The sequence below is a fragment of the Oenanthe melanoleuca genome, chromosome 9 (assembly GCF_029582105.1).
Source record: "Oenanthe melanoleuca isolate GR-GAL-2019-014 chromosome 9, OMel1.0, whole genome shotgun sequence".
In the NCBI taxonomy this organism is placed as follows: Eukaryota; Metazoa; Chordata; class Aves; order Passeriformes; family Muscicapidae; genus Oenanthe; species Oenanthe melanoleuca.
Genome location: NC_079343.1, coordinates 21,072,098 through 21,133,045, shown reverse-complemented (window position 1 = coordinate 21,133,045; position 60,948 = coordinate 21,072,098). Strand labels below are relative to the sequence as shown.

Sequence of the window (60,948 nt, the reverse complement as noted above, 5' to 3'; positions counted from 1 at the left end):
TAGGAAACACTTAGCCCGAGACTTGCCTGTTTAGGGTGGGCATCACCCCACAAGTCCCACCCCCAAGGAGCACCATCCCCAGCACCCAAGGCGGGAGTACGAGAGTGCTCCACCCCGCAGCTGGGTACACCCACCCAGTACCCACAACCCTCACCCATGGACTTACCTTTCCCAAACCCCTCAGTCCCACCCCACCCCCCAAAAACTCCTCGGTTTCCCCCAGCTCCAAACTGGTACCCCATTACTGCCGTGCCCCCAGACCAGAGCAAGGCACTCCCCCAGCAGCCCCCAGCCGCCGCGTCTCCCCTCCGCTATTGTCAGAGGGTTGCCTCTGCCTCTGTCTGCGAAATTAATTCGGAGGTGGAGAGGGAGAATTATGTAAAGTGTGGTTATTCTGGAGCGGCGGGGGAAGCGCGGCTGATGGCAAAGTGCCTTTTTGTGTGTTTAATATGCATTTTTTTCCAGCGGTGCATTTTCAGGCGGGTAATTTGCTGTCTTTTCAGACCCCGATCAGTATCATTTCTCCGGCAATGACAGCTTTTATTTGCACTGAAATGAATGCTGCAAAATTTCCAAGAAATAGCCGAGGCCCTGTTGGCTGCCCACCCCCGCAGGGCCGGGGCATGGGCACCCACCCCCGCAGCCCCCTGCCCACAGCCCCGCTTGGCAGTGGAGTCCTGGGGTTCTGGTGTGCCAGCTTGCAACCCCCAGTTCCCCCTGCCTGGAGCCCGGTGTGCACATCAGCCTGTCACACCTAGGGGTGGGTATACACACCCACACCAAGGTGTGTGCACATTCAGACACCCCTTGTGCATGTGCACAGCCCCCCCTCCATGCACACACACTCTCTCCTAGTTTATGCATACCCCTGCCTGAGCATGTACATACACACACACACACACACACACACCCCTTTTTGTGTGCTGGTGGGTCCCCTCCCCACTTTGTATCCCCCCCCAGACCTTGGCATAGCACCCCCCTGATCCAGAGCTCAGCCAGCATGAGGGTTTGGGGGTCCCCCACTCTACCACAGCACACCCCAATGCTCAGGGAAATCAAGGCACAGAGGGGTGCTCTACACAGCCCCTTCCCTCTGGGCACAGACAGCGATGGGTGGGAGTCTGGAGGAGATGCAGGGGGGTGAGTGTGACGGTTTATCTGCACCTCTGGCTGCTGGGAAAGAGAAAAATGCTGTTTGTGTAGGTGTGTGCCGCGTGTGTGTAGGTGTTTGTGGGCGTTGTGTGCCAGAGCTGGTTTGCCAGAGCCGCTGTGTGAGCATGCGGTGCTGCCTTTGCAGCGCCCGTGATGCTGCGTGTGCACACCTGGCTGTGCCTGCACACACCTGGCTGGGCAGGCACACACCTGGCTGTGCCTGCACACACCTGGCTATCTGGCTGTTCCTGCACACACCTGGCTATGTGTGTACACACCTGGCTGTGCCTGCACACACCTGGCTGGGCATGTGTGTGCCCATGTCAGCCCCTGCCCATGCCATGATGCGTGTGATGAAGTGTCTGCAGCTGTGCCATGGGCACATGTCTACATCTGTGTGTGGGCATCTCTGACTGAGACAGCAGCCCTGGCTGTGCCCAGGCCCATGTGGCCCAGGTGTGACATGAATGGTGTTGCAGGGTGCCCATGCATGTGCAATGCTGCATCCCCTTACAACACTGTGGGGGGCTGTAGGGTCTTGAACCTGGGGTCCCATACACCCCCTGCCCCGGGTCCCCAGCTGCAGAGGTGCTGGTGCCTGGCATGGCCAAGGTTAACTCTGCTGGAGCCCATGGGCACAGTGAGGGAAGCTTTAATTTAATGAAGTGTGAGGCTTTTTATGGGCTTTTAATTACGTGGTGATAATTAACATTATAGGCCTCCGGGTCCTGCTGGTGCCAGGCTGCCCTGTGCCAGCTTCCAACTGTTTGTAAATAAATCCCACGGGGTGCATGGTGCACATCCCAGCTCCTGCTGCAGGGAGCAAAGCCAGCCCCAGCCCCCTCCTCCCCAACCAGGGCACACTGCAAAATGTGAGTCTCCACCATTTTTCCCCCCAGATGCACCCAACCACCTGGACTTTTCCAGCCCTTTGCCTGACCAGAGCTGCCAGCCAGCAGTGCCAAGTTTGGTGAGAGAAGGCACAGGCAGCAGTGCCACACTTGTCACCTCTGCTGCAGCCCAGCCTGGTCAGGAGCAGCCCCCTGTGCTGGGGCTAATAGGAAGCAATCCATCAGGCAGCACTGGGCACACTGCCCACCCGCCAGGCACCCAATGGATTTATCGTCCAGCACCCAGGCAATTTCCTGCCCTCCTCTAATCAATAAAAGAGGGCAGGGGCAAGGCCAGCTTCCCCCCTGCAGGTTATGATGTGTGTGGAGAAATAACAATGCCCCAAGGAATAGGTCAGGAGACCCAGGTGTGTAGGTATGGATCCCACAAATCATTTCCCCATTTCCTGCCAGGACCAGGGGATCAGCACCCATCAGAGTGGGGGACAGATTAAAGCATCTGGATGGCCCCATCCAACAGCACTGGGGGGACTGAGCAAGATCCAGGGTGCCATACACTGCAGCTGTTAGGGCCAGCACCTGGCTGCTTCCCCCACCCACCCAGCCTCACACAGGGAGCCCAGGCCTCCAGGCTCCCCTCCCCCAGCCTTTCCCATTTAATTTTTCCTAATGAAAGGCAGGAGGATGGCGGGGAGCTGGGGCACCAAGGTCGAGGCTGCCTTTAATCAATCCCCGCTGCTGGCTGGGTGCCCGGAGGAGCTGGCGGAGGAGAGGATGGGGGCTGTGGCAGAGGAGGAAGGACAGAGGGGGTTGCAGGGTGCAACTAAGGGGCTTCCAGCACCAACTGGGCCCTGCTTGCCCCCCCAGGACCCTGCTATGCCCTACCCCAAAGAAAAGGCACCGTGAATGCACCATGCTGGCCGTCTGGCCCCAGAGCTGTGCTGGGATCCTGCCAAGGCAGCTTTAACCCTCTGCAGGAGACATCCCCAAAAATCAAACCCCCTACCTACACCCACCTCTCATTGTGGACTACCCTCTTTGCCCACCAGGATGGAGACACTGGACCATCCACAGGCTCAGGCTGCTGAAGGCACTGGGCAAGAGTGTGCAGGGAGCCAGGGGGGACCTGGGGGGTCACCTAGAGCTGGGTGCTGGTGACAGCACTCACCCCGTGCACCAGCACGGTGGGGCCCAGCCCGCGGGTGAGCAGCTCCAGCTGGTGCAGGTAGAGCGGGTAGAGGCTGGTGTCGGCTGGCGGCCGCGGCAAGTACAGGAAGCGCACGGCCGGCGCGGGGCTCTGCTCCAGGACCAGTTTGTTGGCAGCACACACGTACTCATCTGACACTTGGGTGGTGTTGGTCGGGAAGTTCACAACCCCTTCCTCCTCTTCCTCCTCCTCTGCCGGCCCTCCCGGAGGTCTCTGGCAGGTTTGCCAGTGCAGGTGGGTGATGGCATCCCAGGGCACCAGCTGGATCTGGGCCTGGATGCGCAGGTCCTTGAGGAGCTGGCGCAGCTTCTCCTCCTGGGCGTGGGGCATGGTGCCCGCCTCCACGCAGAGGAAGAGGCGCAGGCGGGCCCGGCGCCAGGCCCGCGCCATGTTGAGGACGCAGGCCATCTGCAGCAGGAACAGGCTGCAGGTGTCGGCGTAGCGGGCGCTGTCGGGCCGCAGCAGGTTGACGGGCCAGACGTGGATGGTGGGCGGGGGGCTGGCGGCCCGCCGCAGCTCCCAGGCCTTGTCCAGGCTCTCCAGCTGCCGGGCCAGCAGGACATTGCGCAGCATCTTCAGGGCGTCGGCCACAATGCCCACGTACTCCCGGGCCGACAGCAGTTTGGGGCTGGTGGGTGCCCGCAGCGGGGGGAAGCCCAGGGGCACCTCCTCACGGGCGCTGGTGAAGGCAGGGTGCCGAGCTAGACCGTCCTGCGGCGCCTCGTCGTCGTAGAAGCCCAACACCAGGGTGTTGGGGCGCATCCCGCCTGCCAGAGAGATGGTGCCAGCCCAGCTGAGCAGAGGCAGAGGGCTCCACCAGCCCTCCTGGCACTGCAGGCGTCAACAAGCCACAGCTTGACTTTGGCATTGCCCACCCTGCCGATTTCAGACCCCTCAGGATCACACCTAGACATCTCCAAAACCTGACTTGATTTTTGCACTGCCCACCAAATACCTCTCCCACTTGGCTTTGGGACTGCCCATACTGGGTGCTGCCAAACCCCCTGGCAATATTTCATCCTTCAAGCACCTCAACACTGCCAACAGTGACGCTTCCAAACCCCAACCTGCCTATAGCACTGCTCACCCCAGATGCCTTCAAGAGCAAATTTGGCTCTGGCCTCAACCACCCAGGTGCCTCCAAACCCCTTGGCACTTCTCAGCCCACAGGGACAGCAGGATGGACCCTCGCCCGTGTCCAGACCAGGCACCACTTACCAAGGCCAGAGGTGAAGAGGAGCTGCCGGACGCCATGCCGCACTGAGGGTGCAAGGGTGAGGCTGACAAAGGCCTTGACATTCAGTTTGTCCACCAAGCTCAGCCACGAGTCCTGCTGGGGCTGCAGTGGGTCTGAGGGCAGCATGTCTGAGTGGGGGGGGGGCAAAACCAGCATCAGTGGGACAGATATTCCATAGTGGGGCTAACCCTGGTGTCCATCCCCACTGAAAAACCCTGTGCCTACCCCAGCACCCATGAGATGGAGAGGGGAATGCAGGTGCTTACAGAGAGAAATATAAAGTTATACATAAATGTATAAAAAAAAAAACCCAGGCGGCCCCATCCCCACTCCTGTTTCAGGCCATTAGTCACCACAGCAACAACAGGGAAGGGGGAACAGAGCCTGTGCATCAGCCATGATGCATGCCAGGGAGAGCATCACATGTGCAAACCAACACACCTGAAGGTGCAAACACCCCCAAGGCACCTGGACACACATCAGCAGGCATGAGGTGAGGATGGACACAGGCACACGTGTGAAAGGCTGTGCCAAGTGTGTGCCCATGTATGCTGGGTGTGTGCAGGTGCTAACCTGGCCAGCACATGCCTCATGTGTATGCCAACACTGACACACTCAGGAGCCCCATGTGCACGTGTAGGGATGGACACCTGTGCACACACTGGATAAGTGTGTGTGCACAGGAGGCATGGGACAGACACAACTCACTGATGTCCCCTACAGCAGCCAAGCCCAATGTGCCACACACGTGCTCAGAATGCTGACATTCCCCAGCCATCAACTGGGCAGCAGTGTCAACACAAGAAGCCTGGGAGCACCCTGGCACCACAGCAAAGTGCAGAGACCATTAGCACAGGAGATAGTGCAGATCCTCACCCAAGTCCTGCAGCTCCACATGGCCCAGGACGTAGAGGCCGCTCTTCTTGAGGTCATTGACAAAGTCGATGAGGCGGGCGCTGCCTCGCGGGTTCTGCACCATCAGCAGCATCTGCGGGCGCCAGAACTTGACGTGGTCCTTCCGCACATCCAGCATCAGCAGGTACTTCCGCACCTGGAGCACGGAGGCAGGGAAACAGGTGAGGAACCCTCTTTGTTTCACCAAACCAGCCCCTGGGGATGCCAGGCCTGAGGACATGCTGCCCAGGACACAGCTGAGCTGCCACGGGGACACCAGGTTTCCACCTTGTAAGGGGACAACAGGAGAGTAGGGCTTACCTGATGAAAGATGAGGGCCTGGCTGATGTAGCCCCAGGTACTGCTGGGTGAGAGGTAGTGAAGGGCAAGGAGGAGGAGGAGGAGGAAGCCCAGGCTCGCCGAGGCCGACACGGGGCTGATGAGGAACATCATGACGCAGCAGCCTGCGATGCCCAGCAGGCACGTGTGCCACGTGAAGTACCGGAAAGTGGGCCTGCAGCAGGGAGAAGACACCTGCTGTCACTGGTGCCCATGCTGCCTGTGGGGCACAGCAAGGGGTGCTGTGCCAAAGGGCCACACCACCCAACCCCAGTGATTCTGCTGTGCCAGCCCAGGGCATGTCAGGCACTCCATGCACCAGAGGAGAAGTTATGGAGAGGAGATTGTATCTCCCAGGGCACCGGGCAGCCTGTTGCTGCCAGCCCTGGGCAGACAGGGCAATGATGGCCATGGGGCTGGCACTGCCCTGGCACACCCAGATAGCATTGGGCAGCGCATGGCAGCACTGGCAGCCATGGTGCCCACTCATTCTCGCACAGGGAGGCGGAGGCAGGGAGGCGAGAAGCTGTTATTTTCTCTAATTGCTGTTTTTCCTGAAAGGTAATTAAAATCCTTTTCTGCTGTGCTTGATGGAGACCTCAGTGAGGGGAGGGAGGAGGCAGCAGATGTGGGGTGGGCGACGGGCGTGTTGCTACCCACCCCAGCAGACTCCTCCCAGGCACTGATCCTGCCCCACTCTGTGCCAAGTCAAGGAAGCAGCTGGGCAGGGCAGATGGAGGCAGGGCAGCTACAGCCTGGCACAGCCAAGCACAGCCCCCCCCCTTGCGAATGGGGATTCCCAGGCAGTGCTACCCAGTCCTACTTGTGCAACACCTCTGCCCACCTGGAGGACTCTGCCTGCTGTGGACTCAGCATCCTGCACTGAGGGCAGTGGGCATCACCCAGGAGGGGGATCAGGCTCTCCTCAGCTGTTCCCTGCATCCCAGATTGGGGCAGCCATACCAGCCCAGCCTCACACTAGAGACCCTGCACCCCAGACTCAGACTGCCTGCCACACATACTCCTTCTTCCTGGAAGATATTTTCTCCTCCTCCCACCCAGAATTCCCCTGCCTCCCTCCCCCTTCTCCGTTAGTTTAATTAGTGCTAATGGAAAGTGGGCTCCATCACTGCTTGGCAAACTGCCCGGGGGATGCCGGCCGGGCACAGGCTATAAATTACCTCTGGAAAGCCTAAGCAGAGGGGGCGGGTGGTACCCAGTGGTGCTGGATTTATCTGTACCCACTCAGTAAAGCAGTGCCAGTGCACGAGAACTGAGCCAAGCCAGTGCCATTCCAGGACCTGTTCCCTTCTCCCTCCCCAGGGATAGGGGAGTCTCTGCCCCTCTAATGCCCAGGAGAGGGGTGTTCAGCATCTCTGCCCACCATCTCATCATAAGTCTCAGGCACAGGGATGGCAGGGGAATCACAGACAGAAGGAAGGGATGGGTGTTTGCAAGCATCTCAGCACAGCCTCTCTTCTCCCCTGTGCCAGTGGGTACCTGAAGTTGGGGGCTGAGGCCCATTCCAGTGCCAGGCAGGCCAAATTGACAGTGGCATAAACCAGGAGGAAGAAGATTGTCACGACACTTGCAATGGTGTTGAGCTTCCCAGAAAAGAGCACAACCTGCAGAGAGCACAAGGTGAATGCATACCCTGGGGTGGCACGTCAGGCATGTGCCCAAGACATCCTCATCCACTTGGGGTGTGTCCCAGGCATATGATGGGTAAGCATACAGAAAGGAATCCTTTTCCCTTTTTGTGATTTAATTCATGGGATACCTCCCACCTTAGGGAGGGAAGGGCAGCAGGACACCCAGGGCAGGGGTGCTGGGGGAGGAATCCCAAGGGATAGGGGATGTGCCAGGCTTCACAACACCCAGCCGAGGTGACAACCTTTATCCAGTGAGGCCAGGAAAGAAGCATCACTGACAAACTCACCTGCACCATCAGCCATGAGAGGATCACTGCCATCACTGGGTTCCCACTGGCAGATGTCTTCTTGGCCAGCGCCAGTGCCCGGCCTGCAAGGCAGAGCAGGGAGGTTGGGCTGGGACACCCCAGCAGGCAGCCACAGCTTCAACCATCAGCCAGGAGTCCCATCCCCACCCTGAGTGCTGGGGCGGGGGCAAATTCCAGGGCATGCAGGTGACCCAAACGGGCACACACCAACCCACAAACTACCACCTCCACAACAAGAAGGGAGTTTTCTGGTGTCAGGGCTGGTCCTCAGCAGGGACAACCTGCTGAGTGGGCTCCAACGAGTGCCAGTGCACTCGGAGCACTCACCAAAGAGATCATCCCGGGCCAGAGCATACAGGATGCGGGATGCCCCAATGAGGTTGCTCATGGCTGCAGAGAGAGTGGCAGCATAGATGCCCACAGTGACCAGAGGTGGGAAGATACTGATGTCACGCAAGAAGCCATAGTCTTTCTGCAGGAGGATCCTGGAGAGGGACACAGACACATATTGGCATCTGTCTCAGCTCAGGCCAGCATGCCCTGGCACCAGGCACACCCTGGCATGCAGACAGGTGGTCATACCTGTTGCACGTGGCACACATGAGGAAAGCCAGCAGGTTGTAGACGAGGTAGGTGAAGAGCACAGCAGAGATGGTGCCTCGTGGGATGGAGTAGCTCGGGCGCTTCAGGTCCCCTGTGGGCAGGTGCAGGCAGCGTTAGTGCCCACAGGCACAGCACACCCCTGCTCTCTCCCAGCCTCAGCTCCTGTTCCCAGTGCCACCCTGCCAGGCATCTCCTGTCTATACCTGACATGTTGGAGCCTGCCATGATGCCAGTGCAGCCATTGAACATCACTGCAAACACGGAGCTGAAGCTCATCATCTGCCCGGTGGTGTAGTCCACACGATACCGACCTGCAGGACACACAGGCAGGGGCTGATGGGCTGTCCAGGGTGGAATAGGCCCTTTCATCCATATCTCCACACACAAACCACAGGAGAAACCACCCCACAGCACCTGCTCTGTGCCCACAAGCTGTCCCCATCCTCCAGCAAGCCCCATGTGATGTGGCAGTGCCAGTGGGCACGGTGAGCACAGGGTGGGGGAAGCCTGTCCTCACCGCCCAGGTTGTCTCGCAGGGTTTCGAGGGAGAAGCCGGTGAAGATGCCGTTATCGGTCTCATTGCCACTGACGTTGGGCAGGTGGATGGGCACCTTCAGGGGCCGTGTGGCGAAGAAGCTGACAAGGATGGTGCCCAGGACAGCCGCGACGATGAGGAAGATGAGGAAGGTGGCCTTGGCGTAGATGGAGGCGCCCACAAGGCACACGAGGAGGCAGAGTGCCAGCAGCAGGGTGCCGTAGAGCAGCTCGTACCAGTAGCTCTGGGGCAGAACATGGACTCCTGAGCCCGTTTCTTGCCCTGGGCAGAGATAAGTCAGGATCAGCAAGGCTTGGAGGGGACATCACTGGGAGCTGAGAGCTACCAGCATCGTGTCAGGCATGATGGGCACCAACTCGCTGGCCAGAGGGCTGGGTGAGCCATGCTATGCTGGGCATGGTGCTTGGCAAGCCTGGCACAACTCTAGGGCTGCTCAGTTAAGGGACACCTGCTATCCCATGCCACCAGGCAGGGAAGTACTCACCAGGAGGGATCCCAAAGCTGTCCACCACTGCCTCCACCAGCCCCAGCACATAGAGGGCACTGCCACACACATTGGCCAGAAAAAACATGATTCCGATGCTGCCCCCAAACTCTGGGCCCAAGGCACGGCTGATCATATCTTGCTCGAGTCAAGGGAAGATGTCAGCAGCACAAACCACCATCAGATGCTCCCACCCATCTCTCCAAGAGGGCCCCAGCCTCAGCATGCCATCCCAAGGCCACTGGGTAGCCACAGTTTTGTCCCACATGCCCTGTCCCAGCAGCACGCACAGCAAAGGATACAGTAGGCTCCTCCAGCATCCAGTGCCCCGTTGGTGGCAATGGCACACACAGACAGCACCGTCATCCCGATGATGAAATATGCCACTGCAAACATGGCCAGGGCCTGGTACAACCCAGCATGACCCACCACGAACCCTGCCGAGGATGGGAGAGGCCAGTATGTCCATTAGCTGAGCATGAACAACCTGCAGGACAGAGCTCCTGGGCACTGCCACCACACAGACCTCACCCCAGGGAGGCAAGCAGCCACTCCCATGCCTGTGCCCATAGCTTCCCCCAGGACCTGCCAGCCCCTCTGTTCCAGGGTGAGGATGCTCCCACCTCTCATCCACAGCAGCACACATCAGTGGCCCCCTCCCAAAAGCCAAACAGGGAAGGGGCTCTGCTGCTGGGACCCCCATGCCCTGCTGCCACTCTTGTTCCCCAGAGTGCAAGTCAGGAGCTCCCCACAGGGATCCCGTGCCTGCCCGACAACACAGCAGGAAGCAGAAGCAGTCCGGGTGTCCCTCCCAGCCACGGAACCGCTCCCGGGGAGGGTGGATGGGTGTTCCCGAAGAGAGGGAGCCCAGAGCCCCCCCGCCCTGCCCGGGGTGACGGGAGCGGTCCCGGCTGGTGACACTGCGGGCAGGAAGGGGATGCCCGCGGCTGTGGGCGATGCCCTATCTCAGCCACAAGCCAGGCCGCGGATGTGCCCGCGGGAGAGGCAAGAGGGGGGTGACCGGGGCACCGGCACCGCAAGGAGCCCTTGAGGCGACAGACTTGGGTTTGGGGGCACACGCTGTGGTCCCCAGAGAGCCGCAGGGTGGGTGGGGGTGTTGGTGGAAATAAAGGGATGCCCAAAAAGCATAAGTAGGAGGGGCTGCTAACCCAGGAGATCTGGGGGACGTGTGAGGTGTGAGGCAAGGGGGGAGCGGACAGAGAGAGCTTTGGCTCCTCAGAGTGGGCAAGTTCCTCTTCCTGGCAGCGTTCCTTTCCCTCCACTCGACTCCTCCCCTACAGCCCCGTGGTCCCGGGGTAACAGCCCCGGGCAGGGGGCCAGGTCAGGAGGGAGACGCCGGTGCCGGCTGTGGGGCTGGAGGAGTCCGCGCCTGTATGAAGACCCCAAGCAGGGCAGTGGGAAAGGAGTGAATGATGACAGAGGAATGGTCCCAAGGCCACCTCCATGGGCCAGCGAGGCCCCCTGGGCACGCAGCCAACTCCCGCCCTGGGCTTTCCGTGGGCGGAAAGCGAAAGAGGAAAAGCTTTTCCCGTTCCCGGACCGGGGCAAACATTGCCCGCCCTCGCCTGCCCCGGGCCATGCTGGGGCACCCACTCCCTTCAGGGCCCCCCCAAAGGCTGCCAGCTGCCCCCGTCCATGCCCATCCTGTACCCTACGTCTCCCAAGGGTCACAGTAACAGACTCCTAACCCAAAGTCGGGGCAGACTGGGAAACAATGCGTGCCCTTTGCACACACATAGAGGGGCAGCTGAGTTCTGTCTGCTGGGGGACACCAGGGTTCTGCCCTTGGGACGCTGCTGCGGTGCTGGAGAGAACTGAGGTGCTGGAGCCTGGCACTGGAGGATGCCTGGGAAGCAGCGGGGTTCCAGCACTAGGGAACAGGTGGACATGAGGGCACTGGAATCCCGTTTAGGGAAGACACAGAGGTCCTACTCCAGGAACACCAGAGTTTCGAACTAGGGTCCCTTACGGGAGTCCCAAAGGTCGTAACTGGGTTTCTGTCCTACAGGTTCCTGTCTCTGGGTCCTGAGACCCGAGCTCCCAGCCTAGTGGGATCAGGTGGGGGCACACAGCACTGGGGCCCCGCCCGGGGTGGAACTGAGCAGGAAGGGGAAGGGCACGGCGGCCCCAGACAGTGAGCACTGGGGTACGCACTGGAGTGGAACACTGGCACTGCAGCAGAGACGGAGGCGCAGGAGAGGGCACTGGGAGGGCACCGGTGACCCAGACGGGGTGGCTCGGGGCTCCAGAGGCAGAGGCCCCGGGATTAGACGGGGGCCGGGCTGGGGGTAGCAGGCAGAGCTGGTGACTCTCGGGGGGCCCCGGGCCGCGGCCGGGAGCGGGGGGCGCCCCGGGGGCGGCGGCACTCACCGAGGCGCAGGAAGAGGACGACGCTGAACATGGAGAGCAGCGTGGGCACCACAACGCCCAGGAATGTGGGCAGCTTGCGGGGGGCGGCGGCGGCGGCGGCCCGGCCGCGCTCCCGGCCCCGCTCCTCCTCAGCCGAGCCGCCGCACAGGCGGTACGTGAGCAGCGCGCTCCGCTCCGAGCTCGCCATGGCCCGGCTCGGCTCGGGCCCCGCCGGCCCCGAAAAGCACCCGCGCCCGCTCCCGGCCCCGGCGGCCCCGCCCGCCGACCCGGTCCCGACCCGCCGGGCCCCGCCCCGCACACGGCCCCGCCCCGCGCACGGCCCCGCCCAAGACCCTCCACTCGGGCCACGCCCCGTGACCGCGCCCCTCCGATAAGCCGCGCCCCATTGATAGGCCCCGCCCCGTGCGTGCCCACCATCGAGGCCCCGCCCACAGCCCCCACCCTTGTCACGGCCCCTGTCCCAAAATGCTCTCCCATACTGGTGCCCTGCACCGCCCCCCCCAAGCCTCGCCCCAGCACCCCACAATGCCTTCCCCGCCCGAGTCACTCCACACCCCCAACCCTCCGCCCTTCCGGGGTCTCCCCACTCTGGTACTCGGCACTGTCCCCCCACTCGCGGTCTCCGAATTCTCTCCACTCCTCCCCGCACCCCAAAACACGCCCCTGCATCGCCACGTTCCCCTGTCCCCTACCCCCCAGTGGCCAACACCCGGGCACCCCCGGGAACTCCGGTACAGCCCCCGCCCGTGCCCGCACCCCCGCCCAGCGGCGCTGCCGGCCGGGCTCGGCTGCCCGCGCCAATTACCGGACAATCGGGGCCCCGGGGGCACCTTCCCCCCCTGCCCGCCAGGGCTGAGATCTGCCCAGGCCCCGGGGTCCCACTGCCGCCGCCGCCCGGGGCTGCCGAGCGCCTCGCCAATTAGGTTAATGGGGTTGGCACCGGCACCGGGAGCGGGGGGCACGGTGAAGGCCGGGGGCGAACACCACTCCGGCCTCAAGTACCCGCGTGGGCGCCAGTTGCGGTCAGCAGAGCGACTGGACCCCCACGTGTCGCTGGTGGGGGATCCGTGCGGGGACACCGGGACCGGGCGGGGGAGAGCTCCCCTGTGTGCCGTGGTGCTGTGTGCCCCCCACTCGGTCCCGCCGTCTCCCCTGGGGCGGAGGCACAGCGTGCCCCCGCGGCCGAGGTGGGAGCCCGCGGGGCCGGGGCTTTCATCTGCGGCGGGCCTGTCGCCGTGCCAGCCGCGGGCAGCCCGCGCCTTTGATGTGCCACTGAAGCGGCATTGTCCGCGCCCCGCTGGCACCATAGCGGCCGGGAGGACCGGGGGGAGCGCGGGCACGGAGCCGCTCCTGCCCATAATGGGGACGAGCACCCCCCAGACTCGAAATGGGGATGGCGACACGGGCACCTGCTGCACTTAATGAGGACGGAGAGCGGGGAGCGGGTACCCCCTACGGAGTTCAGAGATTTGAGCACGGGCACCCCCTGTTCCCCAGTGGACATGAGGACACGGACACTCCCTACCCCTAGCAAGGACAGAGGTCTGGACACGGGCACCCATCTCTTCATCCCCCTAGCAAAGATGGGCACCCCACGAATGGACATGGGACCCAGAAACCCCAGTCCCTTTTACAGAGGTGGGGGCACGGGCGTTGCTGCACTCGGAAGAGGTGATGGAGATGCAGCTGCACTCTTTCACCAAAGGAGCTAAGGCTGAGCTCGTGGGCGTAGCAGGGTGGCAATGGGGACAGGACGGTGGCATCCCAAAATGCGGCGCCAATGAGCAGTCGAGCGGCAGGCACGGAGCGGACTGTATAGCTGGGCTGGTGAGTGTAGTGCCCCATCCCTCGGGCCAAAACTGCTCCCAACCCGGGCCCGCTGCTGAAGAAAAGAACAAACAAGAAGGACAGCCGGTGACACCTGCCCTCGCCGGGGCACGTCCTCCTTCCTGCACCCCAGGCAGGACAGCGGTACTGCCGCGGGGGGCAGCGGAGGGGTATCCCCGGGGGAGCCGCTGCTCAGAGCGTGAATGCAGTGCCCTTGCGCGGGGCTACCCGTTCGGCCAGGGCTGGGCTGGCACAGAGAGCGGGGACCCCTCGGCCCGGACACCCCCGCCTCCCCTTCCCCCGCCTGGTCCGCTCGGCCGCTCCCGGCGCGCTGCCCGCCTTTGAAAGCGCCGGCCGGGCTCCCACGCCCAGCCCGGGCCCCCCGCGCCCGCAGCCGCCGGTGCGTTCCCACCCGCCCGGGGCCCGCAGGAGGGAGGGTGGCGCGGCCGGGGCTTGGCGTGAAAATGATCAAGGGCCGCGGGCAGCGCCGGAGCGCAGCGCCCGTCTGATGCTGCCCGCCCGGAGGCCTCTTCGAACAAAAGCGGCATTGAGGCCCCGGCTGCGCCCCCCCCGCGCCCCCCGCCCCGAGCTGGCATCTTGGCGCGACATTAATGAACTTGCCTGTTTGTGCTCCCCTGGCCCCTCTCTCCTCCCACCGCCCGGGGGGCACCGTATATATCCATCCCTCCTTGCCTGCCTCGGGCATTTCGGGGGTTCCCCCCGCCGGCCCCCCTTTGCTCGCCCGGGGATGGAGCAAAGAGGGAAGAGGACACGGGACGCTCTTCTCGGGGTCCGGCTGGTCCCCCCCGTGCTTTTGCTGCCGCTGCTGCAGCTGGTGGGGGGGGCTCCCCTGGGCCAGAGGCTGTACCCCATGCCGGCCAGCATCCTGCAAGGTCAGTGGGGCACAGGGACGGGGGCGTCTTTGCGGGAGAGTTTGGCTGCAGATGGGGTGGCTGTAGGAGACGGGACCCTTGTGTTCACTTTCAGGTAGGGTGGCAGCACAAGCAGGATGGCCAGGTCCCTGTCAAAACCCTCAAGAACCCGGGGCATGCCTGTGCTGCCTGGAGCGGGTGTCAAGTGCTGCCAGTGGCACTTGTGGACACAGAGGATGAAGGGAGTGCTGTGGTTTATGCCCTGTGGCACCAGTACTCTCTCTGATCCTAGAACTTGTGCCAGTCCCAGGGGACACTCTGCCAGGGCATGGCCAGCAGGAAGGTGGCTCTGCATGGGTACAACTGGTCACAGGTAGGGGGATGGGGGAATGCATACAGAGGGCAGGCACAGGACTGCACACACATGGGCACATGCAGGGACATGCAGACACAGGCTTGTGAACCCTGGTACACACAAGTGTGCATTCAGAAGTGTGCACAGAGTGTGCACACGTGGACACACCTGCCTGGGCTCACACTCTGTCTCCATGTACAACAGGCACAGAGAGACCTGGGCAAACACCCAGGTGTGCATGTGCCAGCCCCAGCAGGGAGGCTGTCACTCTAGGCAATGTCAAGGGGTGACAGGCCATGCCCAGCCTGACACCCACCATGGCAATACCAGGGCATAGGCACCAGGTGGGCTGGGGGCACCCCATGGCTGTGGTGGGGGGCAGCGGTGGGGGCTCTGGGGGTCTGAGCACCCTGTGTGTCCCCATCAGCACTGTCAAGCCGGGGGACGCTGGTGCTGGAGGCGGCACTGAGGAGCGCGTTGCTGGCGCTGGAGCGGGCGCTGTCAGAGCAGCAGCGGCAGCGGGGTGCCTGCGGGCTCTGTGCCCCCTGCCTCTTCCCACCCTGCGCCAACATCACTGGCCACTGCCCACGTGAGTCATGATCCCATTACCCCCACTGCCCTCTCCCCAGGAGACCCTACCCAAACAGAACACAGGATCCCAGCCGAATGCAGCCAAGGGGTCCTATCCAAACACCATCCCATGCGCAGAAGATCCTGCCAAAACCTGCACCCACGCCTGGAGACTCTACCCAAATATTTATTTGGATGCCTACATCATCCCCTAGAAATCCTGTCAAATGATAGGATACCCCAAGATCTTACTCAAACTATACTCAGCCTCTACAGGCTTTTACCAAAACAGTGCCCAGACTCCTGAAACATGTCCTTGACTGCTGAAGACCCTGCCCAAACAGTTCTGATCATATCTAGATCTTACTCAATCACCTGGAGCCCTATCCAAATCATTGCCTGATCCCTTGTGAACTTTTCAGATATTCACCTCAAAAACATATCCCAGTACCCAGAGGACCCTGCCAAAACATGCTGACTCCACATTCTATCATGCTCCCTTCCCACCCATCCCAAAGCAGAGGCCAGGGTGGCTGAGGAGCACAGGAAGGACACAGTGATGCCCACACCCCTGCTGTCCTTGCAGCGCCAGCTGTGCCCCCTGCCATGCCCCCCAGCTGCCAGGCCCTGCTGGATGCCCAGGCGCTGCCCGAGCTGCCCCAGCGCAACCGGGCGCTGAGCCAGGCCTGTGCCCCCTACCAGCGCCTGTGCCCCCCCGAGGGGGCCCTGCACACCTGCGCCCCGCTCAGCGCCCAGCTCTGCCGCCACCGCCTCCAGGAGTGCCGTGAGTGGGCACCCCCCGGCTCCCCCCACAGATGGGAGACCCTACAATAACAAATGGGGTATCCCCAGGGGATGCTTGGAAGGGATGTGGGGTGTTGAGGTGACAGAGGGTGTTGGGATGGAGTGGGGAGATGGTGGAGGTGGGGGGTATGATAGAGAGATGGGGAATCTCTGGTGGGATGGAGGGCTGGGAGATGGATCTAGGAAGGGAATTGGAGATTTGAGGGATGGAGGCATTTGGAGCAATGAGCACATAGGGCTGGACTGGGATACTGAGGAGCAATGAACAGTTTGTGGTGGGAGAAGTGGGTGAAGGGAGACTGAAGACACTGAGTCACTGGGGTGGTGAACAATCCTTGGGGTGGCACAGGGGTGTTTGTTCGGGCCGATGGGGGTCTGGGGACATTGAAAGGAACTGGGGCGATTTGAGGACAGCAGGGCTGTGGTGGTAACATCGCGGGGGGAGTGTCCCCACATGCCATGACAGCCTGTCCCTGCAGAGACGGTGGCCGCAGCCCCGAGTACTGACCCAGCAGCGGAGGCGGCAATGCCAGGTGAGCCGGGGCGGCCCCGCCGTGCCCACGCCAACCCCCAGCACGCCGGCGGGCGCCCCCGGCCCCCGGCTGCCTGCTGGGCCGGGGGGCAGAGGTTAGCGTCGGCAGCTGCCGGGCTGCGGGGCGCCCCCGGCCCTCCGCCCGCTCGCCTCTGTGAGCACGATGAGGCTTGACAGCGCGCCCGACGCGCCTCATCTCCCGCCACCCCCTCCACCTGCCACGGCCACCCCCGGCCACCCGAGCCCACCTGCGAGACGGGGTGTCCGGCAGCCGGCCTGCGGGACAATTCCCTCATTCCGATTTTGTCCCGCAGGGAGCTGCGGGCGCCGCGGGGTCCCACAAGCCAACGCCACAGCCCCCCGAGGACGGATCATGGGCGGCAGCGTGGCCCCGCGGGGCGCCTGGCCCTGGCTGGTGTCGGTGCGGCTGCACGGGGAGCTGATGTGCGGAGGGGTGCTGGTGGGGCTCTCCTGGGTCCTCACGGCGGCACACTGCTTTAGCGGGTACCGTGGGGGCACGCCAGTGCGGGCATCAGGTCCCTGCAGAGGCGGGCACGGGGAAGCACCATCACCCCTGTAACTGGCTGCCCCCACCCCGCCAGGAACCGGAACGAGCTGGCGTGGACAGTGGTGGTGGGCGACCACGAACTGAGCAAGCCGGGAGCGGGCAAGCGGGCAGTGCCCGTCCGACGCATCCTGCCTCACCCTAAGGTCGGTGGAGGCGGGCACCACCCCCATCTCCCTGTGCATGCCCCAGGGGTCCCCACTGACATCCCCACATCCGCTTCCAGTTCAACCCCAAGACGTTCCACGGGGACCTGGCGCTGCTGGAGCTGGCAGTGCCGCTGGCCCCATCACCCACCGTCAGCCCCGTGTGCCTGCCCAGCGGCCCCGCGGAGCCCAGCCCCGGCACCTCCTGCTACATCGCGGGCTGGGGCTCCCTCTACGAAGGTAAGAGATACCGTGGCGTGTTCCCCTCTGTGCCCACTCTGGTGCCCAGCCTCAGCTCACCGAGGCAGGGCAAGAGGGTGTGAAAGACAGGGAGATGTCAGGGCACAGGGGACCCTGTAACTGGTGCCTTGCCTGGCAGAGGGACCAGCAGCCGACGTGGTGATGGAGGCGCAGGTGCCCCTGCTCAGCCAGGAGACGTGCCGGGGTGCCCTGGGCAAGGAGCTTCTCACCAGTGCCATGTTCTGTGCTGGGTATTTGTCTGGAGGCATCGACTCCTGCCAGGTAACACCGTGCCTGAGACTGTCATCACCCCACTTCAAAAATCCCTCACACGGTGCCGGGCACGTACCACAGCCCATCGGTGTGACTGGGGTCCCAGCCCAGCCCAATGCACGGGCATTTCCCTGCAGGGCGACTCGGGGGGCCCGCTGGCGTGCGAGGACCCCACCTCACACCACTTTGTCCTCTACGGTATCACCTCGTGGGGTGACGGCTGCGGTGAGCGGGGCAAACCAGGAGTCTACACCCGTGTCACTGCCTTCAGGGACTGGCTGAGTCTCCAGATGGACTGTGAGTGCTGCACCGCGCGGGGCGTGGAGATGCCCAGGGGCTTTTCGGCACTCATGGCAGCGCCGGTTCCCCCACAGCTGCCCCTGGCAGCCGAGAACCGAGCTGCTTCGACCTGCTGGCCCTGGCACAGCTGCCTCCTGAGCAGCAGCCCCCGGAGCGCGCCCGTCTCTGCGCCTTCTACGCCGGCTCCTGTCGGGCACCTCAGGGCCGGGCCACCTGTGCCCACCTGGCCGAGGAGACCTGCCGCGCCAGGACGAGACGGTGTGGTGAGCTGGGGGTCATGCCAGAGCTAGGGTCTAGGGAGGGACCTCATTTCTGGAGCGAGGCCAGGGCCATGTCTCGCCTTCTATGCCCACAGAGCTGCACTCCTACGCCCAGACCTTGGTGGATCTCCTGCGCCAGGCTGGGGACTTCATCCGAAACCAGTTTGATTTCTCCTTCCTCACCCGCACTCTGCCTCAGCTCCTGGGCAAGATCTACGGGCACTTCTTCCCTCCCCGTGTCCGCAGGGATGCCCCAGGTACTCTCCCAGGCTGGACCACCCCATGCCCATTTGGGGTCCCCTCAGTCTCTCCTATGCTGGTGGTTGGAGCACCAGCAGCCTGCCCTGGCTTCCCAATAGGGCTCCTCTATCCCTTGTCCTGTCATTTTCCCTGCAGGCCTGGCTGTGGCAGGGGGCCAATCCAGCCTCACAGGAGTGGGACCCCAGAGACCACCCAACAGGTGAGGCATGCTGGGCCGTGGGATGAGGAGCTAAAGAGGTTGGGAAGGTGGTTGAGATACTGGTGGGCAGTGACATGCCACTTTGTGGACAACCTGAAGCACTGAGATCCTGTTCCTCTTGCAACCAGGGCACTCTCCCAGGGTGCCCAGGTGGGGTGCAGAGGGTGGCACTGCCCACCCAGTCTGAGCTCACCCCATTGTGCTTCCAGGTGGGGGGACAGGCAGCTGCTGCCCTTTGCAGAGCTTTTTGGAGTAGTGGGACCCCAGTTGCAGGACTGGGTGGAGGCTCTGAGGACTGTGGCAGAGGGCAGCCACCTGGTGACAGCATGGGACAGGGAGCAGCTCTCCGGGGAGACACAGCTCTTCCTGCAGGTATGTGGGGAAGGACAGGCTGAGGGACCCCCTGTACTCTTATGACTGGGCCACCAGAGACCAAACACCTTCAGATCCCCTGCATTCCCTCCTGACATCCCTCGGGTCCATTGTCCTCTGTGCAGCCACACTTGGCATCTCTCACTTTGCCAGCACAGAAGGGTCATCTCACCCTCCCCAGCTGGAACCATTGCTCCCGAGTCCAGCCAGTGCAGAGCCAGCCATGAGTCTCACCCTGCAGCTTAGGATCTGACCCAACACTGCCACAAAGCAGTTGCATGTCACCAATGCCCTGTCTGACACCAGCACACCCATGCCCTGCACTCTGCCACCATCCATGTGGCTGTGCCCACGGGTGCTCTGTGGGTTCCCCATCACCCATCTTGTCCCTCTCTTCCCTTTGTCAGGGTGAGGATGTGGTGGAGGAGATGGTGGCACAGGGACGAGCCTTCCTCACCCAGCTGAGAGCAGAATTGGACCTTGGCGCCACCCTGGAAGCCATGGAGCCACAAGGGGCATCTGGAGAGCTGGCAGGGACCCCTGTGCCAAGCCATGAACCCCGTGAGCACTGGTGGCAGTGGGGCAGCAGGGTGTCCATGCACCAGCCAGCCCTGTGTGCCCACCGGGTTTTACACCTCTCTTGGTGACAGGGTCTGCACTGAGGGAGAAACGTGAACTGGTGTCCACAGAGCTGCCCAGGGTGGAGGAGGAGGAGGAGGCAGGCATGGGCAGAGGTAAGCTCCCACAAACCCTATGGGGTGCTAGGTATCACCATGGGGACAGTGACAAGCCCAGCCTTGCACCCCTGTCTCAGGACTGCCCACTTCATGGGAGTCTTTTGCTATATCCCCCCCTCTGCCCATGCTCTCCTGGTGACCCCAGACCAAGGGTGCTCCTCCCTGTGGTGGGCAGAGCATGGTGCCCCCAGGATTGATCCCTGATGTCCCGTCCATGTCTCTCCTGCCCGTCCCAGGGGCTGCAGCCTGCCCTGGCCTCAACGAGTCGGCAGTGCGGGTGGGCGCGGTGCGGGACCTGTACGCCTGGGTGCTGCAGGTGCCCGAGGCAGACCTGGCCATGACCTTCCAAGAGGTGAGTGCCCCATCCAGCCACTCCGAGCCATACACCGGGCAGCCAGGCAGTGCCATCCCCCAGCCCACCACTGTCCCACTCTTCCATGGCTCCCCTGGACTCATGGTGCTGTTGTCTCCCCACAGATCCTGGTGGACTTGAGCTCCAAAAACACCAAGGGACTGTACCGGGCACAAGTTCGGGCCACTGTAGGGGGCCGCCCCACGGCCTTCACTGGCCTCGTGGGGCTAGAGAGTGACTCACTGGCCCGTAGCATGCCTGGCCTCGTTGCTCTGGCACTCGAAGCGCTGAAAACCTAATGGTACCCTGGGGCAGTGTGCCAGCATGGGGAGAGGGCACTGGGGCAGGAGTCCCTTATGTCCTTCAAACACTCTCCACTCCCAGTCTTAGGCTCTTTCCCCCCTTTGTCCCCAGTTGTACCTCAATCTCTCTTCCCACCAGTACTTCCTTAATTCCCTAGGGCAATGGGATCCTGGTGAGTACCTGAAGCATCTCAGCCAGGAATCACAGTCCTCTCCCCTGGAAGCCCCATCTTGGCAAGCCCACCCTCACCCCACCTTCCCCAGAAGCACCTGAGCTGCTATTTATTTGTACAGAGAAGGTTTATTTTTCAATAAAGAAGGGCTCTATTTTCCAGTAGCTGGTGAAGCGAGTGCTGTGCCACACAGTGCTGGTAAAGTGGGTGACAGTGGAGGGTGCTATGATATCCCACTGTGTCCCCCTTCCCATCCCCCTTGCACTCTGAAGTGATGCCTCCATCCTTGGTTCTTGCTGTGCCCACCCTGGCACAGACTCCCCAGCCCCCTCCCCAGGGATCAGACACCCCTCCTGCCCATGCAGCACCCACAGCACAGCACTGGTGCTCACCCTGGTGACACCCCTCAGGGACTCACATGAAACCTCCTAATGCAGGGGCAGGGCATGCCCTGGGTCAGTGATGGGTGCCAGCCCTGTGCTTGGGCATCAGTGAGTACCCTGGGGACTGTGCCACTCCGAGCAGCAGCACCGGGACTGCTGAGCAGCAGGGAAGGGATGGCTGCTCCCCGTGCCTGTGCTGGGGTGCCCAGGCTCAGGGTGATGGGCTGACACCCGTGGGGCCAGCAAGGCCAGCTGTGCCTGCCCATCTCCCCTTCCCTGCACGTGGGGGTGCCGGAAGAGAGGGGCTGGAGCAGCTCTGTGGTGCCGGCACCCTCCCCCCTCAGCACCTGGCACCGTCCATCTCCCGCTCCCTCCGGCAGCCGGACATCCGCCCAGCCAGGCCGGCGGGGAGCAGCCAGGGCCTGGCACGGCGCGAGGCGCGGCGGCACCGCATGGGGAACCTGCTGCAGCAGCTGGCCCTGCTCGGGGCGCTGGTGCTGTGGGGTGAGCAGGGGCTGGGTCACGGGGTGCCCTGCTGCTCTGCTGCATGGGGTGCCCGCGGGGTTACGGGGGGGGTTGGTGGGGTATGATGGTGGCAGGGTCCAAACCGGGCACCAGGGTCCCCAGGGCTGTGTTTTGGGTATTACCTGGCAGAGTCAGCTACTGCATGTCCTTTGTGCTTCTTTGGTGGCTGTGCCACCCAGAGCTGTCCCTGCCCGGGCTATATGCTGTCAGTGCACCGTGTCATTGTATCCATGAGTCCCTGTAAGTGCCTGTCTGTGTGAAATCTATGACCACGTGTCCCTGCACACACTGGGTCCATGTCCATGAGTCCATGTGTGTTCTGTGTGTGCAGCCACCTATGTACACAGTTCCACCATGTCTGATCCAAATGTCTCGTGTCTGTGTCCCTCTCTGTGCTGGGTTTGTACCTGTTTGTCCCTCCGTGCCTGTGCCCATGTCCTTGTCCTGTGACCATGTGTGACTGTGTGCTCCCACGTGTCTGTCATTCCTGCATGTCCGTGTCTGCTCTCCTGTGCAGCACAGACATGCAATGTCCTGGCCTGCTCCTCTCCCCTCTTTTCTTAAACCACCCTGCCCTTGCCAAGCATCCCTACGGGGTGGCACTGGGCCCAGTAACCCCTGAGCCCCCCGGTTTGCCTGATCCCATACCCCTAGGTGGGCTCTGTGTGAACCAGGAGGAGAGGCTCATCCACCACCTGTTCGAGGAGAAGGGCTACGACAAAGAGCTGCGCCCTGTGGTCTCCACTGACGAGGTTGTGGATGTCTACCTGGCCCTCACCCTCTCCAACCTAATCTCACTGGTGAGCCCCACTGGGCAGGGTCCACTGTGAGGTGCTCCAGCCATGCCTCACCCCTAGGGCTGGTTGCCTGGGGAGGAACCCTGAGGCTGCTGTCCCAACTCTGGCATGTGTGCCAGGGGGGAACCCCTGGCATCTCACTGCCCCATGTTGCTGTTTGCAGAAAGAGGTGGACGAGACGCTCACCACCAACGTATGGCTGGAGCACGTGAGTAGGGACAGGTGTCACAGCATCAGTTGTGCCACCATGGGGTGGCCCAGCATGGTGAGGGGGTGACCTGGGGATCCTCCCCTCCAGGGCTGGACCGATTACCGCCTGCAGTGGAACAAGTCTGAGTTTGGGGGCATCGAGGTGCTCCGCCTGCCGCCAGACATGCTGTGGCTGCCAGAGATAGTCCTGGAGAACAAGTGAGCTGTGACTTAATTTTCCCTCCCAATTGTTCTGAACTGTTCCCTGTGCATGTCCAGACCCCCCTGGCCCCTTCCCAGCCGTGCCATAACCTTGCCTCCCTCCTGGCACAGCAATGATGGGCTCTTTGAGGTTGCCTACTACTGCAATGTCCTTATCTACGACACGGGCTACGTCTACTGGCTGCCACCTGCCATCTTCCGCAGCACCTGCCTCATCAATGTCGACTTCTTCCCCTTTGACTGGCAGAACTGCTCCCTCAGATTCAGGTGCTGGGTGGCTGGGTCAGGGCAGCAGGGTGGCCGTGGGTGCCTGCTGCTGCCAGTGCCTCCCCTTGCTGCTGAGGTGCAGCAAGGTGGGGGTCTGTAGGTGACTTGGTGGCCTAAGTCCATCATGCTGGAGGTCAGGGTGGGTTGGGTGGTGGGTACCCAGCAGCCCCTCACTGTCTGTCCCCCTGGCTGTGGTCCAGGTCGCTGGCATACAGTGCTCTGGAGATCAACATGCACTTGAAGACAGATGAAGACCCAGACACGGGGAAGTCTTACCCAGTGGAGTGGATCATCATTGATCCTGAAGGCTTCACGGGTAATGCTAGTGCTCTCTGCCATGTCCTGCGGCAGTGGGCAAGGGGTGGGGGGGCAGTGGAGCTGGGGCACACTGTCATGGAGAAACTTCACTACCTGGGGCTTTGGCATCCTGGCAGTCATTCCACGTTGGAATGATATCCACAGCCTGGGGGGGGAGACTGCTGCTAGTGGGCCTGGTGAGGATGGTCATGGCAGGTGTCCCCCATGCTGTATGCTGTCCCCTGTGCCCTGGCAGAGAATGGGGAATGGGAAATCATCCACCGCCCAGCCCGCAAGAACACCTACCCTGACATTCCCCTGGACACCAGTGAGCACCAGGACATCACCTTCTACCTCATCATCAAGCGCAAGCCGCTCTTCTATGTCATCAACATTGTCATACCCTGCATCCTCATCGCCTTCATGGTCATCCTCGTCTTCTACCTGCCTGCCGACAGTGAGTGAGCCCTGTGGCATGTGTGCCAGTAATGGGGCCACATCCATGGGGCACCTCTGTGTCCCACACCTGCACCAGGTCCTGGGGCCCAGCTACACCCCAATGCCCAGCATGAGGACATCCTGGAACTTGAATGTCTCCATACAGAACACCATCACCCCAGCCAGGCACCCTGGCAGAGGTGTACTTGTGCACAGGATATCCCATACAGGACCCCAGGGTACTCCCATAACAGAAAACCCCATATGGGCTACTGTATGTATCATGGAACACTGGAAGGCCAACCCTGGCACTGGGGACTCTGTTAGAGGTACCTGGGGCAAGGCTTGCCCTGAGCTCACCTGTTCTCCAGGTGGTGAGAAGATGACCCTGGTAATCTCAGTGCTCCTGGCCCAGTCTGTGTTCCTCCTGCTGATCTCCCAGCGCCTGCCTGCCACTTCCCACGCCATCCCCCTCATCGGCAAGTGAGTCCTGGGCACCACTGAGTGCAGTGGGGACACTGTGGAGTCCCTTAGTGCCAGGGGACAGCTCTGCTTGTGCCCAATCCCTGTGGCAACGCTGGCTCCAAGACCACGCTCCCTTCCAGGTATCTGCTTTTTATCATGCTTCTGGTGACAGCTGTGGTGATCATCTCTGTCGTGGTCCTCAACTTCCACTTCCGCACCCCCAGCACCCACATCATGTCTGACTGGGTCAGAGAGGTGAGTGGGGTGTGGGCTGGGGTGCACAGGTGGGTACAAGGCTCACACTGTACCCCACGGGGACAGCACAGTCCTGGCATTGCATCTGAGACAGATGGAGCTGTGGGCAGAAAACAGGGACAAGGTAGCAACAAACTAGGGAGGTGGCCAAGGGACATGACACTGCCTCTCGTGTCCCAGGTCTTCCTGGAGAGCCTGCCCCGGCTGCTGGGCATGACACAGCCGTCCGAGAGCCCGGCGAGCGCCCCGTGCATCCGGCGCTGCAGCTCGGCCGGCTACATCGCCAAGGCGGAGGAATACTTCAGCGTCAAGTCCCGCAGCGAGCTCATGTTCGAGAAGCAGTCGGAGCGGCACGGGCTGACCAGCCGCGTCACCCCCGCCCGTGAGACAGAGGGAAGGGTGGCGGGGCTGGGGTCTCCGGGCTTGGCAGCCCTCCGGAGCCCATCTCACCGCCCCCTCTCACCCCCAGGTCTGGCGCCTCTGGGCATGGACTCAGGCGAGGAGCAGTCCTACGAGCACATCAAACCCATCATTGACAACGCCAACTACATTGTCAAGCACATGAGGGATGAGAACAGCTACAATGAGGTGGGGCCATGGGCGCTGGGAGGGCAGAGGGGCTCTCTGTGCCCACTGTGCCCCCACACTGCCTGGCTCTCGGCTCTCTCCACAGGAGATCGACAACTGGAACCGGGTGGCACGGACCCTGGACCGTCTGTGCTTCTTCCTCATCACCCCCACGCTGGTGGTGGGCACCCTCTGGATCTTCCTCATGGGCATCTACAACCACCCCCCGCCCCTGCCCTTTGCCGGAGACCCCTACGACTACCGGGAGGAGAACAAGCGCTTCATCTAGGGGAGGTCTGGGGATCCCAAGTGCCAGCCTCTCCCCCACCTGTCTGTTTGGGAAAATAAAGCTGGATACTTCTTGCGGTGGGGCACTGAACTGGTGGCTGCCCTCACTGTGCCGCACTGTGCACGATGCCCAGCCTGAGCACTGTGTGTGTCCTGGGAAGGAATGAATGGGTGTTGCTGGATGTCCTGAGTGTGGTGGACCCCAGCTGTGGCTGGAAGGGGTGATTCTCAGAGGGGATGGTGGTACTGACCGTGCTACCCCTGTGGGCTGGGTACTTGGGGCACGATGGGCTGGGGAAAGGATTTGCCCCCCCCCCCCCCCCCCGGTATGGCACCATCCCCTGCAGACCCACTGCAGCCGGCAGAGATGCCATCAGTGCCCACATTTCCCCCTGCCCCCATGATCCCCCCAGCACAGCCCATCCCACAGCGCAAGGCTGGGGGCCCAGAGAGGTGTCTCCTTCCCCGGCTCAGCAGTGGGATGCCAGGGCTCTGGTTTCAGGGGACACAGCTGACGTCCCCCACCGGCAGTGGCCCAGGACAGCTGTCACATCCTCTCCACTGAGCCAGGAATTTCACCATACCCCCACACCCCCATCCCTCCCTCCCCACAGGGGCTGGAAGGATTTGAACCCTCGGGGGGCATCCCTCCCCAGGCTGATGTGATGGGACTCGCCTGCCCATTCCCCACCCTATATTCCGGGGACAGCCGCTGCCATGGCAGGGACAGGATGTGCTGGCAGGGGGGCACCTCTTTCCCATAACCTGCAAGGAGATCCATCCCTCTGTGGGAGACACGGGGAACTCAAGGCACGGAGCTCATTTTGCCCCTTACCCCAATTCCAAGCTCTCCGATACAAAATGCCAGAGGAGCTTCCCAGCGGACTGGCATCGCCCCACAGCGGGGGAAGTGGGTGGTCACTCCCGGGCCCCCGTGGCTGTTGGGAACAGCTGACGGTGGCAGGGGACAGCTGTCCTGTCCCAGCGCAGAACACGTCAGCACAGGAGCCGAGCGGAGCCCCAGCCCTGCGCCCCACGGCACCGCCATGCGCGGCCACGGCCTCCTCCTCGTCCTCTGCACCTTGGCAGGTAAGGTGTGCCCGTCCAGGGAGAAGCCCTGCTAGCAGGGAGAGCACCTGGCTGCCCCCCCTTTGCGCTCGGGGGTTTGTCACCCCTGGCAGGACAGCACCTGGCACCGCTCCTGTTCCGGCCTGTCCCTGTGCTGGCAGCCCCTGCCCCCGTGTCCTGCCCTGGAGAGGTCCCAGGGTGCGCTGGGTGAGGGCGTGGTGGGGACACTGCCCACACCCCCTGCTTGTGTGCGGGGCGCTGACGGGACTGTCCAGATCGTGGAGCAGAGCGCACAGACCCGCCTGGGCATCTCTTTCCCTTGCATCCTTTTCCCTGTGCCTCCCCCGTCAACGTACCCCTCAGGTCTCGGGGGCATCAGTGACCCCACTGTCCTCCCCCCGGGCTGTCACATGGCGTGTGCCCTCCCAGGTGTGGGCTGCAGGAACCAGGAGGAGAAGCTGTTCCAGGACCTCATGTCCAACTACAACCGACACCTGCGCCCGGCCCGGGGGGATGAGATCATCGATGTCTCCCTCAAGCTCACCCTCACCAACCTCATCTCTCTGGTGAGACACCCCCAGTGGGACAGAATTTTGCCCCAGATATGGGGCAGAAGACAGGGCGCTAAAGCCATCTCCCTCCTTCCTTCCCTGCTAGAATGAACGGGAGGAGACCCTCACCACCAACGTCTGGATCGAGATGGTGAGACCCCTCCCCTCTCAGCAGGATCACACCCAGCTATATTTGCCGATCAAGGTGGCACCACTTGAGGGGTTGGTGCTGTAACCTGCACCCTCTTTTGTGGGCACCCCCAAATGAGCCCATTTTGTGGGCAGCATAGCACAGGCAGCTCACAATCATCTTGGGGGGCTCCATGACCCCTCCTCCTCATCTCTCCTTCTCCCAGCAATGGATTGATTATCGCCTGAGCTGGGACCCTGAGGAGTACGACAACATCCAGCTGCTACGGGTGCCCTCCACCATGGTCTGGCTGCCAGATGTGGTCCTGGAGAACAAGTAGGTGACAGGGAAATGGGGGCATGCCCCCGGATACCGCTGCCCCCCAGGCATAACTTGAGGCTGAGCCCATCCTTTTTCCCCCAGCATCGATGGGACGTTTGAAATCACCCTCTACACCAACGTGCTGGTGTCCCCTGATGGCAGCATCTACTGGCTGCCCCCTGCCATCTACCGCAGCGTCTGCGTCATCCACGTCACCTACTTCCCCTTCGACTGGCAGAACTGCACCATGGTCTTCCAGTGAGCATGGGCACCATGGCAGCTCCTCCTGGGACACAGGGATTAGCGTGGGATGCCCGCCTTTGCCCCTGGGCAGATAAGTGCTACCTGCCTATCCCCTGCCACTTGGCAGGAGGCACCATGACAAGCCAGGCACCCCAAAGCAGAGCTGGAGGTGGCATCCTTTGCCCATCCAGCTTGCTGGATGCCAGCCTGTGCCACCACCTCGTCCCTCCCTAGGTCCCAGACGTACAGCGCCAATGAAATCAACCTGCTGCTGACAGTGGAGGATGGCCAGACCGTGGAGTGGATCTTCATCGACCCCGAGGCTTTCACAGGTAACACTGCAGCCACAGCCACGGCACAGGAGTGTCCCGCCACAGGGGACATCCAGCAGATCTGCTGCTACATTGGTGGCTGCCAGAAGCAGGGCTGCAGGGACTATTAGCAGCTCCCACCATTACATGGGCACTTAAGTTATTAGTGGAAGCGGGAGTGTGGGAGAGATTTGTTTTTCTAACCCCCCCAGCTCGGGGCTCACGCAGCTTGGCAGCTGCTGCTGGAGAGCACCGCTCCTGTGAGCTTGATTGATGCTGGGAACGTAGCTGTCATGGCCAAACAATGACGTTTTCCATCACATTTTAATTGCATATTGAAGGAACAAAATGCTTTTCGGGCAGCGAGATTTATTTTTTCATTACCGGCCTGAGTTGTGATCTTGACTGGGAAAAAATCTATCGCTCCCATGGAGAGCAGGGGAGAGCAGTGCACTGTCACCCAGTGTCATGCTTGGCTTCCCTCTGTGGCACTGTGGAAATGGGGAGATGGGGGGACCCCAGCCCCGCAGCTGTAGCTCTGGGAGCCCCCAAGGGGTTAAAGGTGCCCCATATGTGCCCAGGTGGCCCATCCAACCGCTTTTTGGGGTATTTTGCCCAGGCATCATGGCATTTTTGGCAGTGCTCATTTCCCTCAGGAGTGGCTCTAGCACTGTGCACAGCCTGGGTGCCCTGTGGGGCTCGTGCCAATCACCAGCCCTCCCCTTCCTCCCTGGACTGGGGGGCTGGAGGCCCAGTGGCCCCATGGGGACAGTGGGACTCACCTGGCACCGTCACAATGCAGAGAATGGCGAGTGGGCCATCAAGCACCGCCCCGCTCGGAAGATCATCAACTCAGACCACTTCACCCCAGATGACATCCAGTACCAGCAGGTCATCTTCTACCTCATCATCCAGCGCAAGCCACTCTTCTACATCATCAACATCATCGTGCCCTGTGTCCTCATCTCTGCCATGGCTGTGCTCGTCTACTTCCTGCCTGCCAAAGGTACACTGGGACCGTGCCCACTGCGGGCATGGGGACGTGCAAGGGGACAGCAACACTCCAGGAAGGGCTCCTCATCCCCTCTGTGCTTGGGGACCATCAGTATCATCTCTCACCCACTCCTGTAGTGTTTGGACTGGGGAGAGTATAAATTTCTAGGTATCCCATAGTTACTGCCTCAAGGCAGGACTTGTCTAATTCAGCTTTTGGGTGGGGGTTTTCTGCCTTAGGAGGGCATTGCCCACAGCACTGCCCTGTGCCAAACTCTGCCTTTGCCTCTCCTTGGCAGCGGGTGGGCAGAAATGCACCGTCTCCATCAATGTTCTCCTGGCCCAGACTGTCTTCCTCTTCCTCATTGCCCAGAAGGTGCCCGAGACCTCCCAGGCTGTGCCTCTTATTGGGAAGTAAGTGACACATTGGGATAGGGGTGCCAACCCTCTTGTCACACTGTGCCAGCAGGGTCTCAGGTGCTGTGGAGCAGCCAGAGCCCAGGGACAGGACACTGGTACAGAAATAACCCTCAGCCCAGATGGGGCTGACACAGGCCCATGTTTCACACTCAGTCATCCCAGCCCAGGAGGCACAGAGAAGAACATTGTGCCTCAGCAGCCCCACTAAGGCTTTGTGCCTCCTCCCCACAGATACCTGACCTTCCTCATGGTGGTGACAGTGGTGATTGTGGTGAATGCTGTCATTGTCCTCAATGTCTCCCTGAGAACGCCCAACACTCACTCCATGTCCCAGAGAGTGCGCCAGGTACCTGCCAAACTCCCCCTACCCTTTATACAGGGGGAATGGGATGGGTATTTGGGGATCAAGGCCATGTCCCTTGCAGAGTGAGGTGGCAGGCATGCCTTCATCTGAGTGCGAGTCCTAGCACAAAGAGAAGGCCCCAGATGTCCCCAATGGACCACACTGTGCCACCAAGCCACTCCCAACACTGGGGAGCAGCAGGTGCCAACATCCCAATAGCACTGTGCTTCAAGCAATGCCAGGGAAACCAGCCACATCCATTGGGTGCTCTGTGTGGTGTGAGGGGGACAGATCCCCACAGGTGACACTGTGCCCAGGTGTTCCTGCAAATCCTGCCCCCCTACCTGGGCATGGCCATGCCAGAGGAGACCCCAGGGCCTCCACAAGCCATCCGCAGACGCAGCTCCCTGGGGCTTATGGTGAAAGCTGATGAGTACATGCTCTGGAAAGCCAGGACTGAGCTGCTCTTTGAGAAGCAGAAGGAAAGAGATGGGCTGATGAAAACCGTGCTGGAGAAGATTGGTGAGTGACCATGGGGGTTGGCACCTCCCTGTGAAGTTGGGCTTTGTGCCAGGTGGCTGAGCGCTTGCTGGTGCCCGCTGTGCTGGCTCTGCTGCTTGTAGGACGTGGTCTGGAGAGTGGCAGTACCCAGGACTTCTGCCAGAGCCTGGAGGAGGCAGGTCCTGACATCCGTGCCTGTGTGGAAGCCTGCAACTACATCGCCAATGCCACACGGGAGCAGAACGACTTCGGCAGCGTGAGTCAGGGCTGGGGGAGAGGGACTGGAGGGGGGGCAATGGGCACAGCCCTCACCCTTCTTGTGCCACTGGCAGGAGAGCGAAGAGTGGATGATGGTGGGACAGGTGATCGACCGTGTCTGCTTCTTCATCATGGCCTCTCTCTTTGTCTGTGGCACCATTGGAATCTTCCTTGTGGCTCACTTCAACCAGGCACCTGCCCTGCCCTTCCCAGGGGACCCCAAGCAGTACCTGCCAGAGTGATGCTCACAGGTGCCTACCAGCCAAGGGGTGGAGATGGGGGAAGGAGGAACATGGGGTGCTCATGCTGTGCTGAATGTGCAAATAAAGCCTCTAAGTCTTGCAAGCCTCCATGGCATCTCTGCTCCATGCCCACCCACCTCAGAGGCTGGATGTACACCTCATGCAGGCTGGACACACACCTCTAAGGTGCATCTGTGAGATGAGACACAGGGAAACTGGAGCAGAGTCAGACATCTAACAGGCCATGCAGCAGTGCTGGCAGCAAGAGCCGTACCACCCCACTGCAAATTTACAAATTCAAACCCAGGACAAATGGGAATACTGTCATCCCTGTCATGGCAGTGGGGCAGGAATCACAGCTACAGCCGCCCATTCTGGGGCAGCAATGGAGCCACGGATGGGATCGGTGGCAGCTAAAGCTTCCCTCCATTTATGCCCTGTGGATCTTGGGGGCAGCTAAAGTGCTGCCCTTGATCCCTAGCAAGCAGCTTGAGGTGGAAAGACTCTGGGCCACCAGGCACCCAAAAAGCCTCAGGGATGTGTGCCCCGTGGCATCCATCCTGCTGGGAGCATCAGCACGACTCCCTCCCCCACCAGCCTTCCTTGTCCTATGGGATCATCTCTGCAAAGCACAGCCCCTTCCCCCATCCCAGCAATGCTGCATCCCCCTGTGCCCCTCAGTGACCTCTGGGGCCCCCTGGCTTTGTCCCTGCTGGCAGGGGAGATGAGAGGTCAGCCTGGGAATGGTGGCAAGCAGCATCTGCTCCTCTGTGATCCAGCTCATGCCACCTGCGCCTGGCTGTAGGACGTGCATCAGCCTCACAGTCCCAGCACTGGCTGCCTCTGCTGCTGCTGGGAGAAAACCAGTTGGTAACTGCCCACAACTGCCCCGGCACTGCCTGGCAGGGGTGAGGGCACTGTGGGCACGGATGGAGGAGGGAGGAAAACACAGCAGCTGAGACCTGACTTCTTGGACGTCTGCAGCCTGGTGATGGCCCAGAACCACTCAGGGCTGTGCCAGCCTGTCCCTGCTTTCTGCAAGGTGGCTTTTCCTGCCCTATCCCTATATAGGACCCACAGCACCAATGCCAGGTAAATACAGAGCTCCCAGCTGGCACCTTGAAGGAGGTGGGGATGGTGCTCACCAGTGCAGGCAGGGGTGCTCAGAGGACCTGAGCTGGGTCCTGTCCCCTGCCTAGGTCACCTCCCATGGCCATGATCCAGGTGAAGTGACCAGGTCCTGGGGCACTGTAGTCCTGGCCACAATCTTGCTACTAAGTGGCAGCACTGCACAGTACTCCTGTCCTGCCACATTCTCTCAGTGGCTGAAGGGACAGACCCTCCTGGCCCAGTGTCCCCAGCTGCCATAAGCGGCCCAAACCAGAGCACAAGGCATGTTCACAGCCTCAGGCTCTTTGTTCCCAAGAAGATGCATAATTAATGAGCTCTGGGTTGTCTTTACCTGGCCATTTCCCATTGATTACTGGGTCCCTATTGCCCTGCTGCCAGTCTCCAGGGCCGGGTACTGTCACCTACTTCTTAACACTCCAGGGATGCTGTTTCTTCCAGTAAGCTCAGGCTCCACCATGTCCATACAGCACAAATGGAAACAGATGAGCTCTTCCAGCCTGCCAGGAGAACATGACTCTCCAGCATCTCCAAGCAGTGGTTTTATGAACCCTCAGGAGATCTCTATGGTTTATCATTCCAGAGAAAAGAACAAAAGCAGGAGCTGTATGTCACAGATCTTGGGCAGCAGATGTGCCTTGCAGGATCTGGCGGGGGAACACCTTGCAGGTCACCCTCTGAGGTTATGGGGGGAGTATAGTGAAAGAAAAAGCTTCTTCAGCCCAGTATCAGCCTCATGTGCCCACACTCTATCAAGAAGCACTAAGGCAACATCATCCTCCAACTGCTCCCCTCCACAGAGAGATCTTTCTCTCTCTGGTCTGGGAAGAGCCATCAGCCCAGCTGTAGCCAGAGACAGCCAGAGCTCATGAGCCCACCAACCTCAGCATCACCTTGGGAAAGAAGAACCTAAGAGAAGGCTCTTCTTTGGGCTCCAGGGCTCAAAGCTCTTCAGTTTCCCCGAAGGCCACTTTGCAGGGATTTAAATTACAAGGGTGTTCAAAGCCTTTGGGATAAGGAAAGCAGGAAAGGTTTTGACTCACTGAGGCTAGAGGCTTCCTTCCTGAATAAAGAGGATCTGAAACATTTTTCTACAGCACAACAGAAGCTCCTTCCATTCCCAAACCTCATGCCTGTGTTTTCACCATTCTCATTAGCAGCACACAGTGGACCACAAACAAAAAAATACAGCTCAAAAACCAGTCAGGCTCCATCCCTCTCCAGGCTATAGAAGGCACCTGGTGCTCAGCACTGATCAACCACAGCTTTTCTCCTGACCCCAGGAAAAGTAGCCTTAAAGAGGACAAAGTTCACACCCAGCCAGCTCACTCTCTTCAAGGCTGAGCAAGAGGAACCTCTGCTGAGTTCCTCTAAATCTCAACCATGGGGGCAGTGGGAGGAGAGGAACAGCCTCCCCAGGAAGGGCTCTTCCACAGCTCACTTACAAAGTGTATTCGAGGGTGAGCACAGCAGGACTGCAGCATTTTCAGATTTAATAGCAAGCCTGTACTCATCAGCACCAGCTTAGACAAGGGGCATCAGAGGCGAGAAGTGGGCGAGTACACGAAATAACAGAGGTGGACATGACGCACAGCTGGGCACAACAACAGGACTAAAGCCCTAAGTGATGTCATCTGCAAAAAACTAAATGTGCTGTGAATAAAAGGAGCCTGCAGCTAATATTTCAGCCCTGCCTTGTAAGGCTATTTTTGCTTAGATTGCCAAAATGTAATTACAACTAAATCTCCCCTAACAAATACTGGAGAGCAGCAGGGGAGAGTTGTATTTAAAAGGAATCTTAAGTAGCAGCTGTAGTAGTACCTGCTCCCAGAAGGGAAAACAGATCATGTGTGGAAAAGAGCATTTGGTTGAGAGCTGGTGACAAACAAGTGCCAAAAGCAGGAACCCAAAATGGGTCTCAAGAAACACAGAGAGAGACTCCACTACAGCTTGGGGAACAGCCCTGCTCCCTGCCCAGCCAAGTGCTAACTGCCTGACCATGGGGAGCACTTAATGATTGCTGTCAATGCAAGGAATGTTTCTAGAAACAGCCTAGAACTGACACTCTCAATGAAGGAAACAAACCCTTCAGAAGACTGAGTATTTTAAACTGTTTTCTCTGCCAGTCCCAGCTGCTTTCAATCTAGACTTCAATAGTAAGACAAGGAATTTGCAACTGGAGTCATGAGGCTGAAGGTCTCCCAGGCCCCCAGGCTGGTAATTGTCCCAGACACGGGCTGCTGGTTCTGCAGTCACACCAGACTGGCCCAAGCAGCCCCTTCTCCTGGGGGACTGCACAGAGCACATGGGGCAGGAGATGTGCCCTATCACTGTCCACAGCCTCCCCTCCTGGGCCCAAGGCAAAGTCTCCATTAAAAATGAAAGGCAATTGTGCGATTCCCCAGGGAAAAGAAGAAAAGGCTGGAGCTGTTAATGAGTACAATTAGTGTTGTAGTCAAGCAGAATCAGAGGAAATAATTAGCTCCTATTGTTTCCGTGGCATCCAAATTGCAGCCATGCTGGCTTTCCAAGCAACAACCCATCATTTGAGGCTCACCCTGGAGGACAGGGGGTCACTCCCAGCCCCTCTTCTGGTCACAGCTGTCACTCAGCTATGAGCAGCAGGCTGGCCATCACCCTCCTCTGCTACACCCACTGAGGCCCAGTACCCCAGGTGGCCAGAGACTTGCAAACTCCAGTGCACATCAGAAGCAGGCTTGGCCCTGAATTCAGCCAGTGCTGCTGGTTCTCCACCGAGACAGACAGAGTGAAGGCAACTGACACCAAACATCTCTTTGTCCTGCTTTAAGGGAGGCTCACATCCCTTTCCATAACAAATAGGGATGAGTACGAGGCACTGCTAACCTGGGTGTATAAAGAAGAGGGAAAGACAAAGCAAGCAGCCTAGAGAAATACCACCTTACTGAATTTCAGACACAGCCAAAAAATGAGAGACTGAAAGAAACAAAGAGACCCAATAATTTATTGGCAGAACTGAAAAGGGGCATTTGAAAACCACAGGGCTGACTCTCAACTGGGATGCTCCTCCCAGCTGCAGAGAGATTTATAATACTGGTATCCCTCAGCAAAAGGCTCTGATGTTGAGGCAGAATCCCAGAGATCCTGCGTGCCATGTAGAGAAAGAGAGGAAAGTGCTGCAAGATGCGGCCCCCAAGGGCCCGCTGCTAATTGAAAGGCTGCCTCCCGCCCCACTGCTAAAAAAAAGTTTGTGTAAGACAAAATCGGCCTCTATTGTCACCGCTGCTGGAGGGCTTCAGATGGATCCTTCCCCCAGGGAGGAGTGCGAGAGTGGCCCATGAGTCCCTTCAGAGGTCGGAGGGCACTCTCAGTGCTTTCAACACGGAGAGAGGAGCTTAGTGCCAACTCTTGTTCTCACAACGTGATTTTTGTGTTTCGAAAGCTTGAATTATCCCTGCAAAACAGAGGGAAGGAAAAAGGTGGTTAAAGATGTGCACTCCTTCAGACCACAGCACCTCCCCATTCTCCCCACCACAGCTACCAGTGTTGCCATCCCAGAACATCACTCAAAATCAACGCTTGTTAAATTTCCCAAACAGATCTTCCTAACTACAGAGTTCTCATACAAGTCAGCTGTCACTCCAGAACACTTGTAACGAGGGAGATCCAGGTTCATCCCCAATCACTGAGAAGAAAAAATTGTCATCTCCTGTAAGCAAAGCACATGATAGAATGTGGAAACCTCCCTGATGCATTCTGGTGTTTAAACAACTTGCAAGGTCTCTTCCTTACCAAAAATTTATCTTGGGGATTCTGGGATTCTGCTTGGAGCACAAATACACTATCAGGCCAACTTCCCCCTGCCTCTGTCCCTTGTATTTAGCCATACTGTTAACAAGTTTAGCTCTCTGATCTCTCCTACCTTAAAAGAGTATCTAATCTGAAAAGGGTCTTTCCCTCAAGTTTAAATAGAAGAGTCTCTTCAGCAGCTTCCACTCGCTCCTGAGTACAGCCACGAGCCTCAGGGGATATTGACCAAGGAAGGAGTGCTGGTTACAATCTCCCTCAGTACAGTCTCATGGCACTGCAGCAATTGAAGATGGGGCAAGTTACAGAAATCTGTTATTGCTTACTGCCAGCCTGTGAGCAGCAGCAACAGGCAAAGCGTATTTCCACATTAATAGGTGGTGTGTTGGAAACAAAGGAGATTACAATTACTTTGAGAGGATAGGTTTGGCAGTTCTTAACATAAACAGGTACAGGGCTGTAACTTGCCCAAGCCAAAACATTTAGAGATGCCCCAGGACATACCACACAAAATGGTTGAAGAGCAAAGGCAGCAACTTCAGCAGCAAGATGCTGTGCAGGACTGTGAAATCCCACTCAAACCCTTGAGCTATCATTGTGAGCAGCCAGGAGCTGCATGGTAGCTGTACCAGCACAGGCTGGTACACCTCCAGGAGGTGGGCTGGAGAACTGGAAGGGCAGAAGGAAGTAAAAACCATTTTTTAGAGTTAAAAAGTTACTCTGCTATGACTCGACAGCAAAAACATGCTGGAGGCCATTTGCAGAAGACTGGGGCTCACCTTTGCACTTGCCAGAAGAGCAGACTAGGCTGCCATTTGGGAATGTGATTCAGGATTCATTAACTGGATTCTGGTTAATCTGCAATAATGGTTTGGCTTTCTATCCCATACTGGACTTTGACCTGTGCCTTCTACTTTAGGAGGATAGCATACTTTAGGTAGCTCTTTAGTGGACAGATTTTCCCTACATCTTTGCTCCTTTTGCCTTTATTGGGGTGTCCCAGGCCCTCTGCTCATCCCTCATCAGCACAGGCCACCCAGTACAGCTGAGAGCTACATGAACTCTGCCACTGTTCCTGTACCCTTGGCACATTTGCTGCCTTCAGAGCCTGGTATGTCGTGGAGTGAGCTGGTTTCCTCTTCCGGAAGGACACCTGAATGTCATCTAACAATAACAACACTACCAAGTGCCTGTGCAGTATTTTGTAAACACTGATCCTCACAAAAAACCAAACCTGTGAGGAGAGAGACGTATTATTTTCACCCATGACTTCAGAGCAAGGTATGAGAACACTGCTTGCCCAATGCTGTTGAGGGAGGTTGTGGGATCCCCAGCAGCTCCTCAGAGCTCAGCTGTGTTGGAGCAGCTACATTCCACTGCCCAGCTATGGGAACTGGGCAATGTAAATGCTTCCTACCAGTAGATTCCTCTGCTCTGGCACTCAGCAACCCAGTGATCCCACTTGGCTACAATCAACCCAACTCTCATGGCCAGGCCTCTTGCTGGCCCTTCTTAAGGGCCTGCTATCAGGGAAGTGGGCACTGCAGGGAAAAACAGTCTGAACTGTGAGGCTCCCAGCAGCCCTGGGCTCACCTTGGCTATCTTCTCTGCACATCTTGGCTGACACTACCAGTGGCAGAGGGTGGTTGTCTCATTAGCCACAACATCATTATTTCTACCTACAGTAGCTAGTGGGTGTCCTTCCTGAACAAGCTTTTATTGACCAATTAATTTATTTTGTTTCAGCTCACTGTTAAAGAGCTGTGTGTCAGGCCCCAGGTGCCTCTCTGTGTCCATCACCTGGATGTGTTTAGGATTTATTTACCACTCCACACCTGCTTACAGTCAACCCTAGGCAACACACCCAAGCTGAAGACATACCTCTCAGCCTCCTGGGACCAAGTCTGGGATACAAGTGCCTCATACACATTAGCAAAATAGCACACAGCACCTCAACAGAAAATGCTGGTGGTCTGGTCAAAAAAAACAAATTAAAAAGTAATTTTGACCTTTGGAAAAGAACAAATAGCAGAATGGGCCACCATCAGGCCCATAAGGCACGGGAACATGCCAGCCCATGGGAAGAAGGTTGGAAGCTGAGAGGTATGCCATGAAGTCACATAGGAAGAAAGATGAGGCCCTACCCTGGGTGTGACAGAGGGAGGGGGAGCGTTCGATCAGCGGCCACTGCTGTTCACCAGGCCATGAAACTCCTCCCAGGCCCTGGCAAGCCAGAGGGAAAAAAAAATGAAATAAAAACCAAAAAATAGCACTTCAGATCAAAGGCTTCTTAACTTTTAACGAGAGCAGAAACATTCAATGACGTTTAAAAGGCACTTGTCTTCAGAGAACAAGGCAATATTCTCCGATAGCCCTAGTGGATAGAAGCATCCTTAAAATCCAGCCAAACATCTGACAGCACAAGGCAGCTTTAGCGTTCTGCACAGACATGAAGCGTTTCCACTGGCTGCTGGTGATAAAGCCACATTAATACCCAGAGACAGGTATGACCTTCCTAGTCACAAATGGAATATCCATTTCCTATTGCTCATAAAATAGCCCATGTTTCGTCTTTCGGGAGGATTATCACATTCCTTGGCTGGTTAAACTCAGCTAGTTACTGGCCTCATGCTTTGCCACATACTGCATAGGCAGGTAATGCCCTCAAAAGGGGTTTCTTTTAATGCCACATAGCTTAGTTCTTATGAAATTCTTCAATCAGGCAGCAGAATCCAATTGTTATTAGAAAGCTTCATTTCCTATTGTAAACCTGCGTTGTTAATGACCACCCAGTAAAAACATCACAACTATCTGAAATGAAAATGTTTTTAGATAAGTTAGAGGGACAGGCCTAACACTGCATTCCCTGGTGGAGAATATTACTGACGGATGAAGGCAGCAGACTGAAAAATTGCTGTCGGTTTTACGAAGGCAGCATACTGAAAACCCTCTCAGGGAAAACATGTTGAGGTTAATGTGAGCATGACTATTATCTTCTGGGATCAGAGACATCAAAGAACCTCATAGCTCTCCGTGCCCAGCAAAACAGTCCTGGTGCCTACAGCACATGCCAAGCCATTTTCTGAAGCCACAGAGTCCCATGGAGCTGGAGGCACCTTAAAGAGAACCCAGGTCAATCATGAACTCAGACCACCCTCTAGATTTTTTTGCTGATACTTCTCAGCTACTTCACGTTTTGTTTTGTGCACTGCCTCATCAGGTCACTGCAACACAACAGTAGAGTTCAGGAATGGAAACCCTGTGTTAGTCAGCATCTGTGCCAAAACCAGACCACCAACCTGGCTCTTACCTGAGCCTCAGAGTTAAGCTCCCAAATACAATTTGCAAAAGCAGCCCAGGTATCACATGCTCTTTCCCATCAAGTCATAGCCCAAATAAACATAGAGACCTCAGGGTCCAACAGCCTCTCTACAGAAGAAAGTTAGGGAGAAGAGAAACTGAATCGGAAGCCCTCTTAGTTGTTGGCAATCTTTGCACATTTCCAGACTTGTCAAAAAGTCTCCACCTTCATGTCTTCCCTCCAACTTCCCTTGTATCTCTACCCCATTCCCATCACCCACAATCACATCTCTTTCCTCTCCCATAGTTCTAAACTTGTAACTTCTCAGCAGAAGGAACACAAGGGCAGATTACTTGTCAACATAATCAATAATTTATTACCCCTTTCACACTAAGGAATTCCTTGTTCCAACATCCCAATAACACCATGCACAGTCCTTCATCTCTGTCCTCACAGACAGAGAGAAAAATCTCTTCCAGCCAAGAATTTTTAATTCAAGACTCTCATATATATTATAGTACTAATGACTTCAACTATCTGCTGACTTGACTGAAAAATCCACCAGGATGTGTCTGCCCTAATGTACCTAAACTACGCTAGGAGAGCAAACTGCTCTCATTCCATACTGAACAAGGCTGCCAGTTAATTTCATCTGGCAGAATCTTTATGACCTGTGACATGCCAAAGGCACAGTGCCAGAGAGTCTAAGAGGTTATTTTTATGTATAGACATTTTTAGTACCTTATTGCCATACTGTCTGCACAGTGATCAGATACTCAGTGAATTATCCCCAACACTTAGATTACTCCCATTGAACAGATGGGAAATGGAAACACTAGCAGGCTAAACAAAGTCAGCCAGAGCTGTTCTTCCACACTCCTTCTAGACCCGCGACTGTTGAAACTTCCCACCTTCTTCCCCACTGCCCAGGGTCAGGACCCAGACAGGGCTCCCTTTAGCCACACCAAGTAAGTTGGAGGGAAAAAAAAAAAGAGAAAAGAAGCCACTATCTCTCCAAAAAGAAAAGAAAAAAAAATAGGAAAAAAAAAAAAGAAAGAGGAAGACTCCAGCAAAAAGAGGAAGGGCAGTCTTAGTTGCTTCAAGGGACTTTCGAAAACCTCATTATGCAAGCAGCACTAGTTGTTTTCTGCAAACATCCTCAATTAAGTTCTAGCAGATTGCCTCCAGTAGTTCTCTGTGCAACTCTGCTCCTTACCCTCTCCTTCCCCAGCTACAAAAGGATTCAGACAGCTCAGAGTGCACTTATGGTACCTTACAAAGGGCACCAAAGTCTGTCTCTTTTGCCAGCCCACATGGAACCGCCCAGCACACTGACCACTCACTACACTCTGCAGGAGTCCAGAGCAGCACAGCCTCTTTCTGGGTGCTTCCCCAGGGATTTGTTCACAGCCAGACAAGAACTTTGTGACTAACAGCTTGAAAAAAACATCTAGGATAGTCTTCTAGCCTGAAATAATTCTTTCACCTCTCTGGCACTACCTGTAGCAAAGGCAATATAATACAACTAAATAAACACAACTAAACTGATCTCCTTGAAAAAACCAACCATGAAATAAATAGATTATAGGCACTTTTTTTTGTAAGATACAGGCCACCAAGATAAGGAAGCCTTTCACAAAGTCATGGACACTTATGAATAAAGCATATTATATTGATGGAGAACGAATTTATGAATCCATCAATTCAAAGACCAGGTCTATGCAAGTGCTCTTAGACTTGAAGCACCTGGAAACATTACTGGAATTGGAGAATGGAGGGATAAATGAATGAAGCCAGTATTGTAGACACTCAGGAGAAAAGGACAGCTATCAGATCTGGAACCTCACTACTCTCCTCTAGATTTTATTTCTGCTCTCAGACTTGAATGGATGAAGGTGAAACAATGCTGCTCCAGAGCTGGCAAGACCCAAGGCAACCTGCCTTCCCCTGACAGGCATCAGACAATGTGTGAGGGTCCCATCTGCAAACCATTTCTCTTTAGTCAAGGTTAACCCTGCCCACTCCATTTAAAACACAGTCAAAGGTAAGTAGCACAAGCAAAACAGCAGCACTGACAAGTTCTCCTAAGGTCTTGGAAATTAACGAACAAATGGAAACCAGTGCTATAAAACCACAACAGTTACAGAATTAGCTGAACTCTGCTGTGACAAGGGAGACTTCACAAGCATTCTACCATCAGCTTACTGTCTCATAAACACTGATCTTCTTGCCTAACACCTGCCAATTCCACAGGGACTTCTCTTCCTAATTCCTCACTTTTTTGCCTTTCCTTTCTGTCTGAGAACCTCACTCCTGCAGTCTTCTTACAGTGCATTATTCCCTTCATAGGATATCCTCTTTTCTCCTACCTACAATATAGTCTGAGGCCATTTCCTCCATCTGCCTGCAGTGAAATGAACCCAGTGCCAGCTCTATTAAGAGCAACTATTCTTCCCATTTACTAGAGCCATCCCATTAGTTATCACTGGTGACTTTGAAAGGAAAGGATAGTTTTATACCCTGCTCAGCTCCCACTGCAGCAGGCACTTACGAATAAGTGAAGCTTTGTTTTCAGGAAAAGCAGCCTCGCTTTAGAGCTGACAGCACAATCCATAATGTCACACAGCAACCAAAACATTTCCACATCAGCCTGCTCAGTGGCAACCTGCTGATGGCCACTGCTCTCCTGGCACTGGAAGCAGTGTTGCTGAATTTGCCTGGGATTCCTGGATGGTATTGTGGGTGAGTGCTCTCAACAAAGGAGATGGTCACTGACCACACAGTTATCAGTGTGGAAAAGAAAGGCTGACAAGTCCAGGCAGGGCAAAGATATATGCAAGGCAGTCACAAAATTCACGCTGCAGTGCTCAAAGTCAAAGGTGAAAGTGATCACTTCCCCTCCACCTCTCTCCCAACAGCAGATACTGAATATTTTCAGTGTCTTTGCTGAGACATGGCTGGGCTCTGGTTGGCAACATTCTGCTTTCAAAAAAGTGCTCCAGCTATGGCAGCAAAAGAGGTCGGGTGTTTTTCGTTTCATTCCAAGCCACAGGAAGTACCACTGTCCATAAGCCACTGTCACTTCTGGACCTTGTCACCTCCGAGGTTAACAACACTGATGAACTGAACCTATTAAGTGGTTCACTGCATCTGAGTGCTCTTCTCTCAGTGCACCTCTGAGGGAACAAAGAGAAGCAATTTCTCTCCAGCTACTGAAACAAGGTAGCCCACAAAATGTCACATATGTTCTCTTTAGGTGCTCAGTGCTTTAATGTCTAAGGTACTATAAATCCCCTGGAATTAAGCAGAGTCCAAGAGATTGCTCCAGCTTTCCTAGCAAGATTGGGAATTCATACAGATTAGGCTGACCCTTCTACTCGTTGGGATTTAGGCAGCTTGTCAATATCACAAGCAAGAGAAAGGACAAACAAAGGAAAATTGCAATGAAAGATCTGCTTATCTAGCTAAATGCACAAGCCCCACCACTGAGAGCAGGAAGGACAGAATGCAGAACAGCTCCTTGGAATAGCTGTGATGCAACAGGTACTTTTCAGATGCAGCTTGGCAGCACCACCACTTTCTGAAACAAAGAGGGCTGCAGCCTCGCTGACAACTCATGAAAAATGGTGTCTAGAAATGATTTAATATGAAATGCATCATCACAAAAGGAATATACAAAACCTGAAACACAGGGCTCAGGTTCCACAGTGAGAGGCATGCTAGCAATTTCTACAGAAGCATTCATTTATAGTGTGTCAAAAGCTAATCCAGGTCAATTCACTACCTAAAAGTCAAGGTTTTGAGAAATGCCTGTTCTTTTCTTGCTAAGCATGCTCCCTTCCCTAAAGCACAATCAATGCCAATCAAATCCCGCACATGAGCAGAGCTCTAGTGGAGAGATGCAGCCCATACAAATGAAAAATGCCACAAGCCCCCCTCAAAAGGCAGCCCTGACAAAGCCTAGAGAACAGCTCTTCCATTAGAGCTTTTCATGAAACACAGCCAGAGTGTGAATATAGAGTGCAGGCTGGAAAGCCCTCCCGAGTCATAAATCACATGGTACATGTGCAGCATAAGTGGAGTTTATTCATGATGGACAGTATTTCAACAGAATTTGATAGATGGGTAAGGAAAAGGAGCCAGACTTCATGGAGGACAGAACTAGTTACACAAGAGATTCTTTATTAGTGAGAGAACCTTAATGATATGAAGCTAAGCCAAGCAGAGTCACACTGAAAGCTGGGGCTGTCCTGCTCTTCTCTGTCACAAAGCAGTCACCATCACCTCTCTGCAGCTGCTGCCCCTTGCTGCCTGCTGGTACCAGGCAAGAGAGGCACAAGAAGCTGGTCTGTACATCACTACACAGAAAATCCACTGACAGCAGTTCTGCTCTGAATTTACACCAGTGCCTTAGGAAGGAGAAGGTGGACAGCACTGCAATCAGACTGCTGCAGCTCAAGCAAGGCAATGGGAAAAAAGGGGTTTTCATGATGCCCTACATGGTAGAAGGTTAATTGCTTAGACCTACCTGACTGTGACATCAAAGCAGCTCCTGACTAACCCTCCTACCCACAGAAGAATGAACGGGAGACAAGCCAGTCGGCCTCTATTTAAGAATTGCTCCCAGCTGTAATCTGAGCTACTAAACTTGATACCTCCAACACCTGTTATTCTCAGACAAGCTCACTTTGCACCACACATCAGCACCACAAAATGAAACTTGGATGCTATGCAGGAAGAGAGGGCAGCAAGCACATGTTGCACTGGTATAGGGAAATAAGGCCACATTACTGAATGCACCATCACTCAAGGCCTCACACCTGCCAGAGCAAAAACAAACATTGCTATAGTGACATTCTCTGTGCTAGGAAGTGCTCGTGGTGACAGCTCACAAGGAAAAGGCCACATCACTCCCATTCTACACTTGCTACATGAACCACCACCACTGCTTAGGACAGCTGGCTCCATACACAGCTTTTACTACAGAGACTGAGAGAAGTCAAGCACCTCCCTGCTCTCACCACAAAGCCGCATCACCACAGTCTGCAGTCTGCTGCTGCTGAGCAGGAGTAAAATACTCTGTTGTGTGTCCACATGAGTACGTTGCTATTTCCTTCCCTACATGGACAGAGAATCCATAGTGCCCTCTCCTGGCAAAAAGTGCATGAGAAACGTTAGTGGCAAAATCACGGAAAATGGAAAAAATTCTCTCTTTCCCTTTTCCACGCACACAGGAGGGAGGGCCACATGGAACACTAAATGCCTACAGGCAGTTACAACAAGACTTCTGTATAATTACAGAATTAGTAAACATTGAGTACACTTAATATTGGAAGCTAGCTGTCTGCTAGAACCAGGATTGATCCCATCCAACTATCTGACAGCAGACTGATGACAGGACGATTACATGGAAAGAGCAAGCCAGCACAGTGAAAGAAACTCATGAAAGATACTTGCACCTTCATTACAGGCAAGATCAGAAAGCTCTCTGCCCCACCAGTGTCTTATTCATTCGCTTCACTTCTTTTTCTGTGGGCACCTTTTCAAGTATTAATTTAACCAATATGACCTAATCAGTGTATTTGTTTATAATACACTTAAGAAAAACAACATATTACTCACCTCTAACTAATACCTATATATGCAATTTTTCATCACTTTGTGGGAAATAAAATCACCCTGAATGGCCTGATATGGTAAGCTATAATACATTTATTTAAAAATACAGCTGTGCTCTCTGTGTACCATGATCTTCTAGTCTTGTTAAAGAGCCTGTGTCACCAGGGCCTGGAAGACTTAATATATGACGTTTATTATGATTAGAAATCATTTGTACAGCACTGTAAATTCACACAGCACTTTCCCAAGACCATTTATAAGTCTAATGGCACTATAAATCCCTGTTAGCTTCCGCACTTTATTCCCCAGAATCTCTATTTATTCAAATGATTTGACCCCCACCACTGCAATCTTGTCTTTGAATACATCAAGCCACTGTTCCACCCTGGGCTGCCCATCACCCAAGTGACAGACCAGGTGGATTGTTAAAATAACCCTGGACCACATGTTTAAAATGAAAAAGGTTTTGCTCATAGAACCAAACACCCCCAACAACAGCATGACAACAACACAGGAATTTGGTTTCCAAAGCGCGCTGGCAACAACTGCTGCTGTTTGCACTTGAGTTTGCAGGAACAGCCCTAACGCACACGAGCACTTCTGCCAGCGCCTGCACCATGCACTGAGCTGCTGGAGCACACATGCAACCTGCAGCACCCCCCTGGCCAGCACACGTACTTGATGCTGTCGGTGTGGGTTTTATATTCCATGATGGTGTTGGGAGGTAGGTTGAGCACTCTTCGTAACGTGTCGCGTATCCGGGCTGTCGTGGCCTGGTCGCTGGCTGTCTTGTTCCATATGGAGATGATGTCCTCCTGTGGAATGGCACAGGAGGGAGGGGTAAGCATGGGGCACTTGCTGCAGCCCTGCCACATGGAAGCACGTGCCAGTTCTCCAAAGCACTCACCTGGAATCGGACAGAGACGACGGCCCCACAGATTTCTTCCCCCACCATGAACTGCTCTCCCAACATGGCCAGGATAAGATTCTCCCAGCACCGTGACGCTAAGCCCTTCCGCAGACGGATAATCCATTTACCACCATTTTTGTTGGCATCATCCTAGGAAGAGAGGAAATAAATTGATTTGTTTTCTCCTAGCTATTTTTCTGCTACCCACAAGACAGCAGAGCCACAAACAGGAGCAGATATTGATTAGGTGAGGCAAGAAAGGTATTTTCAAGAAAAAGCATTTTATTTCACTTCTCTCCCTTATAAGCAGAGACAGAGGAAAACCACTTACTTTGAATACAAAGTACTTGAAACAACAGCCCTCAGCCTTCCAGACAAAGTTCTATGCTCTGATGACTTGAGTTCTAGTGTTTTAATCCCACTAGCAAAGATTAACACCAGCCTACCAATCTGCACAAACAGACCCAGGCAAGGACTTTTAAACTTCTCCTAAACCTGAGACTGATTCACCATTTTTCTAACCCTCTGTATATATAGTTCTTCCTGTAAAACAAGATCCCTGTAAAACAGAACACCTCCATCACAGAGCATGGGAGGCCAGGAAAGAGTTTGCAAAACAGTATTTTAAAAACAACTGAAAAACTGATAAACATTTTCCTTACACATTTCCAGGAATGGGCTCACAAGCTGTGTTAACACAGAAAGGACCACCCTGTTCTCTAAGAACTACTGACATTATCACACATCATACAGCTGGAATGTTTGCTCCAGACTGTGGTGACCCAGGAAAATAACCAAAACAAGGCAAGAAAGTAAAAGAAAAATTTTATGCTAAGCACCCAGTCTTAACCAGCAGCCATCACCTCAATATTGTGATTCTGTATCCTGAAGCTGACAAAGAGCTGGAAACTGCTACAGCCTCCCCTGCTCCCCAGAATGCACAGCTATGTCAAAGAGCAGCTCCTCCTCTGTGCAGAACACTGTGGCATCCTCTGGTACAACACTGTAGCTGGGAAATCTTACAAGGTGAGAGGGGAACAAATTCCATCCAAAGCTGAAGACAGAGAGGTAGGAACAAGTCAAAGAGGTGGCAGTTGGGAAGGGTAAAGGAAGACAGGTCTAGGACAGAAACAGAGAACAAAGGACGACTCAGAGGGAACTGCACAAAACAGGACATCCCTCTCCAAATCCCCAGCAATCCCCTCTGCCAAGCTGGGACACATCTTCAAGATGCCAGGCAAGGTAACTTAACCCTTCTTAATGAAATAATTTTATTTTAGCCTTCAAGCTTCTCTAGGGCTCAGATAAAACTAAGCATTTGTCTGCTCTCTCAGAGACAGCAAGTGCTAACGAAGCAATCCAGAGGAAACATGGAAGTGTCAGCGTAACAGCAGCATTCACCTGACTCCTACTTTTCAGGTATGTGCTGGGCTGAAAGGGGAAGCATAAGCTCCAGACAAACCTCAAAGGATGACAGGAACCATCCAAATCAACACAAGTTCTAGGAATGTGGCAGAATCCTGTGAGAAGCAAACTGGTTTCTGTTAAGTACCCTTATTTTCCAAGTTGAGAACATCACAGCCTTTAGACTGGGAGTAGGGTTTAACTCTTCAAAGTTTCCACAATAACCAATGGGCATCAGAAGAAAGTGTTACTTCTAAAAATATCTCAAAGGTGGCTTAAGCAGGTTCAAGGCTACAGAGAGAGCAGTGATTGGGAGGCAGATGCTGTATCATGTGCTTTATGGTTGTTGTTAGTTTTCTTTCAGGTTAAACAAGCTTCGGTTCAGTCAAGCATTTGATTTTCCTTCACCAGAATAGTAATGATCTGCAGCCCAGTAAATCACCAGGGAATACTATGCTTAGTGCTTCTGACTTTACCAGAAAAGGCACAGATGGATGCAGAAAAAGATCAGAGCTACACACAGGCACATATGTACCTACAAGAATCACAGTAACTAAGGATTGGTTTGGAAGAGAAAGAAGCATAAACAAAGCCCTACAAAGCATGCAGCAATGGAAGGCCAGAAATGAGATCTCAGGTCCTCTTCTAGAAATATAAGAAGGAAGTAGGGCCAGAAATAAAAATATCAAAGAATCTCTCCACCTCCATCTTAAAATGTCTACCAGGAAATACTTTATAGAAATTCTGGTATCATTAACTTGAGGACTCTCTGGTTGACACATTGTCTGAGGAACTTGCTCACCAGGAGTCCAAAGAGGGTTAAACATTTTATATAAATAGTATTTGCAGTAACTGGCTATAAAACACCTTGCTTAAAATAATTGCTAACGAGGGTCACATATAAATTTCTCAGGACCAAGCAGTATAATTAGGTACTTCAGAGAAACACATAAAATCCTCATATTGTGAATGCTATTGGTCACTGCTGGAAGCAGGCCAGGAACTGGAAGAATGATTTGCTGGGCAAAGATTTTATAAAATGTCTTCTAACAGGTTTGGATAGAAATAGAAGCAAACCAAAGTGCCCTGGAACAAAAAACAAACAAACAAACAAACAAACCAAAAACAAACCAAAAAACACCAACAAAACAACACAAAACCAAGAACAAGCAATCAACCCCCCACAACAATAACAAAACAACAACAAAAAAATCAAATAAAAGGCAAAGTTGTTTTTTCATTTCCGGCTCTGTGTGCAGGTTTTTAACCATATGCGCCTCCTTGACTGAAAAAGAAGAGCTGATTTTTGTAAGCTTTTTTGAATCCCACTTGGAGAGTCCTTCCAGAGGAAAGCCCTTCACTGCTATCACTGGAGGCAGCTACAAGGGCAAGTGCCTACACTGGGAAGCACAGAGCTTAGATGGGGGTACCCCCTCCACTGGCAATGGCAGTTCAGCAACCTTTGTGGGGGTGCAGCCAGCAACTTCCCCATCTTCCCTCTCTGGCAGCAGGACTGTTAGGCTACACAGGACAGTGTTCTGAGGACAAGCTTACAGGAAACCCAGAGGAAAGGACTGCACCCACGAAAATCCAATGGAGTGCCATTTAATGACAAGAGTCCCTCCACTGCAGAAGGTTCCCTCCAAAATCTTGTGGGAAAATATGAAGGCAGAAATGAGAGCTCCAACTCACCTCCCACATGGGTTTGATGCCCTCTTTGAAAAGATGGAAGTCACTGTGGCCTGTCAGGTCCCCAGGACGTACCATGTGACTGTAAAACCGCCAGAACTGTTCCACCTGCAACAACACCAACCACACAATGAAGCTGCTCAAACTGTTCAGTCAAGATTTCTATAGAAACAGGCTGCCACTTTCATACCAGCTCTCCAGAGCTACCTTCCCCTCTTCTGTTCTACTCTCTTGTCACCGGGGTGTTGATTAGGCAACACAAAAAGCAACAGTAGTGTCTGTTTCTGACTGGCTTCATTACCAGGTGACCACCTGAAACATTCATCAGGTGCCTTTAAAGTCACTCTGTGTTTGTCTGAAGAAATCTGTGCTAAGTTAACAGCTGCTCCAGAGAACAGTTCCCAACATATCTTTTAACTCCTATTGCCCAGACTTTCAATCATTGGATATGTCAAATGCATCAGCTACAGCCAAGCCTCTTTACCCTGCATTACCACTGCTCTCTGTGACCCTGGAAACTGCAGAAACCTTCAAATAAGACATTTTTCTGTATTCAATTTCACTGTATGCAGATTTTAAGACAAAATATGCATTCTGTTTTAGTTACATTTAGTTTAAGATTGGGAGGTACTATTCAGAGTTCTTATTTAAATATCTCTTACTTCCTTTTACAGTCTGCCATGGTACACTTGGACCACTTCACTTCAACCAGTTCAATTCTGGCACCCCTGTGTCTGCTTGAGACACTTTGACTATAAGGCAAGGGACGTATTTTTCTATAGTTCTTAAAAGTAGCATATTTATCTTTTGAGAATCTTCGGGTAAGAAAGGATTTGAGAGAGGATGGATCTTTAAAACAAGACAAGGCAGTGGAAGAGATTATACTAATTTCCATATTTTCAGAAGACTCCACTCAGTAAGACAATAGCTATTAAGCAGACCAGCGCTGCAGCTGGAGGAGGCAGACATCACCCCAAGCACTTTATCAGACCTTAATGACTGGGTCAGCACCTGGAACTCCACTCCAATGTGACCTCTGCCATCGAAGATGGAATTTGCTTTTATAGCCAATAAAATTATGAACCAAGGCTGAGGAGGGGTCAGAAGCAATCTATTTTTGTCAGGCACATCCAAACATCCACGGGGAAATCACACTCCCATAGTGAGGGAACACGCCCTCTAGTGGTTCACATTTTAGAGCTTACCACTGAAAAGCCAAGAATAAATCTGAACCCGGACTTAGATAGGTAACTCTTTCTGAAGTTTGCTCTTCCATCTCTTTAAACAGAATTTGGACCCAAACACATTATCAGATATGCTGGCCAGTCTCTCTCTGTCCTAACAGAACTGCAGCACTTCTAGCCAACAACGGCCCAAATAAATTCTCTGTAGCAAAGAGCAGACAACAGAGTATTTAACACAATGTTTTTCCTCTAAGGAGCTAAAAGTCAATGCTAAGTCTACACTGATTTATCAGACTGAAAAGTTATCACCAGATCATCAAGCGGCAGCCACATTTTTCATCCCCTGAACTGAAAGTACTTGCTCACACAGGATAATAGGAGCAGCAACTAACCACAACAACAGACTCTTCTTCCCATCCTTATCCTGTGTAGGAACACAACCCAGCTGCTCAGACAGGCATATCTTTATGCAGCCTCCAGAAATAATAAAGGGTTGTTTTTATAAATTCTCATATTACAAAAGATATGTACTGGTGGGCAAAATTAACATTTATAAGAGACCCTGAAAAAACTGGGCAAACACCAGATTGAAAAGAGAAAGGAAGAAAACAGCCAATAGACTTCCTGGGCTCTGGAACAGTAATGAGGACTCGTTTTGCTTATGTATCTTAGGCTCTTGAGGGCAAGTTTACTCTCCAGGAAATGCTCAAGTTTATTCCATGAACAAGCAACCACAGAGTGGAAGGGAAAAGGAAGAACAATTTCCCTTTTAATGAACTTGGCTGCAACATCAAACTGCACCTTGTCCATCACTTTAGACAGACAACAGGCCACCAGCTGCTGGCAAATATAGCATGCCAGATGCTTATTCCAAACACAGTTTTTGTGGGAATGTGGGTGCAGAGAAGCATGTGGGGGACAATACAGAAATGGAATAGAAAAGCTGTTCCTTTCTTCTTTTGCTCCAGCCATAAATAAACTATGTGGCTACTAGTTTTGGTTTTTTTTTCCTGTTATTACCACTACCCCCATGCACACAGGTCTAGCACAGGGCAGAGAAAAAAGTGCTAAAGACCCAACTCCTGCTGTAATTCAAGAGCTCATTTGCCTTGGCAAATCACTGGCTGCTGTGTGTGCACGAGCCAGCACACAGGGGCCAGGAGGGGCAGGCTGTGCCCAGGTGCCACGGGGCAGCAGGGGGTACTCACGGAGGCGAAGGTGCCGATCTGTTTGATGTTCTGCTCGTAGCTCTGGGAGCTGGTGGGCCGCCCGGGGGTCCGCCGTGAGTACCAGAAGGTGTAGTTATACTGCAAGGGGTGCTCAGCTGGCCCCGGCACCACAGCCTGCAGAACACAAAAGCTTGTTTACCCCTGGTACGCTCCTCTAAAAAGGGAATGGGAAAAATTACATTTACAGCATGTAAAAGCAAATATTCAAGCCATCAGAGGCATCATTACTGGATTTTTTTTTAGTCCTGTGCCTGTCTCGATAAAAAGGGAAATGTGAGATTTCTCACTTCTTCAAATTAAGGGAAGAAAAAGACACTCTCCTCCTCTGGGAAGGATAAACCCCACTTAAAATGAATCATGATTCAAATGCAATTAAACTGGTGACACCAATTGCCTTAAGCAACCAACACCCCAGTGCTCTGGGAAGATTAATCCAAGAACTTGTTATGTCAGCTTTGGCAGAACCCATCACCAGCAGTGGGCAGCAACCACTTTTCAATTTCCAAAACACTGATTTCTGATTAAAAATACTTCTAATGAGCACAAAAGAGGCAAATGAGAGCTCATTAGCCAGGAGTCAAAACTTACAGAGAAAACCTCAATCAAAGCCTTTATCTTGCACTACTTGATATTGCTACAGGAGTTACCAGGGATTAAATCTCTACTTTCCTCTTCACTATGGCAAGTTTACAAGGGTTGCATTACTTCACACAGAGCAGTTTTCCTAAATACAAGATGAAAAAGAAAAAAGCCCAAACCAGGAGAGATAAATGTCAAGAATGCCTTCTTGACCAGCTACATTACACACAGGGACACATCTTAAAAGTTATTTCAACAGTGTCCCAAACACTGCCTGCTAAACCATCTTCAAGCCACTGCTGTCCTGTCAGACAGGAGTCCTTTCCCCATGCTCTCTTCCAAATTTGTTTTCTGATGAAAATAAAGCCTTATTTCTCATTTCCATTCTAAAGCTTGGCAGGTTACCAGCTATGTTAGTGAAGAGAGCATTCACCCCTCAGATGAGACACCTCCAAAAGCAACAAGTTACTGAAATCAAACATAGTGCCTCTGTCTTCACTGCAGCAGTAACAATGCACTGAGACCACGGCCCTCCAAGACATTTTCCTTTTCCCTGAGGATTGACTCCCCAGCACTGCCACACCATGCCCTGGCAGTGGAGTGCAGATGCCAGCACCATACCTTCCTCTTGGTAGTACTCTGTGGTTTCTCACGATCATTCTTTTCCTTCTCACTGTCTTTCTGTGTGTTATTTTCCTCATTCTGGTCATGGTCTCCACTATCATCATCTTTCAATCTGGTGAAGAAAGAATAACAGAGAGCCATCACACAGCTGAGAAGGTTCATACCAAACCCAAGTAGTTCTCTGCTCCAAAGCTCCTCTGTGATACAAGGACTACCAGAGTTTGGAAATCTACACTTGACACAGTAAAAACTACATTTCTTTCATGCCTATCACAGGCATCTTGAGCACGTACTTTTAAGCCAAAGTGAACCATAAAACAGCTTTTTGGAACAACCTCAAGTAGTTGTGCTAGCTACCGATCTGCCACAGGAAATCCCAGTTACTTGTTAGGGTCCCCTGCTATTCAGGGGGCCCACATGAAGACCTGTCACTGTACCTCTGCTGACCCTCACCCACCCCGCTCCCCACGCCCCCCAGCACAGCAGAGGGCGAGCAGACACCGCGCCAGCACCCAGCACCCCACGGGTCTCTCCGCCCGCCCCATTCCCTGCGAAGGGCCGGAAAACACGAGAGACAAGCGGGGCCACGAGGCGGCCCGCGACTCCCCGGTGCGGGACCGCCGCCGGCCCACCGCCCACACCTCTCGGTGCCGCGTCGCCTCGGGGCCAGGCCGGGCCCCGGCTGCAGGGACCGGGCTGTGCGTAGCCCCGTGACTCATCGCGTCTCGCCCGCCCGGCGCCGGGGCAGCGGCGGGCGGCGCTGGCGGGGCTCGGGGCCGTGCGGGCCCCTCACCGGGGGTTGGTCGGGGGGGGACTCGGGGGTGACACTCACGCGTCGAATTTGTTGTTCATCGTCGCTCGCTACCGCCGCCACCCCCGTTCGCCTCAGCGACTTCCGCCCTGCTGGGTCCGCTCGCGAAACCGTTCCGCCGCTTCCGGCGGCTCCGCCATAACCTCCCGCGTTTCCCCCCGGAGCCGTAACACTGCACACGGCGCACGGCAATGGGAGCGCCCCTCAGGGCGGGGCCGCCATCTTGGGTGTGGCGTGGCTGGGCCGGGGACCGGCCAGAGAGTTACAAATTATTCATACTATTAATTTTGTTCCCGTAAATACAGTTTGAGGACTCAGACAGTTATTCCTCAAAGGGTTTTCCCACCTTGCCTCCTGTGGCGACAAGGAACTCCAGCCTTACGCCCTCCCATTACTCTTCCCTTCATGTACAGTGAGGGATGGCACAGAAAACAGGAAAAATGTCCCAGTAAAGAGCCTGCAAGCTCCTGAAGTGATAAGGGACACTTCATAGAGGATAAGGGCAATAGTCCCTCGTTCAGCATTTCCTTGCACTTCATGAATCTGTTTCGACTTTACATCATGAACACAAAGTCTTTTCACAGTGCTTTGCAAATCTCTGACCAGTAATTTCCGCTATCTAGCAGAGTTAGTAAATAGAGTTCTGAGTGCTGTAGTTTCTGTTTCTCTATCAATTTGTGATGTGGAAAGAGTCAGAAAATTCATTGTCTGTGTAATCCAAGTATTCATGCTAAGCAAGCAAAGCAAAGCAAAAACCCCATATTAAATCACACAATATTATAACTCGGTGTAACTCAGTCTACTTAAAACTTATTTGTGCTAAGCAATTAATAACTCTCATCAGTCTGTCGATCAGGATCATGAAAAAATGGTATTCAGCATATATAAGGCACTACATGTCCTCTGCCCTATAGTGTGTGAGTATTCACCCTTGTAAAGCACAGTAATGTAATGCTGCTATTCCTACCTTACTATTTGAAAGCAAAGGCAATGGGTGCAGCAATATCCCTGAAATCCCAGAAGTGTAGCAGAACAGGGAAAAGGGCCTCTCCCAAGTCCTAGGTTAAATATCCTTAGCACTGACCCTCCCATCCTGTTGTCTTACAAGCTCAAACCTGTGGTCACAACCTTAGAAGACATGCAAAAATATTTAGCAATAAATAGGAGTAGAAATAGTTCAAAAACTCATAAAGAATTTCTTGGTTGGTAACAAAAGGAATCCCTAAATGGGATCTGTGTGCTCTGAAGACCAGCAGTTTACCAAAATATTTCAGAAAGAATGTGTTACACAAATCACTATGGAGACCTGCTCATACAAAGATCCTTTCCACAGAATCAAAAACTAATGACTTGAATTGCCAAGATATCAATCACTCTCTTGAAATTGCCCAATGCAAGTGCCAAGTAATTATTATGGGGTGAGAAACAGGGTCACAGTCTGTTGTCTCCTACTTAATGGCTTATTTAGAAATTATTAGGCCCTCTTGAAGACTGATTTTAGAGCACCAGAGGATGCAGTAATTACAGTTATCAAACTTTAAAAAGGAAGAACACCACTAAACCTCACTGAAGTGAAGGCTTCACACTGATTAAAACCCCTGATTTGGATCTTGATTTTCTCAGACATCTTCCCTCAAAGTCACATTGGTTTTATCTGTTGGGAAGACCACCTACATCAGGCTGGATACAGATTTACAGTATTCTGCTGATTCAATAAATTGCATATACAGGCAGTGTTTTTCTAAAATTTCTGTGGGTTTTATATTTAGCTTGTACCAGTTTAAAAGAAGCCAAAAGTTGTTATACTGGTACCTTTATGCACTGATCTAATTCGTGAGATCCTGTATGGAAAAATGATAAAAGTAACATCTTTGCAACAAGAGAGGGAAACTGAGTACAGATTCGTTCATATTATAGCATGTAGATAATATCCAGCATCTTATTCCCAGTGAAGAAAGATTTTCTCATGAGCTATTCAAACTCACTTTTGGGTAGTTTTGCAGCCTGGGACAAAATGTAGACATAAGATGTGATGCCCAGCTTTGCTTTGTCTAAGGGCTGTACCCAAAGCTTAGTAGTTTAAGAGACCTCAGTGACAGGGAAGCCTTGCAGGGTGGTGTCCTGGCTCCCCATAAACCTTGGGTTCACTCGTGCTGTGTAACACACAGTCTCTTGTAAAACTCCTTTTGCATATGGCAAGGTTGTTCAGTCCTTGTATTGTTCAGTCCTTGTATTCAATTCCACAGGATGGTCAAATTACAGCATTTGACACCTCTTGGAGTCATTCTGAATTTTAAAAAAAGGACTAATAATAAGCATTCAGGAATTGCTGATGTGCAGACTCTATGCAGAAACTCAAAATTCCCAAACCACCTTACAGTGGAGGATCAGGGCAGCTGAGTCAACGTGAGCCATGAGCAAGGACACACCACTTCCAAGTGCAACTGCACACATTTCCCACCTTGCACTTCCAGATACACCATCATGGAGTGCTCAGCATAAAGTGAAGGTGGTGTCTGAGCCCACTCTGAAGAGATCTGTGGTTGCTGCACTCTGAATGTAGAGAGGGTGTCATCCTTTGCCTGCAGATAGGAGACAGGCAGTGAGATTTAAGACAGTTTTAATGGCATAGCTTATTCCCAGCAACAGATCTGTTTTTCATCACAGACTCCATACTGAGTTGGTGGAGCTAGTAAGACAGCAGCCTTGTTGTTCTATTAAAAAAATATGATCTTGCTGAAGAGGAAGACAGCACACAGTAAGTTTTTCTTTCAGTCTAGAGTGGAACAACATCACTCTCTTTATGTTTTAAGTTGAATTCAAAGAAAAAAATATCTCAACACTCTTTCAGGAAGAAAAAGAGAGGAAGGAGGAATGCTGCTGGAAATACTTTAACTAGAAGCATTTGAAATATGTAGCAGCTGCCTAAGAGACAATTGCTAGTTACCTTTAACATCCCATTCAGGCATGCAGCAATGAAGTCCTATGGCTGTGCAGGCACCCAGCTCTTCTGGTGGTGCCTGATCTCAGCCTCAGTAAGAGTTCATAGATCCTGTAGGTGTGTCACTGCCAGCAGCCTTCTCATCAACAAAGTGCCTGAGGGCCTCAGCAGTGATGGGAAAGTGTCCTGGAGCTGCACCTGGAAATGCAAGCAGGGGAATGCCATGAACATCTTGGTTTCACAGAGCTGAATGTTCACAGCTGAACTGTGCCTAACCATTGGAACAATCCACAATTGTTACTTGGCTGACTATAGGAAATGCATGGCCATGTAATTATTTTTAAAATTATCTTGTAGGAAAATGTGTTAAGAATGACCACTACCATACATTTTTGGATTGCCTGCTTTCCACTTGTAGGTTTCAGATCTGCCAAATTTAAATGTCCTTAAATACAATTTTTCTTAAGTTTTCTAAGTAAAGTCTTTCCCAAATGACCTGTTCCTTCCTAAATTCTAAATCAACACTTGTCCATAGTTCTCAAAGCCACATTCATGTTAGCTTGTGATGTTTATTCTGGATGGTTCTTGCAGCCCAGTCTAACACAGGAAATCAGGGTTATTACAAAACCCTCCAAGGCACAAGCTAAGAGGAAAAACCTGATTCTGGCCCCATGGCAAATTTGATGCTGCATACTATATATGTAAAGTCAGGCCAGTGTCTCTGAAGAGAGACAGGAGATTCAAGACTCTGTAGGCATAGCAAGCCAGGAATGGTTGCAAAGGGATCATTATTGAAAAAGAAGGGCAAAGCACTGAGTGCTGGCTGCAGCAGAGTTCAGTGTTTATTTAAGAGCTCTTCTTCCTCTCTGTGCCTTGGCAAAGAACAACCACTCCATGCCACAGCTCAGCGAGGACTGCTGCCAGGTGTTGATACAATCACAGGGAAGCCCTTTCTCACCTGAGGCCAGGAGGTGCCATGGAATTCTGCCATGGCCTGGGATCCTCTGAGCAGCTTCTGGCACATGACAACCTCTGTAATGAAGCAATGTCCAAACAGCACATCCATTTGATGGTAGAAGGGAGCGGAACAGAGAGATCCATGCCTACAAACAAAGCAAGCTGCATAATTAACTTATTTTATAGGCTCTGACACTTTGTTACTCTGAGCTCTTGATTTGCACAAATAGCTGAGACTGCAGGAATCAAGAAACAAACTGGGAGATTGTTCTTCCAGCACCTTTATAATGAGTGGGGGGAAGATTTCATCCTACAGAAAAGTGCAGAATCAGCACAATTTGGGAACCTCTCATCTGTCACTTTCTCCCATAAAGAGTTAGCAGGAGAGCAGCAAGTCAGGTGTGATGTTCTAGGCTCCACTGTGAAAGCATCAGCTGTGTAAACTCTCATCGAATCTACTGCAGACATTGCAACCTCCAGCAGAAAAAGCAGAGCTGGAAATAAGGAGAATGAGTCTATGTCATGAGCACATGCAGATCTATATTTCTTCTCTTCCTCTGACAAAGGGCTCAATGAAGCAGCAAGCTTTGTCCTGGACCCAGGCTTCCAGGATTCTCTTCCCTAGTCCTAGCTTTCTCAATCATCAGCTTGAATCATCTCTGCTGCTTCTAGATGTGCCCACTGGCACAGATGACACATGCAACAAAATGGAGAAGGACTAGGGAGAAGCTTGGGACTGGTGCAATCCTTGGCATTGGCTGGGGAAGGGATGGGAGAAATTTCATCCTGCTGTCAGAAAAAAAAAAAAAGAGGCCGGAATCATGTTTCACTATTAGAATCTTAAAAGGCTCTCACAGTTACTAATGCATTGGATTATTATTTATGGCAGTCATTATTCATGTGTCTGCAGCACATGTAGCCATCAGTGCAGCAACTGTGACATGGTACCCAGAAACATTTTAGCAAAATTCCTCCCTTGACATTGCCCACCGGAGGTGATTGATGGTTACTGCAAAATCATAAATTTTGCTTTTATTATCTTTCCATGTTTATTTGTTTTCCAATCCTACAGCATTTTCAGTGTATCAATATTTACACAAGGACCAGCCTCCGCCATTAAAGTAGAAATTATAGCTGTAATTAGCAGGCACAGCCATTAGATGGTAATGTTCACTCACTGCTGTGCTGGAGGATCTGGTGAGGCAAACTTTTCAATCAGTCATTGATCTGGAGTTTCTGTTTGGAGATGTGTTGAGTGCCCTGAACAGTCTGGGAAGTATTTAACTCTTACAGATCCTTCTGATTGCCAGTGGAGTTTGAGTTTCCAGTGGTTCTGCAAATCAAATCTCTGGCAACTATAAATTAAAGACCAATTTTAAACTCTTTGACCTGGGTAGTTGAGAAAGACTTAACTGCATAGAGGGAGGAAAGACAAGATAGCATTATCTTGCACAAAGATTTGTGATTTCAGATAGGAACAATATCAGCTTACCTGTGACTATGTGGGATAGGAGGCAAGGATTTCTGAACATGTTTTAGGAATTTAAAAGTATAAAACAGAGGAATGAATAAAGGTTGTCCCTGCACCATATGTAACTATATACATATTTATGTAACCATATATATAAAGCATGACCTTTTTCTGAGTAGTTGCAGCACTTTGATAATATATGCTGGACATTTCAAAGATGAAAAGATACCTCTTTGCTCCAGGGATATTCAGGGAACTGGTGTAAACATGGCATTTGTTAAGCTGTGAAGAGTTTGAGCACAGTTTCAACACGTGTTGAGTTCTCCAGTTTGCTCTTAGGAGTCCGCTGGTAATGTGTTGCTGAACTCAGAACATCTATGAACAGGACTGCATCTCTCTATTTGCAAGTTTTGGAAACAAAGATGTAGCCAGGGTTCTGGAATATGCTGACCATATTGAAAATGCATGCAAATATGAATGGGCACCTGGTTGATGTAACTTGCTAGAAGCAATGCTGTTTTCCATAAGGGACAGTAATTTGAAGGATGATGTTCACAGCAGTTGGAGTCCAGTCTTTTATCTTAGTAGCCCAAATAAGGTGGAAAGGGAAGAAGAAACAAGTGCATGCATCCCTGAACTGGATTCCAGCTGGTACTCAAAGAAACAGCAGAGCCTATTTTTTCTTTTGTACACATAGGAGAACAGGAAGCCTTAATAATGCACATTGTCTCATACATGTCCTAGGCTTAGGGACTCGACTCTTTATCAATATAGGTATATTTCACAGGACAGAGATGGGGGCATAGCCTGAATCCTGAGCAGGAATGCTTTCTGGCTCCTCTTGGCAGATGCAGTGTGTAAACCATATTAAGGATTGTCATTAATATTATTAATTAAATAATTAATATTATTATTAATTAAAATAATTAAACAAACAAACAAAAAGCCAGAAAAGCAGTGTGTTGATACCCTACCCTACCAAAGAGCATAGACTATGTCACCTGGCTGCAGGTCTGTGCAGCTGCTCACTTATTCAGTTAAATGGATTAAGACTTTAATCCATCCACTTGGTTGTTTTGCAGTGCATGATGACTCTGGTGATTACTGACACTTGCAACACACTCCAAAACTAGCAGAACTCTGCAGAAGAAGAAATTTTGTCTCAACATGACCTTCAATATCACAACACCACAGGTAACATCACTTTTCTTCATTCTTTTCCCTTCATTCACCTTCTCAACAGCAAGGATTGGCCTGGAGCAGTAACACTTGTAGTGAGCTACAATCTCACCTGCTTTGCTGGTTCTGCACTGGCCATGGCCTTGTTGTGTCAAGACAAAACCAGCAGTATTGCCAAAATAAGGGCTACAGAATTAATTCCTTAAGCAAATAAACTTTGCTTTCTGCTTCTCATTGAGGAGTTTTGTTGCTTCTTCCTGTTTAATTTCCTTCCTCCTTATAACTTGTGCCATAATTACAGGATTCCTCAGACATTGTTTTTGGCCAGGTGACTGTTCAGTACTTAACACCACTTCCAACTATTGCTACAGGCCTGTTTCACTCAATAGTAGTCCTCTCTAAAGTCTCTCAAGGAGACACAGGGCTTGAGTTCTGCCTGGAAAGCTCATAGTTCAGACTGAAGCCAGGAAGGAGCAAAAAGCTGCTTTTACATTCTAGCCCAGGATACATTAGGAGTCTCCAGCTGAAATATTCATGAAACTATAAAAAGCACCAATACTTACAGGAGTATTTAATGGTGAGTTTGGAACTCCAGTGTCCACAGCTGGCTAAGGAGATAGGTGTCAGTCTTGGAGACAGTTTCCTTTAGGCCCTCTGGATGTTCAGGAATATCAGGGAAATCCAGATACAGAGAAAAACAAAAACACACACAAATAGTTGACTTGTAGAAAACATTGCTGTTCTTGTGTCCCTCCTCACTAAGTTGTGACCTGCTAGCCCCAGAGCCTGCAGCTCCCAGACCCACACTCCCAGGCATTAGCCATGTTGGAGCACTTGGACAGCCCAGAAAATTAACCACAGTTCGTCCCAGGCAAAGGCATCTGGGCAGCCATGGAGTGAGTCCCTTCCACTGTGATCAGAGTGAGCAGGAGAATGGATCAAGTGAACTGAGTGGGTCCCTTTTCAGCTCTCATAGTCAGAACAAGGCTGGTGCCCTGCTCTGGACATTGTCTTGGACTTTAAAGACCTGATTCAGTTCCCTGGTATGCTGCAGATCTCCTCTGTGACCCTGGACAAGGTGTTTCATGTAGTTTTAAGTTATAGTCAGCCTGTAATCTACCTGGCAATCAAGATGCCTTGAAAACAAAGAGTCCCATTCCCTCATTTTCCCTTTCACCAGGGTTGGATCCAGCAACACAGAGCTATAAAGTACCTGGATTCATTTGGCTGATCTGGTGGAAACCCTTT

At 53.8% G+C, this 60,948-nt stretch overlaps 5 protein-coding genes across 8 annotated transcripts; 3 read left to right on the top strand and 2 right to left on the bottom strand.

Moving 5' to 3' along the window:
- Positions 1-525: 525 nt before the first annotated feature.
- On the bottom strand, positions 526-11,918 carry SLC12A9 (solute carrier family 12 member 9). Of its 3 annotated transcripts, none has more exons than XM_056499004.1 (14): positions 11,675-11,918; positions 9,586-9,720; positions 9,284-9,421; positions 8,761-9,060; positions 8,447-8,554; positions 8,223-8,334; positions 7,968-8,125; positions 7,620-7,702; positions 7,181-7,305; positions 5,663-5,855; positions 5,324-5,498; positions 4,429-4,575; positions 1,447-3,977; positions 526-1,400 (listed from the first exon to the last, which is right to left on the bottom strand). In XM_056499004.1, exons 1-13 carry the CDS (start codon positions 11,859-11,861, stop codon positions 3,142-3,144), a joined length of 2,697 nt encoding a protein of 898 aa, XP_056354979.1. In that variant the 5' UTR covers positions 11,862-11,918; the 3' UTR covers positions 526-1,400; positions 1,447-3,141. The 3 variants fall into 3 exon arrangements, with proteins under 3 accessions (XP_056354979.1, XP_056354980.1, XP_056354981.1); XM_056499005.1 differs by having other exon boundaries at positions 526-1,382; positions 1,449-3,977; XM_056499006.1 differs by having other exon boundaries at positions 526-1,362; positions 1,449-3,977.
- A 2,331-nt stretch (positions 11,919-14,249) lies between these two features.
- PRSS56 (serine protease 56) lies at positions 14,250-20,953 on the top strand. Its single transcript, XM_056498956.1, has 17 exons — positions 14,250-14,394; positions 15,156-15,317; positions 15,885-16,082; positions 16,582-16,635; positions 16,949-17,138; positions 17,237-17,345; positions 17,426-17,585; positions 17,725-17,867; positions 17,996-18,155; positions 18,233-18,421; positions 18,514-18,675; positions 18,815-18,878; positions 19,088-19,250; positions 19,658-19,811; positions 19,901-19,984; positions 20,233-20,339; positions 20,465-20,953. Exons 1-17 carry the CDS (start codon positions 14,250-14,252, stop codon positions 20,636-20,638), a joined length of 2,418 nt encoding a protein of 805 aa, XP_056354931.1. The 3' UTR covers positions 20,639-20,953.
- Positions 20,954-21,617: 664 nt separating this feature from the next.
- On the top strand, positions 21,618-25,598 carry CHRND (cholinergic receptor nicotinic delta subunit). Its single transcript, XM_056498795.1, has 12 exons — positions 21,618-21,701; positions 22,377-22,522; positions 22,683-22,727; positions 22,818-22,927; positions 23,042-23,197; positions 23,398-23,513; positions 23,751-23,951; positions 24,304-24,415; positions 24,538-24,652; positions 24,833-25,034; positions 25,122-25,240; positions 25,326-25,598. The coding sequence occupies exons 1-12, from the start codon at positions 21,650-21,652 to the stop codon at positions 25,506-25,508; spliced, it is 1,557 nt and encodes a 518-aa protein (XP_056354770.1). The 5' UTR covers positions 21,618-21,649; the 3' UTR covers positions 25,509-25,598.
- A 927-nt stretch (positions 25,599-26,525) lies between these two features.
- On the top strand, positions 26,526-30,989 carry CHRNG (cholinergic receptor nicotinic gamma subunit). The gene is made up of 12 exons (XM_056498753.1): positions 26,526-26,596; positions 27,005-27,141; positions 27,233-27,277; positions 27,483-27,592; positions 27,680-27,835; positions 28,055-28,152; positions 28,934-29,137; positions 29,424-29,538; positions 29,776-29,890; positions 30,205-30,409; positions 30,511-30,644; positions 30,721-30,989. Exons 1-12 carry the CDS (start codon positions 26,554-26,556, stop codon positions 30,886-30,888), a joined length of 1,530 nt encoding a protein of 509 aa, XP_056354728.1. The 5' UTR covers positions 26,526-26,553; the 3' UTR covers positions 30,889-30,989.
- Positions 30,990-34,978: 3,989 nt separating this feature from the next.
- On the bottom strand, positions 34,979-53,273 carry EIF4E2 (eukaryotic translation initiation factor 4E family member 2). Of its 2 annotated transcripts, XM_056498988.1 has the most exons (8): positions 53,174-53,273; positions 52,339-52,453; positions 51,118-51,252; positions 48,729-48,833; positions 45,630-45,782; positions 45,401-45,537; positions 37,947-38,025; positions 34,979-35,449 (listed from the first exon to the last, which is right to left on the bottom strand). In XM_056498988.1, the coding sequence occupies exons 1-7, from the start codon at positions 53,191-53,193 to the stop codon at positions 37,980-37,982; spliced, it is 711 nt and encodes a 236-aa protein (XP_056354963.1). In that variant the 5' UTR covers positions 53,194-53,273; the 3' UTR covers positions 34,979-35,449; positions 37,947-37,979. The 2 variants fall into 2 exon arrangements, with proteins under 2 accessions (XP_056354963.1, XP_056354964.1); XM_056498989.1 differs by lacking the exon at positions 37,947-38,025.
- Positions 53,274-60,948: the final 7,675 nt, after the last annotated feature.

Bases quoted from the DNA above. Each gene is read 5' to 3' on its own strand.
- SLC12A9 (XM_056499004.1), bottom strand. From the start codon at position 11,861: ATGGCGAGCTCGGAGCGGAGCGCGCTGCTCACGTACCGCCTGTGCGGC. The intron at 7,703-7,967 runs GTGAGTGCTCCG...TCTGCCTTGCAG, and splicing joins GGCCCGGGATGATCTCTTTG to GCCGGGCACTGGCGCTGGCC. The intron at 5,499-5,662 runs GTAAGCCCTACT...TCCGTGCTCCAG, and splicing joins AGGCCCTCATCTTTCATCAG to GTGCGGAAGTACCTGCTGAT.
- PRSS56 (XM_056498956.1), top strand. From the start codon at position 14,250: ATGGAGCAAAGAGGGAAGAGGACACGGGACGCTCTTCTCGGGGTCCGG. The intron at 18,422-18,513 runs GTGAGCTGGGGG...CTATGCCCACAG, and splicing joins CGCCAGGACGAGACGGTGTG to AGCTGCACTCCTACGCCCAG. The intron at 19,251-19,657 runs GTATGTGGGGAA...TCCCTTTGTCAG, and splicing joins AGACACAGCTCTTCCTGCAG to GGTGAGGATGTGGTGGAGGA.
- CHRND (XM_056498795.1), top strand. From the start codon at position 21,650: ATGGGGAACCTGCTGCAGCAGCTGGCCCTGCTCGGGGCGCTGGTGCTG. The intron at 23,514-23,750 runs GTAATGCTAGTG...GTGCCCTGGCAG, and splicing joins TGATCCTGAAGGCTTCACGG to AGAATGGGGAATGGGAAATC. The intron at 25,035-25,121 runs GTGAGACAGAGG...TCTCACCCCCAG, and splicing joins CAGCCGCGTCACCCCCGCCC to GTCTGGCGCCTCTGGGCATG.
- CHRNG (XM_056498753.1), top strand. From the start codon at position 26,554: ATGCGCGGCCACGGCCTCCTCCTCGTCCTCTGCACCTTGGCAG. The intron at 26,597-27,004 runs GTAAGGTGTGCC...GTGCCCTCCCAG, and splicing joins CGTCCTCTGCACCTTGGCAG to GTGTGGGCTGCAGGAACCAG. The intron at 30,645-30,720 runs GTGAGTCAGGGC...TGCCACTGGCAG, and splicing joins AGCAGAACGACTTCGGCAGC to GAGAGCGAAGAGTGGATGAT.
- EIF4E2 (XM_056498988.1), bottom strand. From the start codon at position 53,193: ATGAACAACAAATTCGACGC. The intron at 51,253-52,338 runs GTATGGTGCTGG...TGTGTTCTGCAG, and splicing joins AGAGTACTACCAAGAGGAAG to GCTGTGGTGCCGGGGCCAGC. The intron at 45,783-48,728 runs GTGAGTTGGAGC...CTCTCTTCCTAG, and splicing joins GCATCAAACCCATGTGGGAG to GATGATGCCAACAAAAATGG.